Here is a 72,089-nt window from a genome sequence, read left to right on the forward strand (position 1 = left end):
TATCAACAAAAAAATTTGTACCCGACTTTTCTACAAAGTAACAGCTTAGCGTTAGCTCAATATTCGCAATGTTCGCAATATTCATATAGGGCTAATAAGATTAAATATATCCATGTTATTTTAAAAGTACAAAGCTAAGAAATGACAATTAGGATTACCCTTATAATAAACAAACAAAAATCAACTTTGAGCAGCCAATCGGGGAGAATGTTCGGTTGAAATATTGTTCGCCCCCTCCTATCGGGTAAGGCTAGATCCGCCCCTGCGTGTAGCTCTATAAACAATGTCGAGGAATATGCAATTCAACTTCATCTTGGAATTCCCCACGAAGTTTCTGCGCATGCGCAGGGGATCTCACTCGCCTACTGATTACAGCAAACCATCGTCACAAAAAAGAGTTAATGATGACATAGCAAATTAGGTGCGGACATTGCTGATATCATACTTTCGCTCATTATCTGATATAAATTATGGGAGTGACGATTATGGGAGTGACAGCGGCGGCGATAAAGAATGAAAATTGGAGAAAGTGGCAAGATTAAAATGAACGCGAACAGTGACCGTCAGAAGAGTTTACTTCCGGGCAAGGCATTTTGAGCCACGCCATCCTCGAGGAAACTTTAATACTTAGGTATGTATACTGCGAAGTAGATTGATTTTCTAGTTCCCTTCAAGTGTATAAATGTTGTTCGTTTTTGCACACATGAACATTTGGGAGTGCATATTTTGGAATGACTAATGAGGGCGTGGTCCACCCTAAGTTCACCCTGACAAAAAAAATGAATAAAGTCAAATCAATGATGACTAATAATGTTACTGTTTTTTTTTAGTTTTGCCTTATTTGGTGAAAAGCTAATAGCACAATCAATGCCCAACTTGAGTTGCAGTGCCTGATGAGGGAAAACAACTATTATTGGTCAACGATTTTTTTTAGCTTGATGCACTTTTTGGTACATAGTTACGTAATGTAATGTATGCGGGCATGTCAAATGATATACAATCTATTAACCAATTGCTTATTTTGTAATGAACTTGGTGCGTCAAAATAAGCCAGGTTTGAAGAAAAAATTAATGAAAATGATGATGTTTAATACAGTGAAATCATGAATTAAAACTTGCCACTTTTCTAGTATTTACCCTACTACTACTGTGCAAATTAGTGAGGAGATCTTTGTCATATGCCGTCTCTTCTTAAGGAGTTCAATTTCCAAGAATCACTACGGATTTGTCTGATCACCATTGCTGTATGCCTGTACCTAGAATTTATAGGAAGATGACATTCAATGTAGACTTATTTGGAAATTGAAATGACTGTGAGATTTCATTCAAAGACAACTCCTCAACAAAACGTTCATTTGAATACAAATAGAAAAATCCAACAAACATAGGACGAAAATTTCATCAAATGGGATGTAAATAAGAAAGTTATGAAATTCTTTAATTTCACAAACTTTTTATATGCACGTCCTGGTCGATAATGCAATTGAGGCGAATGACAGCATCACCCATTCACTATTTACTTTTTTTGTTAAATGAAGTATGCAATTTTCAAATGTTCTCCTCACTATCATGTGAACATTGTGAAAGGAGTTTTATTCCTCCCTGAATATTTGGAATTGCCATTGCTTTAACATTTTGTTGTTCAGTCAAGCTGCTGCTTATTGTCAAATTTGTAAAAATTGGAATATTGCATAATTGAAACAATACAAAGCAATAATAAAAAAAGTGTGGGACATCATCAACTATTTCATTTGCATGTCACTAAGTGGTACACATAACTTTTTTTTTGAAAAATAGGCGATACTTTATATGTCATAACTTTCTTATTTCATATCCGATTTGGATGAAATTTCCAGCGTTTCGCGTGTTGGATTTTTTTTTCTTTTGATTCAAATAAAAACACTCACACTACTGCATATATGCCAGGTAGCTAACTTAGATATCGATTATCTTTTATGTCTTTGTCGATCCCTCTTTGTAAAACTTAAGAACAGATGTGTAATGAGCCCAATTATTAACGGAGTCACAAAACACAGGGGAACTTATTAAGTAAGGGAGCGAAAATTCTACCATAGTATGAAAATAATGAATTCACAAAATATTCAAATAAGAATAACTATAATGCATCATCCCCTTTCCTTTTCTTTCTTTCACTTTCTCCTTATATTTTAAGGGGACAAAAGGCCAAGCCCCAATGCATTGATTTTAATTGTGATAAAATTTTTGTATTGGTATCAGCTTTACACTGTAAAAACTGTGGTGTTAAAACTGACACCAATTGGTGTTAATAGAGGACCACACCCTGAGGTGTCAAAATAACATCCTAGAGATTGAACATAACACCAAAGAGTGTAAATGTAACAACCAAAGGTGTTGTAATAACACCTATAGGTGTAAAACTAACACAACCAATTTAACACCGGTGTAAGATAACTGGTGTGGTCCTATATGTACACCGGTTAACACCACAGTTTTTGCTGTGTAGTATGCAAGGATTATGCATGTTTGATTTATCACCCTTTCACACGGTAAAAAAAATCGTAATTTGAATGATGATTCCAGTGAAAATAAGGCTAATGACGAATTTTAAGCACGTGCGAAACCAAACTAGTACGTGATTAGAATCACGAACGCTAATCACAATCACGAATTCCAATTCTACTCCGGAGGTGATTTGAAATCATGGTACGAATTTCGCGTGTGAAAGGCACTCATCGTAGTTTGCATTTGTGATGCAGTGCTTTGATTGACAAGTCACCAAGGACACATACGTCATTTGTTCGGGAATTCGAATTCAAATCAGTTTTCGAGTGACGTGTAAAAAGTTCGATGATTCTAAAGACGAATTGCAGTCATCATTACAATGCTGATTCAAGATTCACGTGTGAAAATGCCCTTTTTTAATCAGAAGCAAACTTGTGATTCAGGTTGAGTTGGCACTTAACTCCATTGTTAATGTCATCAAAATAATGGGAGTGTTGGCTCATTGTTACACCCACCGGTAATGACGAATAATCACGGAATTTTTATCGATAGTATTTCTATTCATGCAGGTATGGTGTAACAATATTTTGATGAGGGGCGGGGGTGCAACATTGAATATTTTTTAAAATTAAAATTATGACCAACAGAGAGTGAAAAATACTTGTAGTCTCTTATTAATGATCTTTTACGCCTCTTCCTATTTCTTCCCTTTTTCTCCTCATCTTTTACTTTGTTTTATCACAACTCGAAAAAGTGATAACTATTGAAAGTGTCCCCGAAAGAAATATGAATAATATCAAGGAGCAGATTCAATGGTTGACATTGCAATTCTCTGATATCATTATGATGACCTGAGATCAAATTTTGTCGGAGAGCCTTGGCAAGCCTTTCTAGGCTTTAGATAAGACTCTTCGAGAAAGGGGGTTTATGTGAACTACGCCCAATGCCATCTCGTCCAATGACCATGTCGTTTAATGTCTTTTGGTCCAATATCACCTGTTTAATAAACATTTTCTCCAGGGCCACTCCGTCCAAAAAGCCACTTCGTCTAAAAGTAGAGTTGGGCTATACAGCAAGGGGTAAAAAGGGCATTGTGTCAAATTCTTTGGGGCACCAACTAATTTGATGCAGTGTCATCTCTAGAGCATTTTGTTATCAATTTTAATGAAACCAGCCAAAATATTAGAAATTGTCGCCCAAAAATCTGATCTGGGTGGGCGTGGCCCCCAATAGGCCAAATATGGATGGGGCTGAGGGCATTTTAGTAATAACTTTAGTGCTTACTATCAGTTTTGGGTGATTTTTGTGTTGATATACATGTTTTTGTAGTAATGTAAACAAATGAAACTAATAAAACCATTGCCAGAGTTGATCCACCGGGGGATAGTTTACATTTCTTACAATTTTAAGTCATTTGTGTTGCAACCAAAGGCCTGTTGCATAAAACTTTTTACCTGAGAAAACTCGGGTAAAAACTGAAAACTAAGGTTAGTCTGATTTCTGCCATTGACAAGGCAAAACTCCGGTAACACAAGGCAAAAACTCCGGTAAAAACAACCTAAGCTTTCTCAGGTAAAAAGTTTTATGCAACGGGCCCCAGGTCATGTGACCTGGTGTGAAAATCAAGTAGCTAATTTCTCTATAGCATTTTTTTTTGTAAACGGGAGCCGTTTGGATGTGATCCATGACAACTCAAGCTGTACCCCGGTCAAATCAGAGCCCTCCCCCCGAAGCGTGACAAGCTTTGATGGGAGAGATCAGCAGACGGCCGTTCCTTCGACATACATGTAGACTTGTCGTTTTTTGTCTCACCTGCGAAGCAAAGTGAGACTATAGGCGCCGCTTTTCCGGCGGCGGCGGCGACGGCGGCGGCGTCAACATCAAATCTTAACCTGAGGTTAAGTTTTTGAAATGACGTCATAACTTAGAAAGTATATAGACCCAGTTAATAAAACTTGGCCATAAGGTTAATCAAGTATTACTGAACATCCTATTAGAGTTTCATGTCACATGACCAAGGTCAAAGGTCATTTAGGGTCAATGAACTTAGACCATGTTGGAGGAATCAACATCGAAATCTTAACCTGAGGTTAAGTTTTTGAAATGTCATCATAACTTAGAAAATATATGGACCTAGTTCATGAAACTTGGACATTAGGTTAATCAAGTATCACTGAACATCCTACATGAGTTTCACGTCACATGACCAAGGTCAAAGGTCATTTAGGGTCAATGAACTTTGGCCGAATTGGGGATATCTGTTGAATTCCCATCATAACTTTGAAAGTTTATGGATCTGATTCATGAAACTTGGACACAATAGTAATCAAGCATCACTGAAAATTTTGTGCAAGTTTCAGGTCTCATGATTAAGGTCAAAGGTCATTTAGGGTCAATGAACTTTTGCCGAATCGGGGGTATCTGTTGAATTACCATCATAACTTTGAAAGTTTATTGGTCTAGTTCATTAAACTTGGACATTAGAGTAATCAAGTATCACTGAACATCCTGTGCGCGTTTCAGGTCACATGACCAAGGTCAAAGGTCAATGAACTTTGGCCGAATTGGGTGTATCTGTTGAATTAACATCATAACTTTGAAAGTTTATGGATCTGATTCATGAAACTTGTACATAAGAGTAATCAAGTATCACTGAACATCCTGTTCGAGTTTCAGGTCACATGATCAAGGTCAAAGGTCATGTAAGGTCAATGAACTTTGGCTATGTTGGGGTTTTTTGTTGAATAACCATCATATCTCTGTAAGTTTATTGGTCTAGTTCATAAAAAAGTGGACATAAGAGTAACCATGTATCACTGAACATCTTGTGCGAGTTAGAGTATTATTCAAAGTCAGCACTGCTGCTATATTGAAACGCGTGATGCAGGTGAGACGGCCAGAGGCATTCCACTTGTTTTTTTTTTTTCAATTGAAATCACAAGTGATACCCTTTAGTCATAAAAAAAACACGTGATCAAATGATTTTATTCAATAAAAGTAAGGAATAATGAAACATTTCTTATTGGCTACATAGACTTGTACATGAAATTAAGTTTTTGAGCGATTTTGGGTCTGACATCCACTTACGTAATATAACGTTGAGTAACTTCGGAACCAAGCAACCGAGTGTCGCGACTTTTTTCTCAAAAGTTGCGCGACACTTGAAAGTATATAGTCAGCTAGAGGCGAGGTCAAAAAGTTCGCGCAGTGGATTTATCGAAAAATATAAATTATAATGTTACAAAATATGTCAAAAAAGAATAACATACACATTTTAAATGGGAAATGGTCCCACGAGACCAAAGTCGTTTTTCGGGCCGCACCTTCTCAAATTTGGATCGATTTTGATAAGGGAGGTATCGAAATTTCATTAGGCTTGTGCCCTAAGAAAACTTGCAGCATGGTGGCTCAGCGGTAGAGCGTCCGCCTCATGAACGGGAGGTCGTGGGTTCGATCCTCGGCCGAGTTATACCAAAGACTTATAAAAATGGGACCTTCTGCCTTCTTGCTAGGCGCTCAGCATTAAGATTGGAGAAGGGTTATGATAACATGTTATGTTATGCAAGGCCCGTTGGTAGAGCAGTTTCCTACCTGAAGTGGCTACCCTGGGTAAATAAAACGTTATTATTATTATTATCATTTCATAGCCTATATCTACTAGGAACTCTTTTCATAAATTTATTTCTCGCCTGCGTTTTGTTTCAAATGCAAAAACAAAAACAATCAGAACACAAAATAAAGGGGTAGGAGATGGGTAAAATCTTTTGTAGAACCTCTTTTAAAGCACAATCCTGAAAAAATATTCAATGCGAGTGAAAAATAAATTTTGCCAGGGGGGGATTCACCCCCTGGATCCTCACCTGGGAATTGGACTTACCGGATATTGGACCAAATTTCAATTGAACCAACTGGCAATGAGGTTAGGCGAACTGCCTATCGGACAAAGTGGCTTTTGGCACAACAAGCTATTGCACGAAATGGCTATTGAGCAAAGTGCCTATTGGACGAAGTGTCATTTAGACGAAGTGGCTTTTAGACGAAGTAGCTTGGATGAACTGACATTGAATAGAACAAAACGGCATTAGACGACATGGTAAATGGACGAAATGGCATTGGACGTATAGGTAAATCACCAACCCAGGATCTATAATAGCAGTCGGTTGTCAGGGATGGGCAAGATGTCTTTATGATGACGTTATTCCCACTCAATATTGAATTATCGGTTTATTATGAGTTAACCTCTGTTTTTATATTCTTTATTTTCAAATCATATGGGGCGGTCGCACCTGCTTCCTTGTCGTGGCGCCGCACCTGGTCATTACTAAAATATTGATAAATCAAGAAGGGGGACGATTTTGTGAGCGAATTGGTTAAAACCATGGAGACAAAGAGCACCTTTATCATATAGTCAAATAACAAAATGATTCATGCATGGATGATTCTTAATTATATTTTTAATCACGTTAGACCTCAACAAAACCTTGTACACTATTTTTCTGTATTTTGCAAATTGTAACAATATTTTAAATGTTATGAAATATTCTGACAATTTTTCCCATTGACATCCATCCTTGAAAAGCAATATTTAGAACCCTCCTCAGCAGTGGCGTACCATGGGTCACGGCATGGGGGGGGGGGGCAGCACATCAGCAAAAAAATTGAGTCACTTAGTGAGCGTGCGAAGCGCGCTGAGTTGCCAGGTATACTGACCTAATAGAGGCATTTTAAGGACAGTGCCATTAAACGGATATGTTTCTCACTGATCAAATAATGCGAGCGCGAAGCGCGCCCTGATGATTTATGATATTCCGACCTAAAAAGGGACACTACAAGCAAATTTCAGCAATAATGATACATACCTGTATCGCTAAACAAACGATGCGAGTGCAAAACACGAGCTAAATTTTTTGTACTTGAACCCAAACAGGGACATTTTAAGGACTGTATTTTAGGAATCCATTGAGAGGATACATATCTCACCATACGCAGCGCTTGCTGATTTTGTTAGGAATACATCTAAACACACGAAACACTTTTTGAAGTCATTGTAATCATGATTTTCATACGCATCTCGGTGTTGCGAGCGCGAAGCGCGAGTTGAAAAGTTAGGAATTTCAGACCTGAAGAGGGGCACTCTAAGGCTTGTTTGTAGGAATTCACTGAGATCATGCGTAATTCACTAACCACGTGATGCAAGCGCGAAGCGCGAGCTGAAATTTTTGATATTCAGATCAGGAAAGGGGACATTTCAAGGACTGATTTTAGGAATTCAATGAAGAGAAGACATATCTCACTAATTCACTAATGCGAACTGAAGCACGGACAGGAAATGTTTTATATTAAGACCTTAAAATGGGGCAATCACTTTGAGAAGTCATGAAAAAGAAGTATATGTCACTACATAAAACAATGTTAACTCGAAGTGCAAGAATTGACTTGAAAACGGGAGGCTTTAGTACAACATGATTATACATCCCGTTAAACAGACAATGCGAGCACCATGAACAATAAAGACTTAGGCCCTGAGCAAATTATGTTTTATTATGTTTCATGAACAATAATTCTTCTTTCCCGCTAATTTTTCCATTCTCCCTCTTTTTCTCCTTTTCCCCGTTTTTTTTGCCAGCCGATGGGGGGGGGGGGGCACGTGCGCCTCCCCGTGCCCCCGTAGTTACGTCACTTCCCCTCATGGTGATTACGCTCTAGGGTGATTACTACCCGACTCAATCTACCCCTATTGGGTACCACCTGCTAGGAAGTACCTCCGAGACACATGCTGTTCCCTAGCTGGGAAAACAACCTTGAAGACATTAACCTCCCCATCCCGACAAGTACCCCGAAATCAGTGGCGTATAGAGGGGGGGGGGGCATGGGGGCGCTTGCCCCCGCAAATTTTCAAGACCCCCCCCAACATGCCCCCCCCCAAAAAAAAAAAAAGAGAGAAGGGAAGAATATAACATCATTTTCTGAATGTTATATTCAAATTCTGTCACAAAATTTTGATTTTGTAATAAAAAACTTTTTTTGCTCGCTCGCAAAATTGTATTTATTTTTCTGATACGCCATATCCGGCCCCTTATTTTTTTATTGGGCTCGTTACTTTTTTGTTTTAAATCATATTTATTTCTTCCTCATATCACATATAAAAAATATATATATAACATGACATCATTAAAACTTAATTGTTTCAAGTTTACACATAAACATTTTAACATGGTGAGAAAAGGAATATATATGAACTTCAAATGTAAACTTAAAATTAATCTGCTCACATTTCTTTAACAACTTATAATCACGAAGGGATAAATACAGAACATAATCCGGGTACAACAGCAAAAATCTTAATTACGGAAATAAACTTATAATCTGTATATAAAACTCAAGTTAAGATTCTCCATACTCTTCAATCAAACTGATTAATGAGGAAGTTATATATAAAACAAAGCATACACACAACTTAAAACCAGACCCTTAGCTACACTTAACCCCCCCTACCCCCATAAACTACAAATAAAAAGAATAATAATAATGGTAATAAAAAAAAAAAAACTAACTAAGTGGTGGAAGACTGTGAGGCTGATTCGTCAAAGTGCTCCCATTTTCTTAAATGAAATGCCAAGGTTCCCCTTTCCGTTGCAAGCCGTTTCTCTAATTTTCTATTTTCAATTAATTTATCTCTAATTTCCTTTACATTTGGAGGTAACCCCCTTTCCCTACCATGGAAGATCATGAATTTTATCAAAATTATAATGTGGTTTAATAATTGTTCTGTTTTTACATTAGTCCCATTTATTCCAATATGAATTTGTTTCCAAGATATTCTCCTAAGAAACGGTAAGTTTAATTTATCAGCACATTTCTCCCACAGTCTTTTAATTATATTACACTAAAAAAATACATGTTGGTATGTTTCTTCTAAAGTATTACAATATGAACACAACCCATTTATCCGAAGTTTGAATCTGTGTAGATGATGGTTCGTATAGACTATTCTATACAATAATTGAAACTGAAACTCTCTCAATTTGGAAACTAATGTGCACAACCTTGGCCGAACAAAAATCTTTTCCACTTCCTTGACTGTTATATTATAAACTTCCATTAAGTTATAAAAAGCAGAGCTAATTTCTACATTATTGCTTATTTGACTTCTATAAACCATTTTTGCATTTATTTCTTCAAATTTATAAACTTTCTTTGTAAATACTATTTCTAGGCTGAGGCCACAGTGGATAGACTTCCTTTCCGGCTCAACGTTTCTTTTCCATTCATGAGGAATTATTGAATATATTTTTCCAATTTTTGAAATTTCTTCTTTACTTAAACCCTTTAAAATAAAATAAGCATCCTTTTCCAATAACCCTTTTTCATCACAAATATGGTGAAGTCGACATATATTTTTCAAAAAACGCTACTAATCGAGGTAGTAACCCATAAGGCATCTTGCATTATTTAAAAAACATTCATTATCATTAGCATATCCATAATTACCTTTATTATTATTATTGCTCTTATCATTACTAAAATTATTATTATTATTATCATTATTATCATCATCATTATCATGAATAATATTATTTCAATATCACTTTTGTTTATATTTTGATTACCATTATTAGTATCGGTAATAGAAAAACCTGACGAAGAAGAAAGATGGGGGTCTGTTACAGTATCCCTGAAATAAGTCGAGAAAGCGTTGTGGCCGAAGGAGAAAAATTTAATTTTAAAATATAAAATTGAACTCATAATATGGAATAAAATATGGCATTGAAAAAGAAATTGTCTGAGAATTTTCGATATGGCATAATAATAATAATCAATATTTACTTCCGTAGACACTGTCTTGACGGATGCTGCCCTATATTTGGAGACGTTGTTGCATGCAGAATACCAAGAGCAATCATGGCAGAGAAGACATTGAGCGACAGAACAAACTTCCCATCGCGGGGTCGAGAGCCGACAGAGGGTACCAACGGTGGGACGGGTAGCGCAACAGGTTCAAAGGTCAGTGGCGCTTCCAAAGACCACGAGGAAAAAAGCGTTCGACCAAAGGAGAGGAAGACGAGCTGTACGAAGAATGAGAGAAGCGGTTCTAAGAAGTCTGTTCATTTTGGTCGTAAAGATCATGCCGAACAATCTGGTGGTAGAACTCATCAAAATGGAAGACATCATCAAAAGCAGAGAGACCAGCGAGAGCAGCATGGATATCCGGCAAGAGGAAGGAGATACCCGCCAAAGACACCAACATCCAAAACAGGGGTCAGAGGTAAAGCCATAGAAGTAGAAGGATGTGGATTGCCGGTTCTTAGCAAGAGTACGGATTCTCGGTTTTCCAAAGATCGCCTGTAAGTTTGTACTATTTATGAGAAATAATATTTTGCCATGACATGTGAAATCCTCTTACCATAACATTCTTCTTCTAATGGGTGTCAATATCCAGGGGGTGGGGTGGGGTTCGGGTTTATGGAACATACAACTACTTCTTAAAAAGTAATTTTCCAACAACAAAATCACCAAAGTTAGGAAATGAAATATTAAATATCAACAAAAAAACCCCCAATTATAAGTCATGAAGATCTTGCTCGCCTATAATCATCTTACCCAATAATAATACATCCCTATTAGATATGGAAGATTATTAAAGGTCACGTCCACCCTAGAAAAATATTGAATTGAATAAATAGAGAAAAATCAAACTAGCATAAAAATTTCATCAAAATCGGATGTAAAATAAGAAGGTTATGGAATTTTAAAGTTTCGCTTATTTTTCACAAAGCAGTGATATGCACAACTCAGTGACATCCAAATGAGTCAGTCGATGATGTCCATCACTCACTATTTCTTTTGTTTTTATTGTTTGAATTATACAATATTTCATTTTTTACAGATTTGACCATAGGGACCGACTTGACTGAATCATATAGTATTAAACAATGCTTATTTCACATGTTCAGGGAGGAATTAATCATTGTTGTCAATGAGGAGAAAATTAAAATATTTCATATTTCATATAATAAAATTCAACAGAAATAGTGAGTGGATGACGTCATCAGTCTCCTCATTTGCATACCAACCCGAATGTGCATATAACTGTTTTTGTGAAATTAAGCGAAACTTTAAAATGTCATAACTTTCTTATTTTACATCCGATTTTGATGAAATTTTCAGTGCTGTGCTTTTTGGATTTTTCTCTTTTTATTCAAATCAATTTTTTGTTGGGGTGGACTTGTCCTTTAGCTTGTTAGTGCCCTTCACGGGAGCAAAAAAAAATGTTTCAATTTTAACGCCTTAGTTTTTATACTTGGTGTACAAAGATCCTCTCGTATTGGCATGGGATATCGTAGAATTGCAATTTCAGAATTTCAAAAGTGACCGTATATTATAATGACAATGAATGGGGTCCCGAAAAGAGATATTCTTATGAGCTCAGTCTGCTCAGAACCTATGGACTGACAGAATTGGAAGAAAGTGCTGACCCAAAAAATCCATTTATCATTATCGGCCAAATTCCTTTGACACTTTTGATCGTCCGATCACTTTTCTCACATGAACAAAATGACCCACAATGGTTCCATATAATGGTGGATAAAAAGAAGAAAAGTTATAAGCTCTAGATACGGTCGACATTCCTCTTTTTTTGTGAGAGAGAAAGAGAGAGAGGGGGGGGGGGGGGTTCCTAGCATGTTCATTCGTGCTTCGTTCGCAAGGTGAGGCTGCTCGAATTATTTTACTGCAAGTTTTTTTAAGGCTTAAATATTCATGACTGAATGATATATTAAATGGAACATTTCTTTCAAAAGATACTGGAAACGAATGTATATCTGTTTGGGTATATCAGTTGAATTCCTCAGTGTGTGCTACCCTTCAGGTTCATGTCCTTTCATTGTTTACCCCTTCTTTCTGTCCTTTTTTGTTAACCCGTTTACCAGGTCATCTTCTTCAGGACCAAAGGACAAGCGCACCTTTCAACCCATCAGTTCAAACTTCTTGAATGACCTTCTTATGATGGAGCCTTCAGAGGCAGCAATTCAGCTTGGTTCATTGAAGGGAAGCTTTGTCGCAGGTCTCGAGGAAGTTGATGTAGATGACAAGAAACAACGTCTATTCTGGAACGTTCTTGCTCATCTTTCCGATGGTGTCGGCGTGGCCAGTACAGTTATTATGATTTTTTCGGTAGTTGTTGGTTCTAGACTCTTTAATAAACATCTACCACTTTTTCTGATTGGTAAGCGGGGAAAAGCTTGCAAAGGAGGCGCTCTTGAGTTTGTAGGTTTCATCGCAGTACTCTTGAGAGTACTTGAGTCAATGTCCTCCAGTATTCCGAGTAGATTAGCAGACATCAAGGTAGCCTTGGTACTCATGGAAGACGTGATTAACTCCATCGATGGAGAGTTAACACAGGACGTCGCACTTTCTGCCAAGAGCCTCTTACAATATATAGAGTCTGTTGAAGCGGATAAAGAGTTAGCGCACATGAAGCAGCGGTTTGCTTCATCGAAACCACCACCAGATGACTTCAGACAACAAAGCATTCTTCCAAGTTATGAAGAACTGAAACCATCTCATCGTCCATACCTGAGGCCTCATATAGTTAAAGGAGTCTACCCAAACGCAAATCATTACTTTGATGTGCATTTCAGGCTCATGAAAGAGGATTTTATCCAGCCTCTCAGAAGTGGTTTAGATCAATATCTTCTTAACAAGCAAGTTCAGCCAGAGAATAGAGTAAAAGTTCAAGATGTCCGGATCTACGAGGAAGTTGAACTTATCCGGCCCGAATCCAACAATTTCGGGGTGACCTATCTAATGTCATTTAAAAGGATGCCTCACGTCAGATGGGAAGTGTCGAAACGTTTGATATACGGTTCACTTGTTCTACTATCAGATGATGAATTCAAATCGTACATTTCAGCAACCGTAGCAAATAGCGATGCTAGACAACTTGCACGCGGGGTGGTGGACATACGACTTCTCGATGAAGCAATGTCATCTTTGATTGGTAAAACATTTGTCATGGTGGAATCAACGGTATTCTTCGAGGCATATCGCCATGTTTTGACGGGTCTCCAGCAGGTAAGCCCTACAGATTTTCCAATGACAAGATATATTCTTGAACTGAGGCCTGACATAAATCCTCCAACATATATGAAGGGCTCGGGCCATGCCATACTTGATGTGTCTAATCTAATGGTTGGCGGAAATCCAAAGAACACCACTGATGGCATCAAACCTCAGATTACCCCTTTAATGAGCATTCAAATCAATCGTATACCGACATGTAGTGCTCCAGAACAAGGCAAAATTGACACTCCCTTTCCCATATCAGTTCTGAATGAATATGCCTGGCCAGGAGCTAAGGAAACCAAGCTAAATCCATCTCAACTAGAAGCAGTAAAATCTGCACTGACACAAGAACTGTCCCTGATTCAGGGACCACCCGGAACAGGAAAAACATACATCGGATTGAAAATTGTTGAAACTCTCCTCAAGAACAAGAATTGCTGGTCAGATAAAGAAGCAGGTCCTATTCTACTGGTCTGTTACACAAATCATGCATTGGACCAGTTTTTACTTGGCATCAAACAGTTTCAAGATGAAGGCATCATACGAGTCGGAAGTCGTAGCAAATGCCCGGAGCTGGAAAATAACAATCTGAAACAAGCCATTAGAATGAAGCGTTTCAGGAATACCGGTAATAAGTTCATTACACGCCGTGCTGGGAACATCAAACGGGAAACTACGTTGGTGAAACGTGCTCTTGAGGGCGTGCAAACAAGAATCCAGTTGAGTTCTCAAGGTATTTTGAGGGAGACGGAATTAAAGCATTTCCATGTCATGTCTGAAAAGCACTTCAAGAGTATGAAGAAATTAGAAAAATTTGGGTATGCCGATTCATGGATCATAGAATGGTTAATTCCTGACAATGAGAGCGTGAAGGAAGTGGCACAAAATCACGAAGAAGAGACCACTTGTGACAAGGAAATCGGAGAAGGGGACGCATTGGATTCTGAAGAAGTTGATAAAGTGGATGATAATATCGACGTAGAAAATGAAAGAGACTTGATTGAGTCAGAGCGAGTTAACAATGATGACGTAGAAGATGATGAATCATCGGAAGTCAAAGTTGTCAAGAACCTATCTCCTCTAGCAGTTTACTACGACGATCTGTTATCATCAGACGAAATAGATAAGGACGTAAAGAATTTCCTGAGGGAAAAGGCAACATTGCAAAAGGAAATTAATCCGAACAAAGTTACTTACATACGAGACGTTTGGAAGCTTGATGTTACCCAACGCTGGGAGCTATATCATCACTGGTTAGGCGAATATATGTCAATCCTAGAAGCACAGCTCCCTGTTCTTCAAAACGAGTATACTCAATTATGCACGGAATTGCAGGAGACAAATGATTACGAGAAATGTCTGGTCCTACAACAAGCTACAATAGTCGGTATGACGACTACAAGGGCAGCTAGTGAACGTGAATTGCTGAAAAGAGTACAACCAAGGATTACCATTGTTGAGGAAGCGGCAGAGGTGCTCGAGTCACACATAATTACATCGCTACATTCTACCTGTCAGCAATTGATCCTGATTGGTGATCATCAACAACTACGCCCAAAGCCAAATGTTTACCAACTAGCAACAAAATATCATCTCGATGTTTCCATGTTTGAACGTATGGTAAAGAATGGATTCCCCTACAAGAAACTCAGACAGCAGCATCGTATGAGGCCTGAAATATCGTCATTGATGAGAGATCACTTCTACCCGGAACTCGAAGACCACGAATCCGTGTCTTCATATCACGACGTAAGAGGGGTCGGGAAAAACATCTTCTTTCTTGATCACCAGGAAGAAGAGGCACACGTAAAAGAGACAATGAGTCACTACAATCTCCATGAGGTTGATTTTACAGTAGAATTGTGTAGGTACCTTCTGAACCAGGGTTACAAACCTGAACAGATTACTATACTCACTGCCTACACTGGACAACTACTGAAGTTCAAAGGGAAAATGGACAGAGCTACATTTGAAGGCGTAAGAGTGGCTTCAGTCGACAACTACCAAGGGGAAGAAAATGACATCATTCTACTCTCCTTCGTACGAAGTAGTCAGAATGGCAGGATAGGCTTCCTGAGCATCACCAACAGAGTGTGTGTGGCGCTTTCCAGAGCAAAAGAAGGGCTGTATTGCATTGGGAATTTCACCCTTTACTCTAAGAAATGCAAATTGTGGAGGGGAATCTACGACGATTTGATTGCCAACTGTCGTATAGGTGATGTGTTGAATTTACAGTGTTACAACCATCCACACAACAAGACGGACGTAAAAAGAGCAGCAGATTTTCAGAAGGTTCCTAACGGAGGATGTGGAATTCCTTGTGGAACGTTGCTTAATTGCGGACATGTGTGTGTCAATTTGTGCCATCCGGTTGATCGACTGCATGAAAACTACATCTGTCCTAAACCTTGCACAAATAAGTGTGAAAGAGGCCATGACTGTTCTGAGATATGCGGAATCAAATGTCCACCATGCCGTAAGAAAATGGAAAAGAAACTGCCGTGTGGTCACTTTCGTGTCATGAAATGTAGCCAAGATCCCACATCTGTGAAATGCGATGTGATGGTTGAGAAAACAAAGCTTCCTTGTGAACACATTGTTAAGCTCCCGTGCTATATGGATATTAACAGCTTTGACTGCCCTACAACAGTGCGCAGACAACTCCAGTGTGGTCACTTTAAATTTGAGAGGTGCAGTGAGCATGGAATGTGCTCGGTCATTGTCAGCAAGAATTTACCATGTGGACACATAAAGCTGATAGAGTGTTCAAAGACGGACAATCCCGACATTGTATGTACTGAATTGGTTTCGAGGACTCTGTCTTGTTCTCATAGAAAAGAACTTAAATGCAACGTTGACCCAGATACAGCCCTTTGTCTTATAGTTGTCACAAAGACACGTCCGTCCTGCGGTCACCTAGTTATCGAAGAATGCTCGACACAAAGTGATTGCTCTCAGATTGTTGTCAAGAGTCTGCCATGTGGTCACAGAATGGATATGGTGTGCTCTACAGACGAGAATGGTGTGTTTTGCCAAGAAAAATGTGAAAAGAAGCTCGCTTGTGGACATACTTGCACTGGAATTTGTGGAGAAAAGTGCATTACGAAATGCAAAGTGTTCGTAATCCGAAATGACTGGCCATGTGGTCACAGAGTAAAGGCAAGGTGTAGCGATGGACCAGATTCATGCCATGTCAGATGTCAGACCGAACTTGGTTGTGGGCACATGTGCCATGGGACATGTGGATCATGTATGGGAGGTAAATACCACCTACCATGCCGAGACAAATGCGATCGCACTCTGGTATGTGGACATAAGTGCACCCTCGATTGTGTTAGCCCGTGTCTTCCTTGTTTCAAGACATGTGAGAACTTTTGCGACCACATAAAGTGCAATCATCCATGCGGAGAAGTGTGTCCCCCTTGTACAAAACGGTGTAACTGGAATTGTCCGCACAGCGAGTGTCAAATGCTTTGCTGCGAGCCATGCTCTAGATTACCCTGTGATGAACCCTGTCCGAAGCAGCTGAAGAAGTGTGGTCACCCATGTGCTGGCCTATGTGGAGAGATCTGCCCAGAACTCTGCCGCATCTGCGACGAGGTGAAGCTGAAGGAAACCTTTGCTTCTCAGGACACAGATGCATCCAGGTATTTGAACGTAATTTTGTTTCACTATTTAACTGGGTAATTCCATTAAGTTTGTACGTCCCACCCCCAGTACTGGGGAACTCCTGAAGTGATTGTCTCTGTTTACTAGTTCTTATGGAAAGGTTTAATTTTCTCGATTTATCACTCCTCGAGCAATTCATGAAGTAAAGTAATAACAATTATAATAATAAAAAGGGCCGGATGTAGTAAAAATTATTTTATGGAAGTTATTCTTTTTTACGTTTCAGCCTTTTCAATATGCATTTACAAACTGTTTGGTGGTTAATTTCAGTGATTTTTAAAATCGTTATTATTGAAGTCTTTGTATAAATATTATGTTATGTGGTCAGCTAATCAAGGCTTGTCCCTTTCTTGCTGCCCCTCTCATATTCAATCCAATTTTATTTGTATTTTTTTCTATTTTGTGAATACAATACTTTGTATTAGTAGTGTTTTTGAATGGATTTTTATGAGCAAATAAATTGAAATTGAAATTAATTACCAGAATTTAATATGAAAAAGTTTAGGGAAAATCAGCAAAATACACTACCTCTTCTAAAATGAAACGCACAAACGCTCCCCAAGTAAAGAAATTACCTTTTCTGAAATTTGTTTATTTTTTATGATTGAAGGTTTTCATGGTGGTATAAACAATCGCTGAAGATACACCATGTGTAAGGTCCTGGAAGGACTGAGCGGGGGACTGAGATAAAAGTGGTTAGAGATAGAAGTGAAATGGAAAGGCAAGAAAGTGGAGGTTGAGAAGTAGAGTATTCGTTATGGAATGAGTGTAGTCCTTAAGAGAACCAGAAAGAGAAAAAATTACATTCAGGCAGGATGACAGGCTTGAGTAGGAGATGGGCTCGGTTGAGTTGGCTTGAGTTGGGCTCGATAGGTGAGAAAGGCTTGAATAAATGAGAGACGGCTCGCTCAAGTCGCCAAATTGGGCTGTAGAGCAGGAGCAGGGAAGTAGACTCGACGTTCGGGCAGGAAACTGTCCGCCTTCAGGAGTGAAGACTGCCTTTTCTCCAGTCCTCCAGGACCTTACACATGATGTAACGTAAGTTACTTCGCGATTGTTTATTTTGTGTTTATGCATTTTCAATACATTTTTATTTCCAATCTAGATTCATGCAACTGGAAGAATGCGGACACGTTTTTGAAGTATCCGAACTCGACAGGCACCTCGGTCTTCACCAAAAGGAGACCACAAACTCGTTTATTTTGGTAATACATGTATTTTTTTACAATGATATACGCTTTTAGTAGAAAACATCCATCTTTTCACATCGCAATTTGACTTATTTTATTAACATTAATCAAATTTATTTGTTACATCTCATTTTAGAGCATCTGACAAAAAGAAGAATTTAAAAAAACATGTTATGAATTTTATCTTTTTAATTATTTTCCTTACCCTGATCGACCCGAGTGCCCTAGACTCTATATTTGACATGGTTATAATTAGGGGAAGGCGGGGTAAGTTGTGACACTTATTGTTGCATTTTGCATGTTAGAATTGATATGGCTAGTAATATTGTAAAAAAATAAGTACCTTGCCTTTAAATTTGATTCTTGGGAAATGTTTTTCACTTATATATAACTTTCTACCCCCACACTGAAAATCACCTTGACCTTTGGGGTAAGTTGAGCCACAAAAACTATGTACAAAATGTATGCGGGAACAACCAGGATGTCAATTTTTCATTTAAAGTCTTTTCACTTGCTAATTCTCAATAAATACAAACATCTTCTAAAATTAAAAGAACTGTCATGTGAATTTGATCCTTTCTGCCTGCATATCAATGTTTTTTACGTTTTTAATTTTTTTTGTCATACATCACCATAAGAATTAACATGGCTCAACTTGCCCAATGTTGAATTGGCTTAAATTACCCCAGTCCGAACTTTTTGCGATATTTTCACATCCACACATTTCTTATGCATTCATCATGTAAAAGAGTATGACAAGAACGAAAATCCATGCCTGGACTAACAATATTGTTCGTATTTCTATAATGTATTTAAAGACGTGTGTTGATCAAAAGCACTTATCTATTTCACACCCTTTTATACTTTTTTGACTGAAATTTTTCTTTTTCCCTCCAAAAAGTACTTTTTGTTTCAAAGTTGGAAATAAATTGGTTGGGTTAATAAGGGTTATGCAATGGGTTATCAATACATGACACCACCACAATGTCTGACTCATTCTATATTAGCCTGGGGGTGGTGGCTCAACTTGCCCCTATGCTCAACTTACCCCGCCTTCCCCTATAGTATTATGCTGTCATTTTGGGTGTAGAATGTTAACAGCCTGTGTTATTGTTAAAATCTATTCATAAAATTCTAATTATGATAGCAACACGATGCACATGCACAGTAATGATAAAAATAATACCAGTTTGTTCCAAATGATTCATTACACAAGTATGGGACGAATTGAAAAAAATAAAAAAGTTACTTTTAACCTGCAACAGAACACAATCCATTTCAGTTCAGAATTCTATGACGAACATTCCGACCTTTGGTGCGTATGAAAGTAGCTGATTTAAAACGGTTCTCGTCATTGTAGTTCTAACCCACATTTCTTTCCTATACCTTTCTCAGTTGAAGAGATGCCCAAAATGCAGCACGCCATTACGTAACAGTAGACGATACGGAACTATCATCAAGCTATCGAGAAGGCACGTGTTGCATGTCAAGAAGAAGATGGAAGCTAGGAAGAGTCAGGTAATGTCGGGAAAACGTGATTTACAAGCGAACATGATGAGAACCCTCACCCTTGCAAATCTAAACCCCCTAGGTATCGAACAACACACCATAGGGATCTGGCTTCGTAGACACAAAAACCTTAAAATGGAATATGAACCAGCACTCACGTCTCGACTGCTACTCATACGTATATTGATTGAGATGCATGAAATGTTAACCAATATATGTATAGAGGATAGGTACTCGTCTGCAAAGTCGCACCGGGATAAGTTAAGTTCCAAGACTAAAAGTTCCTTTTGGAAAGGACACACCGATATGGCTAAAGCACAGATGGCTGAGCTAGGCAAGGCAGTTCTTAGAGATGCTACTAGCTTTTCGCACCAAGAAGCTAACGACCTTCATGAAGTAATGCATCGAACCATTTACAGTGTACTTCTACTGATTAATTGGCTGAAGTCAACGGATCGACAAAGAATCCGGCACCTTGAAGATTCTCTTAAAGTACTTGACGGGAAGCATTTTCTCCGTAATCATGGTGATGCAGACTTGAAGCAGATGCGACAGGTTTTCGATGACCTCTACAAATCTACTTTAGATAAATGGCTAGAGAATATTCAGGAATTTCATCCAAGTCATACGACGACCTTTGCCCGTGAGAAATGGTGTCAATGTCCGAAAGGGCATACATTCATGGTTCAGGAGGACACATGTAGCATTTCAAAAATGGACTGTGATGTATGTATGCGCATAGAATCCAGACACATGTCACTGAAAGAAGGTCAATCCCCTCATGCAAGATCTTCTGCCACTGTGGAGCAAAAATTGACAGAAAGAGAGTTTCGTCGTCTTGCAATAGAAGTTCCAAGTTGTGGGCCGCGGCGCGGACCGGGGAAAATGCCATATAACAGTGCGCGAAGTATGAACACTTCCCACAATGCCATCAAGGATGAATCTCATCCAAATCGAAGCAAAAATAGTCATGGTGAAGCAAGTGCTCGTAAAACAAATCCTGAAGAAAACGAAGATAACAAAGGCGCATTCCTTCACGCTCCGGAAGCTATTGCCAAGGACCTAACAACAGGTACGTTGAAGAAAAGAACCAATGCGCATAAACGAGGTGGAACACCGAACGCTGGTCCACATCCTGTTCAAGACATAACTACAACTCCTGAAGTAAGCCAACATAATTCAAGAACGACAATGAATACCATGTCAAACGAAAAAAGAAAGCCACAAGGAAAGGTAACACCGAGTCAAGGAAATGCTGCATCCAATTCTAGGCCGAGTATTGGGGTAACAGCTGACCGTGGTAAACCTAGTACTCGTAGGCGAGGTCGACAACGACGTGCGCGTCGAGATGATGGTCAGGAAAATACGTCTGGGGATGTCCAGAGAGAAACTGTTAGGCATACGATCGAACAGCACGATTCAACTTCCGGTCAGAATCATGCAACAGCAAGTACAGGTTGCGCATTCAAAGATAAGAGGCAGCCGGAAGAAAAGGTGACTCTGAGTGAGGTTAAAACATCCAGGTCACAAGAACCTAGGACTTGCGCGCCTGATCATGTTTCAAATAATTCTCGTAGAAGAAACAGAAGAAGAGGTGGTGGTCGAGGAAATGGCCAAAGTGGTGATGGTGTTGGAGACAAATAGACTGTGAACAGAAGAGTTTATCTAGTCTTTCTGGGCATCATCAATGTGAAAGTGGTACACATATTGCCTTCCCATCGTACCCAGACGGTTTAAAATTTATTTACCATTTACTTTAATGTGAGCCTTTCTGGCTTCTAGCATAAAAGAATTATTCGAAAATTGAGCAATAAAGAAGGGTAGATTTTTGATAATTTTCTGAAAGTTTACATCCAATTTGTATTCTTTCTGACATGGACATGACAGGCATGTAGAAATGGCCCTTTGTCTTTACGTGTATACAACTTCCAGGAGTATATTACATTGAATTTGAAGATTAACGATGAAGATGCAACCATTCCTGCTATCTCATGTAGATTTTTTTTTCGACTTCCACATTGCAATGATCGTCTTGAAGCTGTAACGATTGTTAGTGGATGTAACAATCAATCATACAAATCCAGGTATATACAAATTAGGTAAAAACATGGGATTGGGAGCCCCTAGAAGTTTTCATTTAAAAAACTTGTAGGTGGGGCATCGCCATGCTACAATTAAATGCAAATTAAAATAACACATACATAAAGATTGAACAACAAATAACAGTGAAATACAATAATTAAAAACAATGGGCTAATATAGGGGAAAATAAACAAACAAGCAAACTAAAAGTAATAATTACAAATCATAGTGACCTACAGTGTGCTATTTGCAGGAGTTTTTATGATGAGCGAAAAATTCAACTTTCAAAAGTTTTTAAAACTTTTTTAGGGTTTTACGTGGTTTAATATCATTATTTAAATCATTCCACACCTTAATTCCTCTACAACGTAGAGAATTTTGGATGATTTTAGTTTTTGGAAGATATTGGTGAAGATCTGCTGAATGACGCGTAAAGTATGAATGGAAAAGAAGCATTTGAGTTGAAGAGATTATTAAAAATATTTGGCAAGAGATTTGAATGGTAATTGTACATAAATATGTAAGTATACATAAGAGCCAAGTCACATATTTTCAATATTTTACAATCAAGAAATAACTTGTTTGCGTGACTATTGAAATGTGCATTACGAACAGTTCTAATTAACCCCTCTTTAAATAAGAAATAATCTACGTAAATTCATTCCCAGAGAGCGTACAGCAATAAGTGAGATGGGGTAAAACCAAAGTATTATAAAGTGAAATTAATACATGTCTGGGTAAAATAAACTTCAGTTTGCGGAGGACACCAGTACTTTTTGATAAACGAGTGCATAATTCATCAATATGAGGTTTCCAGGATAGAAATTCATTTATCTTGATACCTAAAAATTGATATTTGATACCTGGAAAATAATCTTGCCATCCATAATAACTGGAGGAATGTCAGTACCATTTTTGTGTTTTGAATAGTACAATTTTTTTTTTCAAGGTTCAGTGACAGTTTATGGCATTGAAGCCAGACAACGCCTTTACAAAGTTCAATTTATGGTGTTAATGAGAGGAATAATATTTTTTTTAGAAAGAACAAAAAGAAATCATGCGCCTACCTCAATTCCATGGATGAAGTTCTAACGGACAGCAGAATCCTGACAGGGGGGGGGGCGCCTTCGTTCACTCGCTTTGTTCACTGGCCGATCGATATACCGAGGGCGCATGCGCAAATTTGGCCGAGCCGATTTGCTTTTAGCTATTACTTTTGTTTGCAATTTTTAAAGCGAGTGAACGAACGCGGGGCTCCTTTTTTGAGAGTCTGGCTACTGCTTCGATGTCAGGATTTTGCTGTCCGTAAGGCCTTTATCCATAGAATTGAGGTGGGTGCATGATTTCTTTTTAAAATTATTTTTTTGGTGTTTTTGGTATCCCAACCTCGAAGGTACCCATGTTAGTATTCGTTACCTGTGGCTGCCTATCTTACCTTCTGGGCTCCGGCCCGCTTCCTTTGTTAGCTAAATCTTTGACCTCAAATGACTATGGGCTAACTAAGCCCAGTTTCGAGAAATGCAAAATTTAGCCTGCGTGGACCAAAGGCTCTTGAGAATTCGGGCAAATATGTGCACTACTTGTAAAACACAAACTCTATCATATACGCTACATCCGGTATGCATCTATTTAGGTAAATTTCTTTTTAAATGTTTTAATTTCATAAGCACTTTGTCATTATGCAATTGATTATCATATATTCTTGTACATGTTTTGTAAAATGTTCTGAAACTCAGCCTTTGGCTGCGAATGAATTTTCAATAAATCATTAATATACCTTACTATACTTATACCTACGATACCTTCAGTGGCGTACCTAGGATTTTTCAGAGGGGGGGGGGGGGATTTGGCCGCCCCAAAAATTGACAAGATGTGGTGATTGGTATATAACATTATTTGTTGCTTATGTAATCTTACATGATGAGAGTACGACTCTTCCCATCGTGTTGTTATTTACCAAATGATGCAATGTAGTAATTTTTTTTTCTTCCAATATTGGAAAGAGTGGATACATTCCAGTTCCGTTTAAATTGCAGCATTGGTTAAAATGTTCACAGTGTACGGTATCATCACCCCCCCAAAAAAAATGCCTGGTTTACCTTTTTCACCAATATTAGGTAATTCAGTAGAGTGTTAGCGCTAAGTAATATTTTCACTTTTATATTGATATTTTTCTCATTATCTTAAAGAGTGTACATTCATGTCTCAGTTATTTGTTCGTGTTAGTTGTAGAGAACAAAGTTCTATGATTCAATGTCATTGGCATATTATTTGTTGATGTTATTTGTTTACATTTTATTGCATTTACTTTCGTGGGTCATAAACGGAGTTAAATAGCATTGAGCATTATGTGAGGGAATGATATTGTTCCGAACTTAGAATCGAAAATTTCAGTGTGAAACGAATTTCTGTTTATTTTATCAATAATCCATTATTGTTTAGTTGACAATGAATGTTATTATAAGAGGTTAAATGTATGAAGGGCGTAGTTCTGAAATAGTTTTTGAGATAGTATTCTGAGCTAGTCTTTCTTTTGAAATTATTTTGACTTATATTAATTCTGTTTTTATGTACACAATATAATTACTTTATTCAAATTTCAATCACTTGACCTTTGCTTCAACTACACCACTCATTTTCTGTTTTTGTTCATTGTTGTTCATTTAGCCCTATTTGTTTGTTCCTGTATTTTGATTTCAAACATGATAGTAGAGAATAAATATATTGTTATTTCTATCAATTGCATTTGGCCTTTTATCAATGGTCATTTAATTTATGATTTATATTTCACCATTGTATAATTATTTTATCTCTGTTGATTTTTGCTTGTAAATTGAAAGTTTTCAGCCTGCGGGCTGCCTTTTTGATATTTTTTTCAATAAACCATACCAATTCAATTCAATATGTAGTGTGTCCAGAAATAAAGGAGGCACACTTCGTATAACGACATTACATCAGGCATGACGAATTTGCCAAAGAATGGGCGGGATTTCAAGATGATATGGTATATTGATTTATAAAGAGGTTTTTCAATTATTCGTGTTATATTGAAAGTGTGAATTTTGACTCTGTTACTCATCCGGTTATAAAGCAATGACTTCACGTGTCAATGATTTGGGTGTCGGCTTGGCGATTGTCTACCGACCAAAAGATGAAGATATAAATGTTAGCAATGAGAGGTCATTATAGATCATGTCTATTTTCAAGACAAATGTAAATCATTACCCTAGTGCTTATTATTTGTTGGTTAATTTCGTTGATTTGATATAAATAGGCTTTATAGTAAAGAAAAAACACTACGGAAAGAATGCTATCACATCACACGCACTTGCCAATCTCTATATTTAAGATGTACCATTGCCCTTGCGGGTTTCATCTGATAAAGATTATCCAAAGTGATCATGGTGATAGCGCCATCTGTGGAATTGAACATTTAATACTTGTGAGGAATAAGATTGCCACAAAACTGATTTATCGAGTAGCTAAAGATAAAAAATTGTAAAATCTCGCTTTCTTTTAAATTGGCTGTTCGCATTCTTCTTTTAAAATAGCAGAATCCGTAAAACGCGCATAAGCCATGAGTTATATTACATATTCTTTCTTCTTATTCTTTTTATCTGGCGGATGTATGTCCATTATGTACCTTTCGTATTATATGCCCTTGAATATTATCTATATTATCTTATACGTTGTATTCATCTTATTACACTGTGAATGAGCATGAATGAATAATTGAATAAATGATAAATTCCAATAGCGTTCACCAGAATTCGAATGAAAAAAAGAAGTCAAATTTGTTTCAGTTGAGTATGAAATAATGGTGATGGTGATATGTTAACATTATGCATAAATAAATGGTAATGATGATGACAGAAGTGATGATGATAGTGGTGGTTATAGTTGTGATGGTTATAAAATGGATGATGATGAAGAAGATAAAAAAGCAACTCCTGTATATTTGCAATGAATTAGCTTCTTTGGCGTATAAATTAGGGAAAATTTGATTTGAATTATCAAGTGACACTGAGGATGTATACTAACATATAGATAAGGGCGCTTTCACCTTTGCAATAATTAGAAAAAAAAAACCATATTCGTTACGCGACACATCTCGAGCAGGCTATTTGTAGACTTTAGAAATACACCTGGCACGCAGCAAGCTAGTGTCGCAGCAGATACCTTAAGTAAAATCTGTGTCAGGTTCTAATGCACAATTTACAATTCCGATATCTAGCACACGGGGACAAATTGGCTTCACGACCGAATCGAAATACTCTACTTGTCGATTGATCTTATTTTGCTTTCTCAGTCTTGTCCTTTGAAGTGTGTTTATGAGAGTGGGTAGATAGTTGGGAAGTAAGGTAAACAGGAAAGGAGAAAGAAAGGAAGAAATAATTAGTTAAAGAAAGAAGGATCGAACTATAGAATGAAAAAAATACTGTAAAGAAAGAAGAAAGAAAAACAGACAGAATAAAGAAAGGAAGGATGGATAGAAGGAAGGAAGGAAGAAATAAAAAAGGAGAATGAAATTATAACTATGGATTTCCTTTTTCACATTAAAGAAAATCATGGGGGTGGGGTGAAGGGAGTTAGGGCGCTGCCTCTACATATAAGGTGATCGCCCCTAGAGACTACTTTTCGGTTACACTTCGTAATTCCGAAGGGTCGTAATTCCGACACACGTAATTGCCTATACCTCGATGTTCGTTAATCCGAAAACGTAAAAGGGTTCGTTAATCCGATCATTTGTGGCGTTATTCCGAAGGTTCGATAATCCGAAAACGAAAGAAGGTTCGATGTTCCGAAGGTTCGTTAATCCAAAACGAAATAAGGTTCGTTGTTCCGAAGGTTTGTTAATCCGAAAACGAAATAAGCTTCGTTGTTCCGAAGGTTCGTTAGTCCGAAAACGAAATTAGTTTCGTTAATCATTTCGTTTCGGACTAACGAACCTTCGGAATTACATGTACGAACCTCATCTCGTTTTCGGATTAACGAACCTCACTTCGTTTTCGGACTAACGAACCTTCGGAATTAAGAACCTCATTTCTTTTTCGGACTTACGAACCGTCGGAATTACGAAATTTTGGAAATACGAACCTTCGGAATAACAAACCTTCGGAATATCCGAACCTTCGGAATAACGAAGCTTCGGAATTACGAATGTATGCGCTACTTTTCAGTAGGAACGTACATGTATACTCCGAACTTCATTAGGCTTTTCACTGCATTGTTAATAATTTTTGGAACCGATTGATAACAACAAAATACTAAAGGAATCACCAAGTAAACGGATTAAGTTCGAAATAAGGAACTCATGAGCCATAACTTGCCTGCTTATGTATTGACGCCAGCGTATACAGCAGATGGCACATCCATGAAAACTCTGTTCATGTGGCTTCCTACATCATCTGAGGGAGGATGCAGGGAGTTTATGATGTTAACTGATTACGTCATAATCTCGAAAGGCCTGATACATCACTGCATGGTCCTAGGATCTCCTTATCAAAGTCAAGGTAGGTAAAGATCTTTTCTTGATATGAAACAAGCCTTAATAGAACAAAAGAAGCACTGCTGATACTCCACATCGGCAAAGGTTCCAAGGTGGTTCAAAGTAATTGCTCATTTCTTTTCAATTTCTTGGACAAAATTACTTCACTTGCTCTAAATGAAAATACAAATTTACGATCTAATCTTCGTATATAGTTTTCCTACTGGGGCCTACTTCGATGCCCCCCCCCCCGGCCAATGAATACAAAATATATCAACGAGAGAGGGCGGTAAATCAGATTTTATAATCAAATTCAAATTTTCATTGAGATTCAACATTAAAGTCAGTACGAGTTTTAAAAGTGAAAATGCGTGGAATAATAATCTTCAAACATAATTCATATGTCAAAAAGACAAACTCTTCGCCACTTTAAATAATGGTAGGCCTCCCACGGAGAGACCTTATTGAAATCTTAAGTAGATTTGGACTTTTGGTTAAAATATGTCCTAAATGTGCGAACTATAGTGAATACTTTTGAAAAACATCTTTAAGCCCCTTTTACACCTTCACGGAAGCAACACGGATCATCCCGGATTGTCAATCCGGGGTCATCCGTGTACAGTCCGGGACTACCGTGTACACTCCAGCTACTCATCCGGCGCCATCCTTGATGTACCGGCATGTCCGGGAGAAAAATTGAACATGTTCAATTTTTCATCCCGGAGTACACGGACTGATAATCATCCGTGTTCATCCTTGTAGCCTCCTTGTACATGCGTGTAGCTACCGAATGCATCCGGGAGGCTCCTTGTAAGAACCGGGTGATCCTTGTTGATACCGGCTTTATCCGGGGTCAAATGTTTGTATTGTTTACGTACATGAACAATATTCCGTATTCATAACCAAGCACGAGCATGCTCCAGATGCTGCAAAAAGGGACGAAACTTCATTCTGGCAAGATGCCGGCGACAAGAAGTGGTATTTTTATGTACTTATGTTTCAAAAGCTATATTCCAAACAATATCTCAGAAATATTTTGTTACAATGCTGATGTTCATTCTTATCATACGCGAGGATCTGCAGACTTTTATATACCCAAAATACGCACCTCCTTAGCTAAGAATTGTATTTTTTTACAAAGGACCCGTTATCTGGAACAAGGTACCATTTTTTGTTAAATCTAGTCCATCTTTAAATGTTTTTAAAAGGAGATATAAAACCCAACTTATCAGTAAATATTCAAATAATGTATGATCAGGTTTTTTTTTTTCAATCGTTGATATATTATTTATATATATTGTCATTGTGTTATAATTTGTGTTTTCCCCTTTTATGTTTAATGTTTATATCTGGTATTCAGTATTTATTACATCTTGCATTTTACAATATCATATATATATATTCATTTTCCAGATTTTGTTAAGGTGGCAGCGCTAATAAGGCTTTCCCTTTCTAGTTGCCTCCTCATTCATTTATAAATCATGTACACTCTTTTCTTTTTATTCAACTGTTTTCCAGATTTTATCATTGTGATATCTGAAATTTTCTCATGTAATTTATGTAAACTTTGTATGTGCCTTGTATTTGTTTTTTTTTATGATGAATGGAATAAATGCTATCAATATCAAGGTCCGTGTAAAGACCCAGTAACATCCGTGATCATCCGGGTATTCCGTGTTGGCTCCGGGAGCATGTCAAACAGGATCCCTATTGCTACCTTGCCTATCCTTGTAGACTCCGTACTTTTCCGTACATATCCGTGTTAATAACCAGTTAACTCCGAACTCACTCCGGGAATGCTAGGAAAATACAAATTTGGCACCCCGGATCATCATGGATTGAGATCCGTGATGATCCGTGTTGCATCCGTGAAGGTGTAAAAGGGGCTTAATTTAGTCTGAACTACGTTATTCATTCTCCGGTGATGAAGATAGTGTGCTATCATCAACATGGTGTATTGATGCAGTACATGATGTTCTTTCAAGATTGTCTATATTTTGCATGGTGGTATCGTTCACTCTATGGTCAGTTTCAATTTTCAGGTTTGTGTCGCCTGTGGCTGCTTGTGTGCTTGGTTAGGTTACAAAAACACTGTTTATTTATAGTCTATTTTCTCCTCCGAACTGAAAACATCACTTTAATCCCGCGGGAGATACTCTTAGAAGATGTACTGGCTCTTTTATGTCGAGGTGGCGATGAAAGCATTCTTTGTGAGATGAGACAGGATTGGAACCCTTGAATAATACATGGGCATCGACGTAACATTATCTCTTCTTGTAATCTCCTTGGTCCTTTTATAAAATGCTTCATTATACGTTACTTTTTCCCGCCAATTCGCCATGTTCATTCGCTATTTAGAACCTAGCAATTCACACATTGCATTTTTTTCCTGACCTATCTTTTGTATCGCTTTATGTTGTTGGGAGTTGTGTTTAGATTATGAACATTGTTTGTATTGCCTTGTTCATTTCCTACTTTAATCAGTAACTGATTTGACCTTAAAAAGGAAGGTAAAGTGAATCACTCACAAAGCTAGTTTATGCTTAAAATAATATGATTTGAACATATAAAGTAAAATCAAATAAAAGGCCGAAAATTTAGCACGGATTATTATTTTTTTTACATTTTAAAATTTTCCAATCGGTGATCCACTTCGTTGAATGCCTTCATGAATATGTAATGAGCAAGCTGATAATGATTTTCCCATTTATTCTGTTGTATTTTATTTCATGATGGCCTTATAACTGATATATTTTGTAAGATAATCAGTGCTGCAACGAATTCTGTTGCACGGGAGACATCAACATACTATGAAGATATTAAATGATTATGATTACATGTAATTACACAAGAAAATGGAAAGTGGGGACATGACATAATCAGGCCATTACATTATTCATAACGAAGTAAACTGTATTCCTAAATTTAGCTAAAATTTAAGATTCAGTAATTTCTTTATTAGTTAACAGACTTTGATGGAATTCTTAGCATTTTCTTCAGTGAACTTCACTCTCAATTATTCTTAACCTGAAGTATCCTTTTTAACAAAACCTTTTTATTTTCACTCTAAAAAGCAAATCAGTCAAAAATGACTAGTTAATAGGGTCAGCTGGGTGCGACTGTTATTCTAGTCTGATTTGACTATTTTCTAGTCTGTTTCTGTTTCTTTTTATGGTAACTCCAGTAGGAACTCGGCAGGACAGCATTTTGCTGGTAAACGCCAAGCTGGTATATAACCAATTATACCTAGGAAACATAGTACGTCTACATGTAGGTTAATCAGTCATAGCTGACTTTATAGACGACATATATTACTCTCGGGCCTTTTTATCAAAGTAGAGACATTGGCAGGATAGGGATTCGAACTCACAACCTTGCGATTATGAGTCCAATGCTCTAACCACTGGACTAGTCTTATTTTACTAGAACAGAGTTATTTCTGACTAACATATATGTCAGAAATGTGATAATCAGTGATTGCTCTATCAGTTGCAACCAGCTGACTGCTGGTCTAGTCAATTTGACTGATTTGTTTTAAGAGTGAAGTACCCTGTATGATTCAAGGGAGATAAAACCTTTCTCTCTAAAATTGAAGTCGAGATGTCAAGATCTTTTCAAAGAACAAACGGATATCTTCTTTTAATGGGGTAAGATTGTCTAAACTCTATAACATGGCGGCGGTAGAGTTGCGGGGGCTTGCACGATCACTTGCACTTTATTAAAGACTTTCGCCCGAAAAAGAAAGGGTGAAAATGAGGTAAATGTACTTATTTTAAAAAGGTTGGGAGAGTGACAGTGTTTTAAATGCTATTTTGTCACTCTTTTTTTTATATAATGTAAGAAGTAAAGACTGTTCACTATAACGATTCAGAATCCAAAATACACTACAAGTGTGATGGTGAAGCAGTCTTTCCCTTTCCCTCATTACCTCCAATGAAAACCTATATTGTTGAAACATAAGAGAATGTCGACCATTCCCCCGAGCGATGCACTTTCAATCCGTCTTCAGTTCAAATTGAATGAAGCACACAGGTGTCTATGGGTTTTATAGGGCGCCACCGTGTTACCCGAATCTTCATTTTCTTCTACCACGGGGGAATTATAATCCCTTGTTCCATTTTGCGGAAAGCAGGGGGTAGAATATTCACTCTTTTATGAAGGATCGGTAATTCATTCATACTTTTTTGCCCAGAAATCTTCATTAAATACTTTAGGCATAATTAAAGACATTTAGATTGTTTTGTATTGCTGTTTGAAGATGTCTCTGATTCACAAGAAAGATAGATTGCCATTTGCCAATATCATCATTAGCACCCTACACCGGGTATCCATTCAACACCTGGGTGGATGGTGGTAAATGTAGACTCGATGCCTTGGTACGATTTGGTCTGAACCTCGGACAATAATTATTACACGACTGTGTAAGAACACAAAGATGCAATCGATGTCTTTTGAGCTCTCTGAAAGGACAAGTCAACCCCAACAATAAGTTAATTTGAAAAAAAGGAAAATCCAATATTAAAGCATAACACTAAAAATTTCATTAAAATCGGATGTAAAATAAGAAAGTCAAAATCGTTATGCATATCCTGGTCGTTATGCAAATGAGGATACTGATGATGCCATCCACTCACTATTTCTTTTGTATTTTGTTATATGATATATTCTAATTTTCTCCTCATCGTCAAGTGAAATTCCTCCCTGAACATGCGGAATTAGCATTGTTTAATACCATATGGTTCAGTCAAGTTGGTCCTTATTGTCAGAGTTGTAAAAACGAAATATTATATAATTCAAACAATAAAAAACAAAAGAAATTGTGAGTAATGGACATCATCGTCTGTCTGATTTGCATGTCACTGAGTTGTGCATATCACTGTTTTGTAAAAAAATAAGCGAAACTTTAAAATGTCACAACTTTTTTATTTTACACCTGATTTTGATGACATTTCAGCATTATGCAGGTTTGATTTTTCTCTTTTGTATTCGAATCAATACTTGTCTGGGGTGGACTTGACCTTTAACAATAACAATCATCCTTTTGGCCCATGGACGTATACAGGATACGTTGATTGACACACAACAATAAAAAATAAACTGCAAATAATCCACTCAGGCCCTTGTCTACACCGATGTAAACAACATCGGCGCTCAACTTGTTTTGTTTTAAAGCCATTTGTAAGCAGACTGGCGATACTTCCAGCCATCATCATCCAAAGAGCAATCATTCTACCTTTACCTCGACCGAAGCTATTTCCAGAGACCCCTCAGCCAAAAATAGACATCCAAGAGACAAGCTATCGAGGACGGGTTAGGGTTGCAGCCATGATCGGTCCCCGCGCCTCATATTAACAAGAGCGCTTGGATGATTCTACCCAAAATAGACCTCTAAATTTAGCTCCCGCATCAAAAAATATCCCAGCATGTAAACATGATTTTGACGCGGAGCAAACATCCGCTCCAGAATTTCATCTAATGGGAAAAGATAATTAATCTTCAGGGGCAAGGGTGGGATTATTCAATTGACTTTATATGATTATGCTTTAGAGAGCGTCTAGACTCAATCAACAGAGCAACGCAATCTGGTTAGTGAAAATAATACAAGAAGAAAAAAAGTAATCTAAAAAACAAACATTCGTTGATTGGCACGTGGTCTCTCTCGAGTCAGCATTTAATCCACGTATAATCTATGGATTGCTGAAAATTAATTTCAGCTGGTGCTCTTGACTTTATACCCCCTTACCCTCCCAGCTATCTGATAGTCATAGCCATAATTTTCCTTGAAACAGGTGGTACGAAAGTCAGCTGTTTGAATTTTCTCTGATTTTTAAAAAAATGTCATGACAAAACAGCACATTTTTCTGCAGGTTTGAAAACTATTGTTGCAAAAGGAAATATACTTCAGCTTCCTGAAAGTGGAAGACTTCTGGGTTTGACGAATACATTTCGATATGTTGTTCTTGGCTGCTGCAGTTTCCAAGTGTTTTCTAGAGAGCGTGAGGAAGAATCTTGGTTTGGCTATGTCTGACGATCAGATGTATACTAATATACATGTAGGTGCTAATGCTCACTAATGTCTTCATGAGGAAATCTTTTTCTTAGCTCTATAAAACATACTTTAATCTGAGTTTATTTTGTGGCAACGGTTACTCTTTTATTAACAAAAAAATCATCTAAACAAACAAGCATGGAAACTGAACTCGCCACCTTTCGTGTACTAGTACTCTCTAATCCCATTTTTAAGCTGGGTGAATTTTATAATCTTATTATCTGTAACCCAGTTTATTCAGGGTACCTGGGCGCAAAGTAACTTGCTACTTCAATGTAACCACAAAGTCCGATGAAGAGATATCAACCAAGGACAACCAATTTTGTTGTCAGTCGACAGAGTACATTTTATGCTATGCACGTACACACAGGGACTAAGATCTGGGGAAGGTGTGTGTGTGTGTGTGTACACCCTCACACATACACATTCACGCACACACGCACGCACACCCACATACGTGCAATGCACACAACCAGCAGACACCCGGTTCATACACACAACGCACACTGGCACCCACCCCTCTTAAACACACGCAAAATCGCACACACAGAGACTCAACGTCCCGCTTCGCATCACACACACACACGGTAAGAGGGACGAGGAAAGGCGCCTAAAACGAGCTTATGTTGTGAGCATCGCATATGCGCTCTTTCCCCCCTCGTAACAATTTAGCACTGCTCGGGACACTAGCAGCGGCATGAGTGGCTGGGGTAATATTTCAGGCACCCTTACTCTGGAAACAAGAGCGATCGCATTATTATACCTCAGCTAGGATGGCTCGATGTGTTCACATCTAACGCTGATCCAATACGCTTCTGTACTATCCCGCCTAATTCAGCGGTCCAATTCGAATCAAAGCCATTGATCATTTCAAATTTTATTCCACTAGATCGTCTGGATTTACCTTCTAGACTGACGTTATATTTATAGCGCTTGATCGAATGCCATGGATGCCTTGACCACGGATTATGCTATTTGGTGATCAAAGTGGAATAATCATCGTTGATACCGGTGAGCTTCATTTACCTTTATCGCCCGTCTTTAAGGGTAAGCGCTGATATTCTTAGCAAAATAGTAGAGCGTTTGCTTTCATTCATATTTGGCGACATTTGATCATTATCTAGTTATACTTGAAAATTTATGTTTCCTCAATATATTTTTACTCAACTAGGCAAAGGACACTGCTGAATGAAAGCCTATACATGTACCTTTGTTATACATGTATGTCGAATTAAAACATACTCACTTTAACTTAACTTGTTTTGAAGACGTGACATGATTATCACCTTATATCAGGGCTTTAAATGTTCATTTCTTGTCACTCTCTTGTAAGGGGAGGGGATGCGGAAAGAGATGGGGGAGTCCTCCCCCTCATATACAGCTTATGTGAGACGGTCATCTCGTCACCACCCCTTCCCCCAGAGTGTCCAAAAATCTCACGAAATCGCCGGTCATGATGTTATTGTGTGCTCATTATCGAGTGCAAAAATTGTGCTGCGATTCGGATGGAAAGGCTCCCATAAATGGGTCAGTCGAGTATACGTACATACTTAATCAAACTGCTAAAGAAATGAGTCACTCTCAAATAAGATTTCTTTCTCATCCTTCTGACCCTGTGGATTGCCCCTGATTCCGTTTTATCAAATATATCGCTTCTATCGTTGTTGGTTGGAATGCCATACGAGTGAAGGATATGACAAGGGAAAATGAAATTACATTTAAAATGTTATATAATTTTAACAACCCAAGAAGGCCCTAGGTCATTAGTTAAGAGAGGGAACCCTTCTCCGACTTTAAGCTAGCTGCCATTTTAATTCTGAAGAGTGAATACCACACAAGTGCCCCTATATTTCCCCATAAGAATATCTTACCAACCCCTCATTAAAAACCTTTCCTCAGAAATTAGTTTCCTTTCAACAAAGATTTTAACGAAATCCGCTTCAAATCTTTGCGTTCACAATTAGAACAGTTCAGAATAAGACATGAAAAAAGGGAAAATACCAATGCAGCTAAAATCCTTCCATTTTCATGTTTTAGTTTGCCATTAAAATATAAATGAAAAGCTTCATGTATATCTCCGTGTAAAGTATTTCTTTTCCCTAACGCTTTGAGCGCACAAGCTACGTGGATTTGGCGCTTTAGAAAATGATACAAGAACAGACGTAAAACATGACAAACCTGTCCTTTAAAGTTCTCCCCTTTATCCTTCAAATTAATCTTCACCACATTTCCCTTAGAAATTTATATGTCACGTGTTTAGTTTCATTTTTAAGATTTTGCCTCACGGGTATCTTAGCTGTAAAGAAAACCTGTCTGCTATGATGTGACTGTATTTCGTGACATCATCAGGTACCTGATTGCATAAATGACTTTAACTAGCAGTTTCTTCCTATTGGTGAAAAGTACAAACAAATCACAAGACAATCATAACGACAATAATGTAGATTAAAGAAAATTGAATTCTAACTACACGCATGTCCGTTTTCCGTTGGCCTGGGTGTACAGTTCTCATCTTCTGTCGATGAAAATTAGGCAAAACGGCAATATTGTCACTAAAATGGCACTGTCGAATCGAAATCCGGGAACTTTTCAACACATGCCTGTGTCCTCAACGAAAATTAGTGTGTAAAAACATTAAATCAAAAGTGTGTAAAGATGCAAATACCGAATTTTATGCAACGCGTGACATAATTATGAAATTGTGAATTAGAAATACATTAATTTCAAATTACATGTATAAATACAATATGAGCGAATTCATCATCAAAATTATTAAATAGTTCCTTATTGCAATGAATTTTAGTTCGGAATGAGTTCGAGCATCCAGGCAATAATAATAATGTGCGCAGGTGCAAGTTATGATTGTAGGGGTTTACGCATGATTCGTCATGAAAGCTATTGATTTTCACCGTTACGACTTCTAAGGACATCATGGAAGAATAGATCAACGAGTATTATTTCATTCAGAACATGCAAAATGTGTTGTGTGTGATAGGAAAATAACTCATGAATCTTAACAATACTGCATTTCTGTTCTGAAAACTACATGTTCATAAAGTTCTTAGCAATATTTGAACAACGTCAATGAAGAGTATTGGGAAGGTGGTGAATTTGACAGAATTATAATTATATGGCAGGGGGCGCGGAATGGTTTTCAAGGGGGGGGGGGGGCTGACCATGCAAAAAAATCATTTGGTCATTTATACAATTTTGTACATGGTTTTGGGAAAAAAAAGTGTGGGGGGTGAAGGCCCCCCCCCCTCTTCCGCGGCCCCTGTATGGAGATATATCTATATCATGTGTTAAAATATCTACCAAGAAGTGATACCTTTGTAGAGTTTGTAGGCACAAAGCTTTCTCTACAAGAAAGATCACACCGTCTTACAGTGCGGAACATAATTATAATGAAAGATCTCCACACGGCTAAACTTGCTCATTTTAACAATGTGAACCATGTTATCTGTATTCACGGAGTCTACTATTTTAATACACGGTGGACACTCACACTGGATAAGTGTTCACGGTTTTAAAAAATAGATATTGTTGCCCCCCCCCCCTACGAGATTCTCCAGTTGCGCCCATTGACCTGGAAGTGGTTGCGCCACTGAAGCCTTCTGTTTAAAGTTTAAAGCTGGCCCGACAAAGAGAATGAAGAGGAAAAATGGAATTTCATGACGGAGTATAAGAAGGTGAACATTTCAATTTGGTGAAGGAAGGAATCGACTCGTATTTTAGTGTTTGTATGCCGGCCTATACTCTCGCCTCTTTGTCGGCAAACTTTCGGTACTCACAGCATTAGACAGGGATGAAAAGGAGTCTGGTTTATCGATCTTGCCTGAGAGATCACATTCTGCAACAGATTATACCCCCTCCTCCAACAGTCCCACATGTATGGCATGCCGATGTTTTATTCTTCCACTCCAGCTGCTTTCATCTCCTCTTCATTTTCTTTCCCCTTTCCTTAAACCGCTCTATCTATCAATCTTCATTTCCCTCCAGACGCGACAACAGGGCTTTTCTAGAGGATAGGGTGCATTTTGTCCCAAAAATTGGACAAGCGCCCTCCTTCAGGTCATCACTGACAAATAAAGACGATTTTGTCTCCCGAAACACTTTACACGCCCCCACGTCATCACTCCCGAATAAAGGCATTCTGTGTATTTCTCCTTCCCCTCTCTATTTTTTCCCCCAGTTTTACGGGGTTCTACTAATTTCTCTAATCTCTATTTTGGGTGTCTTTCAATGTATCTTTTCCCCCCACATCAGACAGCTTTCACGATGAAAATAACAAAACCATTTACAAGTCGAATGTATGTTACGGTTGATAAAAAAAAAACGAATCCACTGTCATTGTCTTGAATGCATGGTCATATCGTTTTTTCCTACAACTAACAAGAATTTATATACACGTTTGGCCTTGGCCTCCATATTGTAAGCCCATTAGTGATCAATATTTTCTCAACCATGAGACTTTTTTTAATGATGAGAAACAAGGGGCCTACTTATTTGCATTATACTCTGGGTGAGCGGCGACAACACCGACGATATTACTTTCCATCATTTTAATTTTTGTCTCATTCTCCCCTTTCTTTGTCAGCTCTGTCTGTATATGACTCAAAATAGCTCCGTTTTGTCTCTTTATTCAGGGTGATGAGAAAGTTGGTTAGTTATCTGTTAATATTTTTTTCAGCCCTGATCTGAACTCTCTTCCGGAATCTCGATATGTTTTTCTGATGAAATGATTTAAAAGTATATCTGCAAAGTATTTTTTTGATAAATAAATTTCCCTTTCTTTCCAATTCTACCTCTCCATAACATCCGTCTTTATGTTCCTCTTTTTTTATCTTCCCTCTCTGTCTGTATCTTTCTCTCTCTTTCATAGTCTGTCCTTTTTTTCCTAGGCGCGCTTCCATTTTATAATTATTCAGCTAACAGCTCTTCATTTCCACTTGTTTTTCGTCTCCCTTGGGTCGGGCTAAGGACATAATTGATGTGCCTGAATTGCGAGCATATTTGCTCAATAAATATTTAGTCCTTTGATATCGTGAGTGACTCCTGTCAATGATAATGGCCGAGCAGGAGGGGGTGTGGTGTGTATAGGCGGTAGGGGGGACTGCTCCCTAAGCTTTTTTTTTTTCAATTAGTGAAAATTAAAAAAAAGGAAGAAAGAAGAAAACAGAGCCTAAAATAAATATTGGTCATGTAAATCTACATTACCCCTGTAATTCATTGAGATTATTCTTTGGGTCGTCTTGACCCCCTATCAAAATACCCTGGCGCCCCCCCCCCCTTGTGGCCGAGGCCGAGCGAGAACTCAAATGGGGCATGTGGTTTCTACGCAATGGGAATAATGGTGGTAGATCTCTCACGCGGCTGCTGACTTTTGAGCTTTTCCGGTGAAAACACATTCGATGTTTCCAAGACGATGAGAGGAAATTAGCGATGTTTCAAATGCACGTTTTCACCGCAAGCTGTGGTGACAGAAGAGACGGAAATACGAGAACGAACACACCCCCCCTTGGAATACTTCTTTTGTTTTAGTTTTATATCAATGGGATGAAATTCTGATTATATAAAGGCATGTCAAAATTATTTCAAAATCAATATATAAAATATATTTGCATTGGCATTGTATTCATTATTCACCCTGTCCCAGATCTGTGTAAAACCATTTTAAAAGAACAGATCGAATGAACATGTATACATAGACATAAGGGGGCTTCAATATACAAATACATTAAACCAATATTTTTGGATTAGACTGAGTAAAACAGTGGCATTATCCAGAAATGATTGAGGGGGCGGAAACATAGCAAGAGTTACACAATTTCTTACAAGACCTGACCGAGCGAAGCGAGCAAAAATTTTGACCATTTAATGTGAAAATGTAATATTTATTTTTTTAAATTATATCACGCCCTGTCATTTCTTTTTACCCTATTTCCATTCCCCCTTTTTTTCTTGATCTTGGAAATCTGTCAAGACAATAGCCCCAAGCGGCACTCCGTCATCTGTATACGCTGTAGTGAAGAGGCGGTAAACCGGCGAGGCACCATATACCTTTGTGTGGGCTGGTGCTATATAGTGGCCATCAGACATAAAATGTGGCTGGTTGAGCACATACCTAGAGGCTGCCTAGCTAATTAGTTGAGGTTTTTCAAAGATCCTAAAATAGAACTTAGTCTATTAAAGCAGCATATCGGTTATTTACAACAGCTAATTAACAATGAGTTCATTCTTGACTATTACGATGACTTAATTTTTGTATGCTCTTTGTATAAATGACTTCTCTGAAATCTGGGTAAAGGATCGAAAGGAAATGGATTTACCTTTTTTTTTGTATTTTTGTATTTTTTGAGGGGGGGGGGGAGGAATTTACCCTTTTTATTGAAGGCAACCCGCGTTATTACAATTTCCTGCATTTAATGGTTACTTTTGTCCCTTGGGCAAGGTGAGGTAATGAGATATTCGATTAATCATGCAATTTTTGTTTATACCTCGGCAAGTTATTTATACTGTTTACGATGTAGAAAAAAAAATACTTAAAACGTCATAGATTTCAATCGTTCCCCTCATCTCATAACTTTTCTTAAGCTAATAGCGACATTCTTGCAAATAAAAACAGCAAAAAATCATATAAAGACGCAATACGTGAAATGTTTATTATTTCTTTAAATCACCGGTAAAGACAAAGACCGAGTAATAAGAAGACTAAAAAGTTTACAGATTAGACCAACTTGGCATTAGACTAAATGAGAGTTAGATTACTGGATATCAGACCAAGTGTAGAATAGACCAAACGACATTGGACCGAATTGATGGAAGAAAAGATGGGTTTAGCCCCGTGTGGTATCAGCCTGTCTCTCAGAAATAAACATGTAGACTAAATGAATATTTATCGTAGTACTGTACTTTGCCTATCGTATAACCATTTCTGCCTTCATGGCATAACAAGCTAAGTTCGTCGTCGGAGGTGGAATGCACTTTGTGTGCGGGACAGTTACTAAGTCTCCTCCGCTCTGCTGACATTTTGAAATAAAAATTTACCCCCTGGGAAATATATCAAAACCCTTATTGTTATTTCCCCCAAGCATGTTTACGGATACACGCAGGGACACTTCTATTATTTATGCATGTAACCTTTCCTTATGGTGGCTTGGTAGAATTTTCGAACAGATTTTAATAGACCAGCGACCTACAATCATGACAACTATTGTAGAGAAAAATTGATCTTTGTTTACTTTACAACTAAAGGAATGCGTATGGTTTGATTTATCAAACAGACAGTATAAGATTACGCACCATTTTAAGGAAACTGTTAGGCCTCTATCCAAAATATTGGAAAGGGTTTCTTGTTATAGCCGATTGTCAGTCAGCATTCTCTATCTCTTTGAGTGCTAGGATAGGTCTTTAAAAAACACAGATACGTTGAAATGAATTTGTACGCATTTGTCTAATATGCAACCAATACTTGCCAATGATATTGGAATATCAAATAAATGCGTTTGACCTTAAAGGAGTTAGTCATACGGGCCATATACATTTATATTAGATAGCCAAGACAGATAGCCAAGCGCGATTGGTCAATTGCGCGTCACGTGATATGATCGAAATCCATGTATTTTCCCAGCCGGTCCACCTTCGATGAATATATTGACTAACCGGTCCATGAATATATTCTTTAGGTGTATGGCGCCCTCTTGTGGATTAGATGTAACCATGCATTATCGGCCTGCCTTGGACCTGGACTGGGCTCGAACTTAGATTTACATCTAGGGCTAGGCCTAAACAAAGTTGATTTGAATAGAAAAGGGTCATCCACTGCGTTAGGCTAACGTTACATAGATATATATAGATCAAGTTCTAATGTTAGATCTATACCAGTTCAATCAATCACTTTGAATATCATAAACATGCTGCACGCATCGTTAGGCCTAACTTTATCTTCATCATTAGAGGCTATCTAATATAACAGATATTGACTGATGGGATGTGTAAAACAAACATTCTTTGGACCACCTAAAGGATTAATATTTTCCCTCGTGATCATATTTTCCCTCAGCGCTGCGCGCTTCGGGAAAATATAACCCCTCGGGAAAATACAAATCCGGCGGTCCAAAGAATGTTTATATTACACACCCCATTAGTCAATATCTGTATACTAATTCCCATTTCGTTTTTACCTTCTTTTCATTGTCATGATTATGGAAGTCTTGCTATATTTCGTAGATTATATTATGAATATTTCAAATTAAATCTTCGAGTTTTTGGGGTGAATTTTTAACTGAAAATATGCATGAAAATAACTGATCATGTTGACATGGTAAAGGTATCGAATAAACCATTGAAAACAGCAGGTGCCATGGCCGAGTGGTCAAGGCGCCTGGCTATACATGGAAAGTTGGGGGTTCGATCCCTGGCCGCGGCACCTATGCCCGTGAGCAAGGCATTTAATCTACAATGCTCTTTTATCTTGCTTTCAAATAAATGGAAATGCTATATGCATTAATGGTAAAGGTGTACTTGTTTAAAAAAAAAAATCAAAATAAATATTTAGAAACAAATCAGAACATGTTGAATAAACAGATAAAATATGATTGAGGAAACCCCCATCCAATTCAACTGACATGACCAAGACATTGTTAGTCCTCTTGTTACTTAATCCTCTTTCAATTCTGAAAATTCAAGCATCCTAACCAAACAACAAATCAACCACAATCATATTTATAAAAAGAATTTGTTCGCATACTATGCTATCAAACATGATAATAACAAAGTTAATATGTCCCCATGGAAGCCTTTCCGACTCAAAATTTCTTTTCAGTGTTTCACGTGGGTGTTTAATGAGCATACATGATTAAGAACACGCTATGGGATTGGTTGACTAAAAATATATCACAGTTTTTTTGAAAATAGGGCAGTTTCATAAAGGAGGTAATGACGTCACTGCATGTGTTGCTGATTCGTCGTACGATACACCTAAAATACCATTTTATCAGGGTATAAATTTGTAATCCCATCAGAGATGAACAGATAAGCTATCATCAAAATACTTTTAATAAACATATTTCGCGTGTCCTCTTAATATTCATGTATTGATTTAATCATTCTTGTTTGGTAAATCTATTTTGGGGTTTCAACCTTGTTTTATCGTATGGGTCACTTATATGCAATGGAGAACACTACCAACACGCTTTCACTCGTTTCTGAAATTATCCATATCTATTTTTTATTTTATAATTTTCTATTCATCTAGTTATTCATTTATCATTATTTCATTTTTCATATTTTGCTTTCATTTATAATTATCCATTCTACTTTTAGTCAGGGGCCTTAGCAAAATTTTGGGGACAGGATTTACAAAAGCGCCATTTTTTGCATGTGGGTCCCTGGTATCAAAAGCATTAATTCTAGATAGGGTGCCCCGAAATCGGTGAAGGGCACCCTATTTTAAAATGCTAATTTATGCAAATTTTATGCAAAAAACTCATAATTCACCATATCTCACTAAAAATAATTTTCAAATGCCCAATTTTTGTGTATTTGGGTCTTCTTTTGCTAAACATTCAACTGCAGGTCGATTTTTATATAAAATTGGTGAGTATGAATCAATTTTTAAGGTTAATTTATGCAAATTATATGCAAATCACATGTAAAAACACATGTATTATCATATATCGACATATAGAATTGTCAAAATCACAATTTTTTTTTCTCCACATGTGTCACTGGTACCAAAAGCATTAATTCTTGATAGGATGCCTCGATATCAATGACTGGAATCCTTTTTCATAGGGCTAATTTATGCAAAATTATGCAAAATCACACTATTCACCGTGAATTACTGTATATGTATAGTACAGACCGAAACTTTTCTATAGAAGCCTATTTCTTTTTTTTACGGGGGGGGGGGGGGTATTTGGGATTTATTTTGACGGGGCATCAAATCTAGATTGATTTCTGTACAGTTCCTGAATAAGAATCAACTTTCAATGTTAATTAATGCAAATTTATGCAAAATTTATGCAAATATGTGTAAAACTCATCAACTATCCTATTTTGAGGTTTTAAACCGAGGGACAAGCACAACACTATGCATAGGAGACACTGTTACACAATTCATTCATTATGATGACTTTCCATGCGACCAGAGGAGAGCATCATGTTTAAAATGCAAATTTATGCAAATTATAAATCCTGTGCATACCTGTGCATACCCCTTTCACAATAAAAAAAACCCCAAAATCATATGAAAAAGATAAACAGTAATTCATCTTTCTTTTCAAAGCAATTAAAAAAACTCATAATTCACCATATCTCACTAAAAATAATTTTAAATGCCCAAAAGAGTTTGGCCCCTTTTCCACTGTTAATACCCACTGGAATGGGACTAATTTATTTACTTATTTACTTGTGAATGGAAGTGGCCCCCCCCCCGAATCAGCTGCGAATCCATCCATATACACGTATTCTGGTGGTTTCAGGAATATTCTGTTTTGCCTTCGTAAATGCAAGAAAATTCGGGAACATTCGCTGAAAAATTCAGCTCATTTTGAAATGTTCAAAATCAGCCGAATACCCTCCAGAATATTCCCGAATGTGACCACAAGAAATTCCATTCGGGCCACATTCGGGATGTATTCCGATGGAATTCGGTTGGATTTTTGGAGGCATTTTGTGAAGATTAAGACCTATTCGTATCAGTAGTAGAGTAATTAAATGTCCGACTCTTGCCCCCCCCCATATCATACGAATCATTACTCGAATACAAAGAATAATATAGACGAGTGAGACGAATTGGCCAGAAATTAGAAAAATGGCATCAAAAAGCTGACGAATATAGATCTTTTCGAAAGAATCTGGCACATTTTCGGGAAATTCTGTGGCTGTACTTTGCAAATTCTTGCATAATCGTTCGATTCGGGTCGTTATTCAGGTCGTCATTTGGCGATAATCGGAGGATTCGGGCTAAATTCGACTCGATTCTGGCCGCTCTGGCTCGATTTTTGCCACTGTTCTGGTTGGCATACGGCTTTATGCTTTATGTAATATATGATTAGTCAATGGAATACAGCTTCATACATAAATTATTGTTAATTTACATAATATAACACGCTTTTGCATGGAAGCGGGATTTTCAATAGCATACAATTGAAGATTTTGAACTGAGTGATAGAGGTACTTCAAAAGTTTGGCCCCTTTTCCACTGTTAATACCCACTGGAATGGGACTAATTTATACATATAAAATATTTGCTAATTTATATAAATTAGCATATTTTGCATGAAGACGGGATTTTCAATATCACGTTTGATAGGGAAAATTCAATCTATGGATCTGACAGAGATTTTCTTTAAAGGTCAAGTCCACCTCAGAAAAATGTTGATTTAGATCAATAGAGAAAAATCAGACAAGCACAATGCTGAAAATTTCATCAAAATCGGATATAAAATAAGAAAGTTATGACATTTCAAAGTTTCGCTTATTTTCAACAAAATAGTTATATGAACGAGTCAGTTACATCCAAATGAGAGAGTCGATGACGTAACTTACTATTTCTTTTGTTTTTTATTGTTTAAATTATACAATATTTCATTTTTTACGAATTTGATGATTAGGACCTCCTAATTCAATTCATATCACATGACAATGACAAGAAAATAAAAATATTTCATATTTTATATAATAAAATACAAAAGAAATAGTGAGTGAGTGATGTCATCAACTCTCTCATTTGGATGTAACTGGCTCGTTCATATAACTATTTTGTTGACAATAAGCGAAACTTTAAAATTCCATAACTTTCTTATTTTACATCCGATTTTGATGAAATTTTCAGTGTTATGCTTGTTGAATTTTTCTCTTTTTATTCAAATCAAGTTTTTTTTGGGGTGGACTTGTCCTTTAAGTTTGGTTTGGTTTTCTTTTATTCCTTTTACTAATTTTCATTATTCATGCATAAATTAACTGCTAATTTACATAAATTAACATATTTTTGCATAAAGACATGATTTTCAATATCATGTTTGACAAGGAAATTTAAAGCTATTGACCTAAAAGAGACTTTATTAAAGTTAAGTATCTCTTTATTTACTTTTATCAATTAATTCCTATTGGCATATGACTTCATGCATAAATTACTGCTAATTTACATAAATTAGCATATTTTTGCATAAAGTTGCAATTTTCAACACCATGTTCTGTGGGAAAAATTAAAGCTATTGACTTGATGGAGACTGTCCAAAAGTTTGGTATCTTTTTTATTAACTTTTATTAATTAATTCCCATTGGCATATGGCTTCATGCATAAATTACTGCTAATTTACATAAATTAGCATATTTTTGCATGAAGATGCAATTTTCAACACCATGTCCTGTGGGAAAAATTAAAGCTATTGACCTGATAGAGACTTTCCTAAAGTTTGGTATCTTTTTTTATAAAATTTATTAATTAATTCCTAATGGCATATGGCTTCATGCATAAATAATGCTAATTTGCATAAATTAGCATATTTTTGCATGAAGATGCAATTTTCAACACCATGTTCTGTGGGAAAAAATGAAGCTATTGACCTAATAGTGACATAGGGAAAGTTTGGTGCTTTTGTTAACTCTGTCCCCAAAACTTCAAATTTAAGGCCTAAGGCCCCTGACTATTTATACAATTATTGTTATTATTATTTATCTAATTTTATTCAATTCATTTATGATTAAGATACATATTTTCAATAGGGAGGATTCGTTCCTATTTTACATTCACAACGACCGTATACCTTTCCCTGAAATCTCATTCGTTAATTACATAATTATATGCATGCGTAAATACAAAGGGGGGCACAATGGTATGTTAAAACAAAGGTTCTACTCATCCAATGTACCCGGCGATCATTGGTTTACCCTCTCCCTTTTGGAAGTAGGGATTAAGTGCTTGCAGTTTGTTTAGTAAAGATTATTTTCTTTTGCATGTCTACTTTTTTTTCTGGGAGGAGGAGGGGGGGGGGTATGGATGTGCAAAATAATGATAATTCTAGAGTGCCCCCTGTTTGTTAAGCAAACATATTTTGGACAAATAGGATACGTTTTCTGTGCTCCATCCCAAACTATCAAATCCTGGATGACTGACCCTGATCTATTTTTCATCATGTTCATGAAATTATTTTAACTTTTTAATTTTTAATTTTTAATATTAAAATTGTTAATAGCAATGGACCTCTTTTTCAAGCTCACATTGTATGTAACAAAAGACCCAAAGATGAATTTAGTCGCTTTCTAAAAACAAAAAAAAATGAAAAAGGAAAGAATAGGTATCATGTACAAAGAGAACGGAAATGGGATTTGGGGCTCTAGCCCACCCCATTCCAATAAACGTGCAAAAATTTCCGTTTCACTTGATCATCTTTTGGGGGTGATATTGCTTATTTCTCAGGTTTGTCATAGGTCGCAAAACAAAATATAAATAGGGGCTCTATAATACTGGCCGGTCATTTCTTTGTTTTGAAGGATGTCGTATAAAGCCTGTTTTCTGGTAAAATATCATGTCCAACGTTTTTAAGAATAACTCAAGCATGTCTTCACTGCACCTTGTTCTACTTTGACAAAAGGAATAAAGTTACATCTAACCGAAATTGGTGTTTAATACGCTTACATTTTTACAAACATTGGATATTTTTTCTTCCAAGCAGAATAAAATTAAGGGAAAACAAAGATTCTGCTGTGACTGCGGTAATGTGTCGATGTAAATCGCAGTCATATTTTACTCTTTTAAGGGATTTTTTTTTATTTTTACTGTTGTTACATCCTGACATGTGTCAGGTAGGCAAGCGCAAATATACTAGTAGCACATCGTTAATTATAATTGCCATGGTAAATGCAGCATTTCTTAAAGAGTAACCGCAGGGGTATACTCCAGTCGAAACTTCCTAGATGTATAATTCTTTCCTTCGGCTATGTATAACCTTTGAGTACATGCCTACCCAAAGTATCCTTCATCCGTATGATCTGTTTTGTCTTGTGCATAAATCTCAGCTTTGGAAAGTATCAGGTATCATTTTGCTGTGGACAGAAGGATATGGAAAAAGAAATACGGGGTAAACGATGGCGGGATGGGGCATCACATGCAACATCTTTCTGAAAGTGCTTGCAAGGAAATTCTCGGTAAGCAATAATAAGTTAAATCAAATATTGCTCCTTTTTAAAATGAATTTTCAGGATAAATCTAAAACATGTTTTCTTTCTGAATATGCATGCAAGGAAATTCTGTCTTTAATTGTGACACAAAAAGAGCTCTTCCCTGTATACCTGCAAGCAATTATGAGTTGAAGCAGATATTGTTTCTGCATCAGGTTTATGCATTTATTATGTACCATGGACTTAGTCAAGATATCAGTAACAAAGAAAGGGATCCCTTAGGTAAGTACTTAAAGCCTACTTATTTTTTTTGGAAATTATATTCTCTGCACGGAATCCATGGATGAACAACAGTATATTTTGATAGTGAGGAAAAAAGTATGTATTTTTTTCTCGAATAAAGTGATAAATAGATATTGACCTAAAAAGAACTTCTCAATATTTCATATTTTACTCTTTTAGCGATTTATTTCGATTAATACTGAATGAAATGAAGGGAAATATTAAGGGTTTTGTTGATGCAGGCTAAATTAATGTTACAACAAGAGAGTTTTTCCCACTCATCTCGGTGCATGCAAATCATGAATAAGAAATGATTTAATATCCCTGATGCACCAGTGCTTCAAGAGAAATCCCTCAGATGCATTCTGCATAAATCAAATATGAATAAGTTTGTAAATGGATGAGTAAAGGGGATGCAGATATACGAATTCGAGTGTGGAAGAAAAATCCTGATTCCTGCATTTTTCATCTTTTTAGTTTATACCATATCAAATACTTGCTGACGTGTTTTGAACAATTTGCATGTAGTAGTCTGTAGGCACATACCCTAATTGAATCCTCATTCAACAAGTGGGTCTTGGGACAACTTTGTTTGGAGTGGGGTCTTCCATTTACAAGTCCCACACTGTAAAAACTGCGGTGTTAAAACTGACACCAATTGGTATTAATAGAGGACCACACCCTGAGGTGTTAAAATCACACCCTAGGGATTAAACATAACACTAACGAGTGTAAATGTAACAACAAAAGGTGTTGTAATAACACCTATAGGTTTAACACTAACACCACCAATTTAACATCGGTGTAAAATAACTGGTGTGGTCCTCTATGTACACCGGTTAACACCAAAGTTTTTGCTGTGCAGTCACGGTCTTTAGGCTGCAAATTCAGACCACTTTTCTTAAACGAAAGTCAGTAAACCCTATACCTCAAATAAAACAAACAAACAAACAAACAAACCTAGAGTTGCATAAAGACCCACATAAATGATACAGTCACACGATTGAAACCGATTCCTAATCGACCAACGGTATGTCATAAAAGTTAATAGCTTTTGTATGTCTGGAGTCGGATTCACCGGTGTGACTTCGAGGGGAATGAAACCTTTGAAACAAGTGGGCTCGTGTGGAAACAGAAAAAACAATCAAAGAAAAAGATCATCGAAAGTTTGAGAATAATATAATAATGAGAAAGTTATGAGCATTTGAATATTGCGATCACTAATGCCATGGAGATCCTCCCGTAGGTAATGCGACAAAGATGCGTGATGTCACGTGTGAACAACTTGCCCTTTGATGGACTATTAAATGTCCCCCAAAATGTCCCCTTTTGCTCTTTGTTATGGTGATACAAAGTCTTTGTCCATAATGTATTCCTTGTAGATGTGCATAACATGCCCTCCTATAGAAATAATACATGCTCTAGTGATCTAGTGATAGTTTTAATACAAGAGTAATGGCAAAGATGCGATCCTAGACTGTTGGACTGACGGATGTTTCAACCATGTCAACAGAGAGTAAGAGTGGTTGCACATTATTTAGGTTACATCTTTAAACATAATCTTTCCATTATCAAAGAAGAAAATAAAATGTTTGGGTTTTATGCAAGTGTTACCGTCGAAAACTTTGTAAGTGAATGAGCGAAAACGGGCAAAGAAGCGTTTCTCGAAACGCGCGAAATGTAGGATTTATTAGAAATAAATTTGATGATGAGAGACTAAAGAAGAACCACAAAGAAAGAACCGAGCAAAATGATATATATTTCTACCCAAGTAAAGAATAAATATTCTGGCCTGCAATATTAAACAGATTCTTTTTTTTAACTCAGTAGGGCTACAGATTATAGAGGATTTTTTATGTTAATGAAAGAATGAATACAATTAATTTTTTTTAACTGAATGAAGAAGACAAAAATATCAACAGTGTAAGAAAGTATGAGAAGAGCTGGAAAATAAAATCACACAGTTTTCTTCTTGGGGAAAATCACACCCTCCGGTAACAACCATACATGGAGAATTAATGGCCGCAATTAGCATTCATGTATCGTACATTTAGAAACGAATGCGCATTTGAAATGTCATATTAAGCACTTGATATTGCGGCCGGGAACATGGCATGTATATTGATGTGGTATTCTCATGTTATAGTAGGGACGTTACGATTTATGACGTTACGATACGTGCAATGTAAAGAGAACATTAGATTCGGATGAAATCGATCAGCGCATGCAAAGTCCTTTGGAATTCAGGTAGAGCATGCGCGGATCGTCATCGGAAGCTATCATCCTGACTTCAGCATTTTAGGGGCGAATATTACGTCTGCCTTGGTGCCACTTTCAAGGGGCGCGAAGAAATGAGTGGAGAAAAATCGGAAAGAGATGCAGAGAATTAAAATACCCAAAACGGTAAAAATATGAAAAACACGAACAACACAGTAAGCTGCCTATATCTTAAGTTGAAAAGGATGTGATATCACGATAATTCCTTTGCGCTATTGTTGGAAGGGGGCACAAATGTAGCACTTGACCCAGGTCTTGTTGTCCTAGATATACCATTTAAGAAAAACATTATAAATTAAAGACAAGGTTAGATATGCTCTGATGTAGAAGGAGGTCGATGAAGAGTGTACAGAGGAGGGTGTAGTAATAGATAAAGAGGGAGAGAGGGAGGGATAACAAACAGAGAGAGAGAGAGAGAGGGGGGGGGAGACAGTTTGAGTGAGTGTGAGCGTATGTGTGTGTGGGAGAGTGTGTATGTGAGAAGGGGGAGAGGGAGGGGGGGGGGAGACGGAACATATGCAAATTGGATTTGACCTTTACTGATTTGATAAGCATGGATGCTTACAGGGAAGCATACATCTTCAGTATTCGATTGCGCTCCAGTGCACTTTCCATCCGATCGATAGCAAGACCTACTCCATCCTCACTCCCTGCCCAAACCACCCCTCCTTCACCGGGAGCAAGCGCTTATTGTCTCATATTCACAGGGTATAGGTATCGTTAAATCATAAATTGGAGGTTCTGGTCATGAAATGAATGATATTGTAAAGATTATTCATCGAAATACTGGGAAATTTTTATTTGAAAGCATTGAAGAATAACGTATGCATTAATATTTCGAAATAGAAAATGGTCAGAAATTACTTTATTGTTGTGTCGAAGTCATATGCACTTCGCCCGCACATAAATGCACGTGTGGGACTGTATACAAACATTCTTTTGAAAGTAGTTAAACTGTTACATTGGAATAATATGGGATCTGAAGTATATAAACCTTTACAGTAAATCCTCATGCTCAACCTAAGGAAGATGAAAAGACTATCAGATTCTTGATGATAGTTTTCAACTTGAATTTCTCTTTAATCAGGTTGAATACATGGTTTCATTCTGAGTAACCGAATAAGACATTAGTAATGATAATGGTCTAGATATTTGATTCATTGCCATCTATAGTCCCTAAAGTATATTAAAACACCACCTAACCATCACCCACAAAATCTGTTAACAAGCAGAAATAGAATAAAATGCCATCATAACTCGAAAAGAACATCAACCCAGTGCCTGCCTTATACCTTGCACAGTCAAACTGAGCTATATCATGAATGTCAAGATTTATTATTCATTTTGATGTATATTTTAATACATAAGATTTATATAGCGCACTTTCCATCTTGATTAGATGCTCAAGGCTCTTCAGAGCAGAACAACCAAAACTATTTACATATACATGTAATACATGTCTGAACAATAAGTCAATGTCTATCAAAAAACACTTTTATACAGGTATGTTTTCAGGTTGCCCTTGAAGGTGGTCACTGAAGTCTGGGTTTTCAAACTGTGTGGGAGAGAATTCAGAGAATTTTACCATTACTTATGCTCTAAATCCTGCAATTTGACAACTTTTAATTATGCCAATGGGGCTTTCGACTTAAAAGAACATGCACACGTAAACGGACTTAACCCACACCTTACTCCCTCCCACCCATAAAACACATAGCTGCCTCCCAAATGTATCTCAATGCGGCTCCTTCAGTAGTTTTACTTTACCTTGCGCTCCTTGTTCCTTTTCCAAACAGTCATATTGGAATCGATGATGGTAGTAAGTGCTTAGCAAACTCTATCATCCAAGGAATATGTCGCCCAAGGGACCACCGGCTCTCTTACACGCCCTAACCGGGTAGCATTGCATGTTACAGTAAACACAACGCAGTTATGACTTATGACCATGTTCATCAGCATGCATTTTGCGAACCTTGTGCTTCAGTAACATAAGTAACGAATCTGAACTAGACCAAACAAAATTAATAAAGGCCTACTAACATACATGTATCATAATGATAATGTTTGTATCTATTTATCGATAGATACTTTTGATTCGGGTAGCAGCATTCGCCTATTTGATTGTAAAGGGGAGCCTGCTTAATAAATAATACATGAATGAAATACAAACACTCGATATGAATAAACAAAACTATTAAGAATATGCCATAATAAAAAATAGGTTAAAATAAATATTAAAAAGTATATTATTAATTATCTAAATACTACTTCTAAAGCAACACAGTTACTACTACTACTACTTCTACTACTACTACTACTACTACTACTACTACTACTACTACTACTATTACTACTACTAATACTACTACTATATACTACTACTACTACTACTACTATATACTACTACTACTATACTACTACTACTACTACTACTACTACTACTATATACTACTACTACTACTACTACTACTATATACTACTACTACTATACTACTACTACTACTACTACTACTACTACTAATACTACTACTACTACTACTACAAGAACAACTACTACTACTACTACTACTACTACTAGACGTACTACTGCATGCTGCTGCTCCACTATCACCACCACCACCCATATACTACAACTATTGCTACCAATTTCTATTTTTGTGTACGTACGGGTTTTAGCTATATAATCTGTGAAATTAAGCTGAAAGCGAGAGAACACTTAGCGGAAATCATATCTCACACTCTTGCACAAGTTTATTCATGTATCACCAAAACTTATTTACCCAACTTAGTACTTATCTTTAAACAACCGACTTCAAGCAGTGTTCCCTTTCCATGCATATAAATCGCCTTGACGGGAGTGACCGCCACCTTCTACGGTAGTATGTATACACATTGATAGGCTATGCATTATCCTGTCAAACCTTATCTGATGCCGTCGCATCGCAAATATCACGTTTGTGTACCAAACCCTATTTGCTTTTAACCCACTCCGACGTTTTATAAACAAGCATGTGAATCCGATCGTTATTGTGAGGTTGGAACTGAAATTAACCGGACAAACTCGACATGTTCCGACTATCTTTCCTCCACAGCCAACGGCATTGACTTTTAGATGCTTTGATGAATTCGCACGATTTTTTTTCTTTGACTAGTGGATGTTTAAATGATCTTAGATCTTCCTTTAAAGTCTGGGGTCAAAGACTTTAAAATTGAAATAAAATAGCTCTCATTTAAGTATCATAATAATGTCAGAGGTCAGAATTATTAGGCCTATCCTTCTCGAATCCAAAATTAATATAAAAATCATCAAAATCACCCTGCAAAAATACCACTCCTTCTTGAAAACAAGATAAAGTTCGAGTTGAACGAATCTAGGGGATTGCCCCCCCCCCATATCGTTATAGTGTAATGGCACTCACCCAAATACATTTCAGGTATGGGTCCCTCCTCTCAAAATGACTAGGAAAAGGTTCCCCCTCTAGATAAATGTTTTTAGCTACTCTAATCTCGCCATTGTTACAACGTCAAATGAAGACTTCCTTCGAAAACGTAATTTAGTCGAAAGCGATTTTAATCGTAAGATCTGCTTTACAAGTAATTGCCAGAGTCCGGGATTTCGATCAGCATATTTGCAGAGCCACACAATCTAAGGAAAGAATGGTAGTGCGTGGATGCGCCCACTGCACAGCCAATAATTATTGCTCAGGGCGGATTTGACATGCACCAACTATGTGACAAGACAAATTACTACTTATTTAAAATTTGAGAGAGAGAGAGAAAAAAGTAATCAAATGTCACATGGTTACTTTAATATCCCTTGGCATCTGGTTAATTAATTGGGGTTAATTGCCAAGGGCCAAGATGGGTGAAACACCCCCGTAGCTTATGATGGGCGGATTTGATTAGTATAGAGCTTCCACAAGAAGCATAATTTCCGCTGTGATTTTGAATGCTATTTCATGGGTAATATAGAAGATTTCCTATAGGGTAAGGATGGTAATGGTGAAAAAGAATTGATAAACAGAAAAAAAGTAAAATAAAATGAGAGATAAGATAACGATCTGACGTAGAATAGAACTTCACATCTAAATTAGATGTTGACTGAGATTTATGATTTTATTTCATGGTAACAAAATGATACAGGAAATTTGCATGGAATAGAATCGAGCCGTTTCAATAAAAAAAACAAAGGTTATGGACTGCTGTTGATAGATTAGGAATGAAAAAAGGGGAAAAGGTATAGGAAACTGTCTTATGAAGATGTGAAATGAGGTTATCACACACACAAAGCAAGAGCAGGAATAAAACAATAGCGGAGGAGAGGGGGGTGGACTTTGTATGGGATGGGGCGAGCACATCGATATAGGGATAAAATCAACTACAATGGAAATTTCCTTTAAGTGGACGACGGGGGGGGGGGGTGGTTAGGGTGGCTGTTCGTTGTGGTGCAATGGGGATTTCTTTTTTAGGCGGTTAAGTGTTTGCACAATGCACTATTCAAAAATGTTGTCAGTTATTATCTCCTCAAAAGAAATGACTAATTTTGTAATAAATCGTATGTTAACTAGAAAGAGATAGAGAGAAGAATAACGAGAGAAAGAAATCAGGTCAGTATTACAAAATGATAAAAAAATATGGTTAGGGAATGGGGAAAATATGACATAGGGAAATCATAAATGCAATAGATTTCAAACCCGGAACGAGGAATCCTGAATGAACGCACTCCTAGCCAAATTTCGTTCCCCAATTCCAACTTAATACCAAACATGATCACAGACGATCGCAAGCCCGTCATTTCCCCCTGGCGTCCTCGCACAGACGACGGTTAGAGCTTACATATGAGATCTCATATAGCTCAATCTTCCAAAATCTTGTTTTCTTTTTATGAGGGGGGATCACGGAGGGCAATTACTGGAAGTGTCTTTCCATTCACGCGGCGTGGTTGTACACCCCAGTCAGCCCGAAGGATGCTCATTCCGAACAGGGGGATCGCAAGCGGGAGGTAAATTGAAGTCGATGATGCGACGTCCGTTGTTGCCATGGTGACGAGATGGTGATGGGTGGAGGACAGGACATGGCGGGGTAGATATTTCAGGATGGAGTGGATAATCTAGGTCATCAATGGTTCCTCTGCAAGTCTTCTATACACAATACAGTGTGCATCGACGTCTATGTCACATGGGTAGATTGTTTTTTTTTTCTTTTAGTGATTGCTCTTTTAAATGTATGTGTCGGAATGTGTGACACAGTGATGGAGGGAAATACAAGCTGACGGCATCTTAAGATTCCAGAGCATTACACCATTTCATGTTTGAAGTTTACACAAAATCACATATTTTGGTAAGGCTATCAGATGTAGATAATGTATGCTGACGGTATGATTAGAACCTGTTACATAATAATAATAATAATAATATAGGGTATTTATATTGCGCACATATCCACCTTGTTAGGTGCTCAAGGCGCTCCTATATTACCCGGCTAAGCTAGGCGTTCATAGCGCACACAGCTTTTCGAGGAATTACTATCTACCGGTACCCATTTACCTCACCTGGGTTGAGTGCAGCACAATGTGGATCAGTTTCTTGCTGAAGGAAATTACGCCATGGCTGGGATTCGAACCCACGACCCTCTGTTTCAAAGTCCGAAGACTAATCCACTGGGCCACAACGCTCCACATGTAACATATCAATTTCCAGTTTCATTATTAGGCAATATTTGACAGAAACCCCAGATAATGATCGAGTAGTAACTCTCAGTTTGCAGCTTGTAAGATTTTAAGAATCCATTACGGATCTAAGTGGGTCGGGTGAATGTCGTGGATGAAACCCCTAAGTGTGATTTGCCTGGGAGTCCCAAATTTCATTTCAACATGTTCCAGTCCTTGGCGAAGAAATATGGAGGTATTAAAACACTAAACGTCAAATTTTCTGGTTTCATATAAAAAAAATTGTCTTCAAAATATATGTCGAAAGAATACAGGAAATACAAGGTGGTGGGATATCTGGTCCATGAATTATGCGCTACAAATAATATCAGGAATATCAAAATTATGTTAGTTATGCCTGTATATAAAAATTCTAACACAGTCGGATTGATGCATAAAAGCCTACTTCTGGCCTGACTCAAATAATTCCAAGATAATGCACAAAATTAGTTCGCAGCTAATTGTATCAGGTCGTATATAAAATGATGCAACTAGTATACTGGATGCCTGCATGGTTGAGACATCAACAATTTTATTAAGCTTTTTAATTTCTTTTAAAAGTCAAACAAAATAATATAAGAATCCTTTATGATTGCTCGTTTTCTGCAAAAGACATTGCCATATTGTTCAATGCTAATAAAATAACACCCATCTCTGCCTCATTAAATGTGTTTCTTCTGCATTTTGCTTCGTTCCTGTATGCTTACTTTTTATGAACTAAAGTTAAAATTTATATTTCTTCGAAACATTTCGCTACTTGATATAATTCTTGATATATATATATTTTTCTATTTGTTTATTTTTTCTATTTAGTTTCGATCAAAAGTACCGAATGTTGCCTGCAAAATGTCATTGACTGACGTTACCCTATCTTACTCGAAACTTCGTGACTACTCTCCTTTTCTCCGTCATGTCTGTTGTCTCCTTTTCTCTCATTCCTTTTTTTAAAATATACCTTCTCATTTATTTTATTTCTCTTTCTCTTCCTTAATCACCCTTCCTTGCTGTCTTCTTCCATCTATCTCCATCCTGCCCACTAACTTGATTTATTTCTGTCTCTTACCTTAACATTATAGCTGTATCCCCCGTAGCAGTCCAATAATCTTAGATCTCTATAATAGAAATCTTTATCGTGCCTTTATTCCGCTCTTTTCTTTCCCGAATAGATCCCGGAAAATCTTGGCCAACGGGATTATTTCTACTTTGTGAGTAGAATTCAAGAAATAATATTCCATCCATTCTCCTTAGTCCCTACACTTTTGTATCGAAATAGACAATATAAATACTAAAATAGGAAGAAATACTCTTTTATTTTAAGAAGCGAGAAGAAATCCTGAAAAGTTTGTGTTTGATTTATGACAAGCTCTGGAAAAAAAATCTGTTTCTTAGTTCGTTTTTCTTATGCATCAGTAATACATACAATACTTGCCAGAAAAACATGATTCAAAGAGTACACGTTTCTGAGGAACGAAAGTTTTTTAAAAAATATATAAAAAAAAGGTAAAATAGAATATTATTGGCATTTTTTGATGTAACCATGGTAAAGAAAAGAGTATACCAACACGCGTTTATGTTGCCAAAAGGAGAGATGCTCTCAATTCCAAATTGCTGCATGCAATGAAAGAAGAAGATATAGAAGAAATGAAGCTAAATTTTAAAGGGAAATTTGTTCTACAAGCAAAGACAATTGAATCGATATAAACCAATACGATTGGGTGCTTTTATCACCTTTAAGGTAGTTTCTATTCTGGATCTTCGAGTATGCATATCAAAGAATAATTCATGCACTGACGTGACAAGTTTGCGACGGACCTTCCTCATGTCTATTGAAAGTGTTTTCATTCTTCTTTGGAAGCTTCCAAGCCGCCGTAGGTTATAGTGCTCTGACGTCGAATTCATCCTAAGCAGAAGTATAGTACTTTCCTCTGATATTCATTTCGATATATCATCCAATTTCAACAGACGGTAGCGTCTCTATATTGATTCTCCTTTCGCATTGCTCGGTGTGTAAAGCTATCCTTGAAGGATCTGTTTGCAATTGTGGCCGACTTTCCTGCCTATATTTTGTTTTACACGTATACGGCACTAGATCACACGATCTCTCATCGTGTTATTGAGGTGTTTTGTGATAAAAGAGGGAGTATCCTCTTAAAAGACCCCGGGTGAGAGAGCAACTGAAATAGGGATGTCATCGAATTCCTTGTCATTTATTGCCCCTATGTCCAACTTTAAGCCTTTTTCATTCAAATTTTGAATTTTCTTTCCTTATCTTCCTTTTTATTCTGGGGAGGGGGGGGGGGGCATGACCTCCCCAAGCCCCAATCTGTACCAGTAACTAAAGAATCGCCCGTCCAGAGTATGGAAATGTCACAATTCAGAAAGTAAATCAGGGTTGAAGTTTAGGCATCACATAAAAATGAAAGAACGCTGAAGTAAAAAAAAAAAAAGTGAACCCGATTTTTCTTAGAGTTTGTTCAAAACCGAAATCCCATTTCAAGAGATTACCAACATGACTAATGTTCATTAACATTGATTCTTATTAAAGTTTACAAGACAATCACGTGTCTTATAGGCTCAGCTCTCTTGTAAAATCAAGGAGCGGTTCATGAAAAGCGTTGCAACATTGTGTGACAGGGGGGAAGGGGGGGGGGGGGTTAACACTCCACTGGGTTTTGAAATAATCGAAGTTTGAAAAAGGGGAAAATGTTGAAACAAGAAAGGATGAATAAAATAAAAACAAATTTAAGAAGAATACTGGAGGATAGGGCCAGATTATAAGATTTTAATTCAACCCAAAAAATTCACGTCTTGGGCTTCTCACCATTCCTATTAAAAGAACCTGGTGCCCGATTCTCTGCGATATTTCTTGATTTATCTAATGTTCCTTTTCCATTAATTGAATTTTATTAATTGATTGATTTACCAATTAATCAATTTTATTTGTTTATATTGAGGATATGATTTATTGAGTTCTGCATTCATGTTCTATTATTATTGTTTTTTAACTATGTTATATATCTTATTATTCATTTTAATATGTATGCATTTATTCATTTATTTAACTATTCATTCATCTTTTTTTGGTGTCCTTAGTTCTTACTCAGGGATAAAAAATAATCGATTTGCCCCTCCCCATTTTTCTTAAATCCCTTATTACTGGTTGTTATACCTATACCTACCATAATGTTGATCCCTTCTTAAGATGTGTGTGTGTGGGGGGGGGATATGGCACATGTCCTCCATCCCCTGAAGCAACGTCACTCTTTGTCAAAATCATCAAGCTGAAACTCAAATACTCACAGAAATGTTTTTGACATGGTAGCCTATATCCCCAGAGACGCTGCCGAGGACACTGCCCTCTTCACAAGGCCTCCCAGACAAGTTCGTGTAAGAGCACACCAATGCTCATGTTCTCTTAGTCCCATAAGCATGATGAGGAGAGTGTGTCATGAAGCAACTTGACAGTAACTTCCACTGACAAACGTGTTCTGAGCCAATCACATGCAAGGATTTCCGTAGCTTATAACAATATTCGGTAGAAACTGCCGACAATCTGTTTCATGAAATACCCCTCAGATGTTGCGTCGGAGCGCTCTATTCTCTAGTTTGGGGATTTGGACTTCGTCGTGACAAATGGTCATAAATTTCAACGGATATCTTTTATTCATGTGGTTTCTTTTTTTTTCTTGTTGGAATGATTGCTGCCAGTATCCTTAACCATGAATACATTAAATTTTGAACGATAGATCAATGTAAATGCGTACGTACATGGATGGATCGAAGCTTAATGAGCCGTTTGCTTATGCAATATGGATATAATTCCCTTCATTGGGTTCGAGATTCTACACATATTTAAAAGTGTACACTATGAAGTAATTCACTCATGTTTGTATTGTGAAATCTGTGGCATTATATCATTTGTTTCAAATAAATACCCTAATTTGCTGATCGAGCCATGTAGGAGATTTATTCATTCATTTTTTCTTTTGCGATTTTTGTTCTTGCAGGATACAAGAAACATACATGATAATGAGGAATAGTCTGTAAAATCTACTTGGATCAATGGATAAGTTTTAATGTTTCCAATAAGGTAAGGAGGGTGGTATGGATATTTTTATCTTTTAAAGGGGAAGGGGGGAGCATATGACCCAATAGCGTATCCAGCATCAACCATGACAAAAAAATGTATTGGCTCATGGACAAACATCGTCACTATTGTCCCCAGACAACTGGGCCCTTGATATACTTTGTAGGATCCTATGCTGGATACGCGCTTGAAATAACCATACATTTTGAAAAGCAAAATGTTGAACTATATAATACTGCAAATTTTAATGCCCGATCGAAAAAGTGAAGCGACTAAACCTTAATTCATTCATCTAATAGTCTGATCTAGTTACATTAAATTATTTTGTTTAAAAAGGGTATCCTCTACATTCGCCAAGAAATGGGGGTAACATAGTTCCCCTTCATATCGCCATCAGCATGATCAGGCCTTCAAATTACTCGTATTGCATGCCTTCACACGTCAAGCAATCATGTGTTTTGGCGCCATTTTCCCTGACCTTGACACTGTCGATCGTAATAGCTGTTTATCAGCGGAGGTTTTATACTGATACGCGAATCCCCGTGTGTTTGCCAGCAGTGTACACTGAATCTACATTAGATGTGTACTCATCATCAACAATGCTTGCCCCGACCCTGCCCGACTTTTGCCGAATGGAGTAACTATTTATTTAGGGAAAGCTGCTAGAAGTGGTAAACTGTGAGTGATGGCGTGTTCGATTGATCGTTAACATGGTGCTCTGACAAGATACACATGAAACATTTGCCAATAAAAAAAAACAGTTAGATGTCTTTTCTTTAATCTGAAAAGACAATGTTAAATGCATTGTATCAGTTGTGTAATGAGATGAACATTTTTGACGGGGCCAGACGACGCTGTAATGGACAAAATTCCATTCCACAGCCGAGCAAGCAAAAACAAATGATTTTTTAAATACAAATATCTAATTTTGTGATTGATTTTAATATGATATTTAAAAAAATCGTTACATATTTCACATTTTCCCTTCCTCTTCTACTTTTTTCTCCTTTCTTTCCCTTAGTCTTGAAAATTTTGAAGCCCTCCCCTAGGGGTACGCCAGTACTAATGCTGAAAGTTTGGAAGATTATGTGCTTACACTTATATCTTAACGTCAGAGGCGGGTCAAGGTTTTCATAAAGAAAGGGGTGCACGATTTTTTTGTAGGGCATATCTTCTTTCAGACAAGCGAAAAATACCACGAGATTCTTGAAGGAGAGAAACGACCGAAATTACTAAAAGGGTCTCTTTTTTGAGGGGGGAGGGGTGGTGGGCATAACACATAAAGCCATTCCTATACTTGTCTATATACTATACCAGCATTGTGATTAATTGAATCACTCTTTCCTCTTTCGTCTACTTGGTAAAGCTTATTTTCAGAATGACAGCGTGAAAAACATGACAAGGACAAGTCTGGTTTTCGGCGGCGCCGAAAATATGCCCCTCGTGCACTATATACCGCAGATAAACGGCAATTTTACTTCAATCTGACGCACACTGTATTAGAAACTGGCATCCAGTCTTTTCCTATTTATCAATAAAAGGCCGAAAAGGGGGATTGGGACTTGGGAGAAGTACTTGCACGATGCGTTTTGAAGTCACGTAGCATCAGTGAATATATATCAAGTTTCTCCCTTCGCGGAGTTGATTCTAATCGCACAAGAGAACAAGATAAGGTCTTATCGCACTCATTGGCCCCTCAGCTAACGAATTCATTACCACGGCTGTAGTACGGTTGATGGTCTACAGAAAGATGTTTCGCTGATTCTCCCCCTTTTCGCTGCCCCGATTTCGATACCGGGAGATCATGAAGATACGATACACGACTCGGTAGCATTGGCAGACAATCCCGAGCCAATAACTTTGATTGGCAACCACTATGCATAATGATCTAATACTTCCCGTGTACGACTAAAGCGTAACTCGAAAACGTGTCGATACTTACATAATTATGCAGTATACAATGTTTTAGAGTGCATCCAATAAACTTGACCTGTAGGTCTATTTGAACTCTGTTAAAGTTATGGGAAGCACAAATAAGGGAACAAATTACAATTATTAATAATGCTTTCTTATCCTTCGTAATACTTGGCTCTTCGCTCTACGTCATGTTTCAATGATGACGAGAACTATGTCAGTAATTATTCCCGTTCAGTAATGAGTGATTTAAGTGTTAAATGAACTGACAAAGTGAACTTGAACGGCGAGAGATACCTGTCACAATTGGCTTTCCATAGTTAAACCAGAGTTTAATTTAATTTTGATAATACATACAGACATAATATCCGTCGAAATTTTAGAGGAAAATTTATATTACACTTATTTTTGTGATCAGTGTATGGTTGTCATGTATGTAAAACGCAATCGACGTCGGGAAAAAACTTTCCGTCCTCATTTCGGTGAAAAGTTCGTAGCATATTTATCGATGACAAGATTTTGATATGTTTCACTCGCAGTTCAAGCTAGTTAATAAGTCAGAAGATAAGTTGTTCAGGTTCAAAATGTGACTACTATGTTACTACTATCGTCACCTTCGTGACTAATCTAAAGTTGACAATTTTTCTAGTCGCATTTCATTCGACAATAGTAATAAGGGAATGTAATGTATATTAGTTGGATCTAGCAACATGAAACATTTATTTATTTATTAATTTATTAAACATGTTTGTACAGGAATAAAAAGAAACATTCGATTCAACAAGACTGTTTTTCATCGATGTCCTGATAAAAGAAATTTATACATACATAAAAAAATCATTTCCAGTTATAACAATAGACATCTCAAAAACAAAGAACATGCAAGTCATTTCAACTGGAGTGTTCTATCATGTCTATTGGATGCGTGTAGTGTTATACATTTATTTACATTAACGTGCATTGAAATCCAAAGTGGCCACCATTCCATTCCAGTTGCTTCATTTACTTTCAGTTCTTAGGGTTAGGGATGAATAGATTTAGAAAATAAAGTGTGTAAAGGCCGAAGCGCTGATTTTGCCTGTTGTTAATGACCAATGCGCCTCTCATGAACAACTATTATAACTTAATTTTGATCTTGCAGGTGTTTTTTCCCAGTGTTTCATATAATATCCACTAAATTTATATCCACATTAAACGCCTTGCATCTTCTCTCACATTGAATGCTTGCGGGCTAGATAAGCTTGTGTGCTGCGGCCGAGGGACGCTGGGACTATAAGTTACATTTTGTAATCGAATTATTTTCCCGCGTAAATTTGCCTACGGTTTTTATATTCATCATTTCTAACCGTGAACTGGTGAAGTCGATGCTACATTATCTCACAAAATCATACACAGTTTCCTGCCGTTCCTTGATGACTTGGTGCAAGTTGATAGTCATTGCTATATGCCTTCTGCACATCAGAAATTCGTGTACTAACATTTTAAATATATGATGATGGCAAGCTGTTAGGCACTGTAAGAGCAACCGAGTTGTAAAAGAACCTTTTCTATTGCAATATACATTTTCTTCTCATAAGTGACCATATCTGTCAGTTTTTTTCTTCAAATTTCAAGCCCTCGCGTCATAAGTAATCATTAGGCATTATTTTACCAGTCAAAATTGTTTATTGCAATTCAATCATGAAGAAACTGAAAACCGCTAAGCTACAGATAATTAAACAAATCCTGATTGTAAAACAAGCCAAATGAAGAAATACTCATAAGCGCGATAGAAAGAAATGGCCACTGTTGACAATTATGGTTACGAATAATTTCAAGTCTTGTATTACTGCATTTTCAATATTCTCCTTTTATGCATTTTTATTCTTCTTTCTGTACGTACAATCAAAACTTAAAGTGTTTCTGAATCAACTAGGCTCTCGTTGCGTGTCAGGGGGGGGGTGAATGCAAAATCGTATCCAAACCGTGAATAAGTGAAGGGAAAGGGGATAAGTGAAACTGACATGAAACCAGAACGGAACTTTATGGAAGAGGGAAATTTCAGCATTTGCCCCTTCATCAGAATATTGTAAAGTAATGTATTCACACTGGACAATGTAAAAGACCAATTTAGCCCCCCCCCCATCCCCGTGGTCTCTAGCCTCTTTCTCGCCCTCGTTCTCTCTCCCCCTCTCTTCACCTCCAAGGGCGGAAATCCCAGGGGGACAGGGGGACGTGTCCCCCCTACTCTAAATAGTAGGGGGGACACAGTATCAAATGTCCCCCCTACTATTTTGGGTCTTTGGTGATGCTAAGAAATATATCACTAAAATGGGAATAAAACGTGCGTTTCGGGACGAGGTGACCTTTTTTTTTGGCTCGTCAAATTTTTCAGACCCTTGTCCCCCCTACCTTTTGGGAGAGATTTCCGCCCCTGCATCAGGGCGAAATAAAATCATGTTTTCAAGTGTATCAACCTAATTGTGCTAATGGATATGTCTCTTTCAAATAGTACCCCCTGGGACCGTTAACCTAATTGCTCTATTTCGTTATTTTCTCTTTGAAAAACATTTAGTCGACATAACTCCCCTATTCAAGATTCTGATCAATAATTGGAGACTTTTTTTAACATTATTTCAGATACATTCAAAGAGTGTTTACGTATTTCACTCTATGTATTCATTACAATGAATACAATCCAGTTATTATGTTGTGCAGAATTTCCCCTTTTTCATCGAAACGTTGCGTATTAGTATAGGGGAAAAGGAAATCTTGAATGATGCATTCGACTTGATAATGCTGAACACAATACCCATTTATGTTTGTTTGTTTTGTTTGTTTTATTTTTATTTCTGCGTTCACAATACATTATCAAAAATATTGACATTGTTTGCAATATACAAAATAATCCATAATGTATACAATATAAACATAATACATAATAGAATAAAATGATTTAGGCATATACTTCACATTTGGATGATAATAAAAAGCAGCATAAACAAATGAAAGCTTGTAATTGATGGCGGCCTCATAAAAAGGGTTTGTGACTGAGATCGGTAATTACTGAACAAGTGGGTGCGATGCAGGTGCAGGTGCGGGTGATGTAAATAGCAGTATAATAATTATTATCATTATTTTTAATTTATAGTTCTTAATGAGGATCAATTTGAAGTATGGGATGAATAAGATTGAATAATATTTCTTTTAAGAGTTGATTTTAAGGAGTATAAAGTGGAACAAGATTTAATATTGTCTGCAAGATTATTCCAAATGTCTGGACCATGATGTCGAATTGATTTAGAGGTAATTAACAGTCTGGGGTATGTGAGATGAAAGTTTCCGGATGTACGAGTTGGATAGGTATGGACAGAACTATTGAGCTTAAACATGTCATCAAAATACGATGGGAGTAGATTATTGATATACTTAAACATAATGATAGCTATACTTGAAGAGTGTACAAGTCGTCAACTTTTAGCGATTGACCGTTTGAGGAAAGAAAAAAGAATGTGAGGCGTCGTGGTCTAGTGGTTATGACTCTTGTCTTTCAACCGGAGGAACGTGGATTTCAAGCCATGGCGTATTTCCTTCAGCAAGAAACTCATGTTGCACTCAATCCAGGCGAGGTAAATGGGTATCTGTAGGAATGTATTCCTTGATATGAAATACACGTAACATCTGCTCTGCTAAAGCCAGGGTAATAATGCTGCATTATTTGAAGTGCTAAGCGCTATACATGGCTTTTGTCGAGGTTTACTCTCGTCTAGGGACTGAAGGACGTGGGTTCGATTCTCAGCAGTAACTGCAACTACTTATTACTATTACTACTACTACTACTACTACTACTGCTGATGCTGCTCCTACTACTGCTACTACTACTACTACTACTGCTGATGCTGCTCCTACTACTGCTACTACTACTACTACTACTACTACTGCTGATGCTGCTCCTACTACTGCTACTACTACTACTACTACTACTACTACTACTACTACTACTGCTGATGCTGCTCCTACTACTGCTACTACTACTACTTCTACTATTACTACTGCTGATGCTGCTCCTACTACTGCTACTACTACTACTACTACTACTACTACTACTACTACTACTACTACTACTACTACTACTACTGCTGATGCTGCTCCTACTACTGCTACTACTATACTACTGTACATCAGATGGTAGCTATCGTTACAACAATGCTAAAAATCGAATACAAAAAATTAAGGATTCAGTGGAAGTTGCGATATTGGGTGCGAAATGTACCGTAGACTTAACTTTTATGCAATTTACAGAGCCATAATCGTCACTTCGGTCAAAATGATGGCGATTAATAAAAGCTGCGTTCGTTACCAGTTTTCGCACTGCGACCCAGAACGCTTTCGAGAACACAGAAAACATATTGCCATATGCCCTTCATGATAATGAACAATTAAGAAGTCTTTTGGAAAATCAAAACAGCCGTTTTGACCTGGACTGTGGAAAGACGACATATTTGCAATATTTCGTCAGCTCTGGAACTTAGGACGAACTGTTCTTCCGGCTCATTGATTTTCGACAAAAATCTTCCCGTTATTCATTATTTTTAATATGCATCATTGGTAACCTAGTTACCAATGATGCATATAGCATTTCCATTTATTTCAAAGCAGGATAAAAGAGCATTGTAGATTAAATGCCTTGCTCACGGGCATAGGTGCCGCGGCCGGGGATCGAACTCCGGACTTTCCATGTATAGCCAGGCGCCTTAGACCACTCGGCCACGGCACCAAACACGGACATTTTCGATATAATTTACACACGGACATTTTCGATAAAATTTACAGTTTTCTTGAATTCTATATGCATCACGGTATGAAAACTCGCTATCATGTTAATTTAACACGTTCTATTCAACGGCTCCGTTCTATTCAACGGCTCAACGCAACATAACGATGCACAAACCAGTAAACAACATACAAATCACCGAATGTTGTGAACGGGCTCCCTATTTTATTACAAAGCGGCTTGACAGAAACGTGCGTATGCATTCTTCAAACTCTGACCGGATATTGCTTTTCAGGGAGAGACGATATCCCCATCCCAGGTTGCTACTGGGACGTCGTATGCCATTCACGTCGTTGTCGAATGAAGATTTCGCTCTGGTGAGCTTTTCAAGAAGTGCCCTGTCGGGGATTTTCAATGACGAATCCGCTCTCAGCCAATCAGATGCAATCGTTTTATTCGCTTGTAACAGTTTTCGGTAAGAATAGGTGACAAAAAGTTTCATGCAATGCCCCCTTGGAAGAGGCACTCTTATTGGGAGGAAGGGGTTCTCGTGGGCAAGGACTGAGTATTTGTCGGGTAACGCTTGTTCTAATGCCCTTGATCACGCCATTTGATTATCAGAAGTAATTGAGAAAAGCAGTTGGCCCCGGTTGGCACGCAGTGGGATGTCTTGTTGAGAGAATATCAGATTGATCCACCCACTACTTTACAAAGAAAGCTTAAACGTAATCTATGTTAGCTCAATTCAGGATAAGATGAGATTTGCCATAATTACTGGCTATTAATAGATAAGATTAAAAGATAAGATAAAAGATAGGAATTCATCAAAATGCCTCATTTCAGCATTTGATTCTTAATGAAAACGTGTAATTATAAGAGCTATAAGAAAGGTCAACTAACAGTGTTGCTGACGTCAAGTGTAGTGGTTGATACTACGATTAGATTTCCTGATTTTTATGTTGCCTTTATTATCATGATTATGATTATGGAAGTCAGAGCTTTTGTATGGTGGTTTCGTAATCTTTTTGTTCCACATGCAATGTGAAATATGCGAGGAAGTATAACTTTCTCTTTGACATAATGTAAAGTTGATTCGAGAGAAAGTCTTTTCCGTATTTTATCGAACTGTCGAATGAAATTGGTTCCGTTATCACGTTCTCTATCACACATTTTAAAGGAATTTTCTTAGAAAACGAAAAAGGAGTAAAGCTAAGAGATCATGTTTGCATTTTCTGACGTAAACACTGACGTCCTTGCGTGTGTTTTTTTCTGGTTGAAGGGACGGGGTGGACAGTGGACACAGACCATTAAAACAAAAAGTTTATTGTGGCGTTGAATCTTTCAACATCATCATTTAATTCATTGATATGTCAGGTTTCTCTGTTTGCACGTCTAATCTGTGAAAGAAATCGACGGGGCAGTTTTTGGTTCACACGCACGACTCGATTCATCGTTATTTCAGAGATAATTGTGATCTCACAAAGATTCACTCTCTCATTACAATAAGCCTTACCACTCCAATGAATGTGGTTTGAATGTTTTAGATGAAGAAAACTCTACATACGACAGTCCCGGGGCATAGTGACAGATGATGGTTAACCGAAACAAAACATCTTGGAAAAAAGGCCCTAGTCTCATGTCTTTTGACGTCACCTCCACATTGGAGAGTTAATGATGAACGAAAAGGAGGTTAGAATTAGGATGCATGCCTAAGTGCAGTCGATAATTATGCTCCTCTTTTTGAATGTTGGAAACTGAAGACGCTGATGCATTCATTCCCTTGATTACATCTCGATTGTCCTCAGAACCAAACACTCAAAATATAGATCATCATTCACTCAAGACTTAGTTGAACATTGGTCTAGGGGTGGTACCAGGCTATATTGAGACGAAGCGAGGCAATCCGAATAGGTGAATTTATTTGCATTCTAAGTAGAACAAAAGTGTTAAAGACTAGGCTGCTAGGGGTGTTGTACACGGGACTTTTCTTTTGGAAGTAAAATTAAACTCTCCTCTCCTTATCTCATCGTCATCCTTTATCTATTTTGCTCCTGTATTCTCCCCCCCCTTTTTTTTTGGGGGGGGGGGGGTCGGAGGTTAGAGGGCTTGAGGTCTCACCCCTTTTTATCCTATGACTTCGCAAATGTTGGACAATTTTGTTTAAAGGGATTCTTCCAGGCTGATAATAATATGACATGAACAGAAAGAAAAAAAATCAGACCAACAGAACACTGACAAATTTATCGAAATTGGACAAGGAATAACAAAGGTATGACGTTTTTAAAAAATATAGCATTATTTCGGTGAAACAGTTCTCTTCATGTTCTTCATGAATATGCAATGAGCAAGTTTATGATTTCATCCCAATTTATTATTTTGTATTTTATTACATGAAACTGTGTTTATTTACATTTTTTCTCTAAGAAAGATAAACATTGGACTGACAGCTGATTTAATAAATGTGTAACAAAATTATTGCTGCATCTCATTTTGTTATGAGAGAGACATATTATACACACATTTTTGAAAGTATGAAAAATTAATGATTACATGTAATAACTAGAAAAGGGAAAGTAGGGTATGGTGCCATCAGCCCAACTAATGAATATTCATGACGGTTTGCATATAGGCCAAACTGTTTTTACAAAATATTGCTTAGTTTAGAAATTGAATAACTTATTCATTTTTTCATCCAAGTTCGATGATATTTTCAGCATTCTGCTTGGTGAATCTCCTGTATTTAGTTAGATATAATTGTTTTACAAAAGTGTAGGTAGTGGAAACGTCATGCATGGGAAATTCTATAGTCATTGATTATGATTGATAGAAATGGAAGGACAGAAGGCTACGAAGAGACGATTTAAGGTGATTAAGGGTTATTTTTTGAAGGTTTATTGAGAGATAACGGCTTTATTCATAGGGCAATCAGGCGGTCAAAATGAAAGAAGAAAGTGAGAGAAGAGAGAGAGAGAAGGGGGAGAGGGATGGGGGAGGGAGAGGGAGAAAGGAGAACAAGATGCGAAATAGGAGCATAAACATCCCGTCAGTTGTATCGTTTTTCAACATGTGGGCCTTTTCAATCCTTTACATTTTCTTTGCATCTAGCCCAGTATATATTGGATGCCAGAATGCGGAGGTGCGTGTTTGGCATACAAGACTGTAATCTGGTTTGCGAAGAGGCGCCACTGGTATGCATTACAACCACGTGATATGCGGCGCCAATATACTGTATAGTTATTACAAGTGCACAAAAAGCGCATTGTTTATTCTCTCCCCCTCTCTTCCTCCCCCTTTCACCAACCCCCCTCTTTGGTGCGAAGATTGAGATTGAAGTCTTTTCAACATCTAAGGACAAATAATTTTTTTTTCTTGTAGATATAGGTCTTCTTTTTAAAACAGCTCATAGGGTACGTGCGCGACGGTGACCCGGCCTACAATATTCTCCTGTCTTGATTGCATGTGACTCCAGGAAGTTTTTCATGAAACGTCGGTCGTGGAGTACGTGCGGGATGGTGACCCAACCTGCAAGGGTTTCCTATCTTGTCTTGATTTCATGTGACTCCTGGGGGTGTTCCATAAAATACCTGTTGGTTATTTTCACTGACCTGTTTGCTTTCAACCATCAGCTCCAAGTATTGCAGTAACCTATAAAACTTAGGTTTAAAAACTACTTACAAAACAATCGATGAAACACTCCGAGGTTTTCCACGGCAATGGCTTAAGCTGTTTCAAAATGCAAAAAAAAGAAGGTATTTGAATGCTGAAAAGGCCCCATTTATATCCCGGACATTAACAAATAAACAAACAGGCGGCCTACATAAATTTACAGTACAGTCTGCTCTATTGCGGACCGTGGTGGATTCAAAATAATGATGCCAAGCAAACCTTTATAGAACATTATTGACTTCTATTTGTGTCACCGGCAGATTAAAACAGAAGAATGAAAAGGCGTGGGTGGGGGTTCATAGCACTAAAACAAATCTGATGGTTAAACATGTTTACTGATTACGGTAATTAGTACTATGCAATACGATGCATAATTACCGCCATGGCCTCGCTGTACAACGAAGACGGATAATTAACGTCTGAATGGACAAGGGGAATATTCATCGACCCGACGAAGGGTGCACTGACTTTAGTTTATCGGGAAAGTCTCACGTGACACAAAAGACCCCTAAATGGGGACTTCCCATGAGGCCAACGGTCCTCGAGGTCGATTTTTCTCAGATATATGTATTTTTTTCTAGTAATTGCTATCAAACGCAATTTAGTAAAATTCTATTGGGTATATTTAAGTTAATATTGAAGAATCGGCGATGCCTTAAGTCTTTCGTTGACGTACTAGATAAACACCTTGTTTAGAGAAAATAAATAAGAGAATATCGGTATCTTGGTCCCTCGCTTTCAACACTTGTATGATTGTAAAACGGTGGCTCGGAGAAAAAAATCCAATCTAATAATCTTCTTTCGCATGCGGGATGGCATTCAGACGATAATCATAATATAATAGTATCCATGCATATACATGTCTATACGGGGAGGGGTATATACTAAAACCATTGCTATAACATAGCCTGCAGGACAGGATGTCCAGCAATTGCGATGTCAATCAGAATTACTAATATTTCCCCCAGACTACTATTGATCATTTATCAATACGAAAATGGTTTTCATATCAAAATGTATTATTTTTACGAGTTTGTTATTTAGATATCATCGTTCATTATTAGGAAAATGAGGTTCTGATAATCACCGATTATTCATGTTATTTTTAGGACGTAAAATTCTATATTAAAAAAAAATCACGACATGATAATGAAAAATGAGGTTGCATTGACAGCATCTTCGTTCCCATCAAAAAGCTAATCATCATTTACATGTAATATTATCCTATTGGTGGTCATCATTTTCTAATAATTTCTTCCGCTCAATAAAAAAATCACAGACAGCTGCATGGTTCACGTCTTCAGCTGACATCCTATTAAGAAACTTTGCATCTTCTCTATGCTTGCATGCATGCATGCATGGCCGCAGTTCCGCTGAGCTAGCTGCGTGCATGGACTCCTGTAAGAGATGCTCATGAGCATCACAGGTTTTAAGGGTGCCTGTGATATCCAAATGCATCCATCGATTGGTTAGCTGTAATGCAGATTGGGTGCGCGTCAGAGAAGTGAGCGTTATTTTACACTCGACTTTGCATACCTATATTAATCAAAGTAGTCTGTATGCCAGATCTTGTTAATACTTTGATACAATATATATTTAGCATGCCAAATGGAAGTTCAAGATGCGGTCTGTCTGGTGAAACAATGATCTTGCTTGTTGTCCGATGACAGGGAATCGTTACGTGCCATTTTCAGCCATTTAATGAAAATTGTCTCCTGAGGCAAATGTGATTTATCTATAC

At 37.4% G+C, this 72,089-nt stretch overlaps 1 protein-coding gene across 1 annotated transcript; it reads left to right on the forward strand.

The window, feature by feature from the left end:
* The first annotated feature begins 346 nt into the window (after window positions 1-346).
* On the forward strand, window positions 347-26,124 carry LOC121407412 (NFX1-type zinc finger-containing protein 1-like). Its single transcript, XM_041598475.1, has 5 exons — window positions 347-631; window positions 10,320-10,829; window positions 12,414-17,195; window positions 18,323-18,422; window positions 19,803-26,124. Exons 2-5 carry the CDS (start codon window positions 10,387-10,389, stop codon window positions 21,558-21,560), a joined length of 7,083 nt encoding a protein of 2,360 aa, XP_041454409.1. The 5' UTR covers window positions 347-631; window positions 10,320-10,386; the 3' UTR covers window positions 21,561-26,124.
* The last annotated feature ends 45,965 nt before the right edge of the window (window positions 26,125-72,089 follow it).

The sequence above is a fragment of the Lytechinus variegatus genome, chromosome 2 (assembly GCF_018143015.1).
Source record: "Lytechinus variegatus isolate NC3 chromosome 2, Lvar_3.0, whole genome shotgun sequence".
Taxonomy (NCBI): domain Eukaryota; kingdom Metazoa; phylum Echinodermata; class Echinoidea; order Temnopleuroida; family Toxopneustidae; genus Lytechinus; species Lytechinus variegatus.

What these genes read in the sequence shown, in the direction of transcription:
- LOC121407412 (XM_041598475.1), top strand. Translation starts at nt 10,387, where the DNA reads ATGGCAGAGAAGACATTGAGCGACAGAACAAACTTCCCATCGCGGGGT. An exon ending in CAGGACACAGATGCATCCAG is followed by an intron (nt 17,196 to 18,322) that starts GTATTTGAACGT and finishes TTTCCAATCTAG; the next exon opens with ATTCATGCAACTGGAAGAAT. An exon ending in CCACAAACTCGTTTATTTTG is followed by an intron (nt 18,423 to 19,802) that starts GTAATACATGTA and finishes TACCTTTCTCAG; the next exon opens with TTGAAGAGATGCCCAAAATG.